Below are 52,183 nucleotides of genomic sequence, written 5' to 3'. Positions count from 1 at the left end.
GATAAAAAACCTGTCTATGTTTTACAGTGAGCACCTTTGAGGAATGTTTACCTGGGTAGAACTCACGTGACTTTCGGTATTTTAAATAATTTATTCCACAAGTGGGTTCAACATGGGTCATACAGGTAAATACCTCTCACTTGCTATAGGAAAAACATTGTACTTTTTGTACATTTTTAATATTTTAACTACCAGCCTAATCGTGTACAAATTTCCTACTTTCACACAAGTTTTGTAAATGTATTATGCGTTTTTTGTCATTTGCACAAGTTTGTACAAAGTTAGGCTCATAGTAAACAAAAGCTTTGAAATGAATGACCGTTCTCGATTTACTATAGAAAATCACAAATGTCGGTTGACCCCTGTCGCATTCTATGGTTTTGTTCTTTGTATATACGTGAATTTCAGCGGTAAAATTTGTTGAATCTTACGATTTAGATATCAATTAATGATTTGGGATGAAAATTTTTGCTTAATTTGAATGTTTATTTTTTCACATTTTACCGAGGCCCATAAGTGCACTCGTTCTTTCTATTTTTAGTAACCATGGCAGCAGCGTTCATCGAAATCAAAAACCGATGCACAGATTTATGTATCTTAGTGTAGTCTTCTTGTGCGCCAAGATATATTGAAATTGGACCAAAACTGCAGGAGGAGTAGTATTTTGAAGGAATTTCACAGAAATTTCTATTTTTAGTAACCACGGCAACACCGTTCATCGAAATCAAAAACCGATGCACAGAATTATGTATCTTAGTGTAGTCTACTTGTGTGCCAGGTGATATTGAAATTGGATTAAAACTGTAGGAGGAGTAGCATTTTGAAGAATTTCACAGAAATTTCTATCTTTAGTAACTACGGCAACACCGTTCATCGAAATCAAAAACCTTTGCACAGAATTATGTATCTTAGTGTAGTCTACTTGTGTGCCAAGTTATATTGAAATTGGATCAAAACTGTAGGAGGAGTAGCATTTTGAAAGAATTTCACAGAAATTTCTATTTCTAGTAACCACGGCAACACCGTTCATCGAAATCAAAAACCGATGCACAGAATTATGTATCTTAGTGTAGTCTACTTGTGTGCCAAGTTATATTGAAATTGGATCAAAACTGTAGGAGGAGTAGCATTTTGGAAAACTGTTTACAGACAGACGGACAGACAGACAGATGGACGGACGACGGACGCATTACTATCGCATAAGCTCTTCTGGTCTCTGACCAGTAGAGCTAAAAATCAACCCCAATTACGCAGAAAATGCCAAGCACTGAAGCAGAGGCGGCAAATTCCCAAATTTTCGTACTGGCGCAGGTTCTGACGTTTTTGTGGCACGTAAAATATCAAAATCGTGAAAAACCCTAGAAAAAGTCAGATATTTCAAACTACTCTCTGACATGCTTGTCTCAGTGGCTGAAATTTCTTTAGCACAGAGTTTTAGTTTTGTTGTTAATAAATACATATGATAATTAGTTTTTTAATTAACTACCTTTCACTCCCTAATTCTAGGCACATTATTTAACTAATCTGTATATTTTATCTATCTCCCAATCCTTTACAGTCGTCTCTTCAAGTGATAAACTCGATTGATTAAAATTATTTTTTAGATTGCTGGAAATTCACAGCGAGTTTATTGCCTGTAGAGACAACTATATATGGTTGGGATGTGGATAAAATACACATATTGGCTGCAGAATGTGTCTAGAATCACGGAGTGAAAGGTAGTTGATTGACCCATTCTAGAAAGTGGAGGAAATTTTCCCCATAAGTGCGCAAAAAATATTTCGCCATAAATTGCACCTTTTTTGCATTACGAGATCTGTAGCGTTATGGTCAAAGACAAATATATAAAACCATAACGCTACAGATCTGCAGCTATTAATAGCTACATAGGTAGAAATAGTCTTTCGACTGGTAACGGGTTCGTTCGCCCGATCTACCTGTTCGCAGGGGTCCGTTCGCGCAGAGTCCGTTCGCCCGAAATATTTTTCGCTTAATATCTTGTTCGCCCTATATGTGGTTCGCCCAATACTTATATATATAATTGTTTATATGAATTAAAAATAAACAATCAAGTTTATCATTTTTTCTTTTTATTTCCCTCACGAACTAGGATTTTTTTTACTCAAATTCTGATACGAAGAGCAATGTTTATTTAGTCTAAATGATTCTAATGTTTTTTGAATGACTAAGTGTTTGCACTGTTATAGTTAATTAGATGATGAATATAAATGTTAATTAGGGGGATACATTCTTGTTATTTTTACGAATTGTGCTATGTTTTGAAAACAATTTAAGGACTAAGACATTAATACGTGTGACCGTTGATACTAAAACAGATGTGACCATTTGTGACCATATGCATAACGTCTGCATGGTCTGACGGACACAGTGACGGTCTGTTTTATTTTGAATGTACAAAAAATTAGGAAAGAAATATATTAAATTTTATTCTACATTGAATTATGGCGAACGGACCCTGTGCGAACAAGTTTTAGGGCAAGCGGACTCTGGGCGAACAAGAAAACGGGCGAACTGGAACTCGGGCGAACAATTTTTAGGGCGAACGGACATGGAACCCTTTCAACTAGACCAGATAAAAGAGAAACCTGAGAATATTTAAACTTCCATGCCATTAATGCTGCGAAACTAAACATGTGGCAGAGTGAAATTTTAACTAAATCAAAAGCATCAGGTTTAACAGCAAACTTTTTTTTCATTTTAAAAACAAACTGGTCTGTTCAAATATCGTAATCAGATTACAACAGTGAATCTGGCCTTGTTTGGGGACCTTCGTATATCAACTACGTATTTATTTCCTTTTTCTATGAACAAACCTTTAGTGGGTTTGGTCGGAGTTTTGTCTTTGTATGTAGAACGTTGGGAAAGGTTCTCTTTTCCTTCTTGTAGTGGGGACAAGTTTTTAAGGTTTCTTCTTTTACTGACTTCCTCTCCCCTCAGTGTTTTCCATTCGATGGAACGCCGGCTAAGACGGGCATCTCTTTTTTGAAGAGATGATCCAGATTTTAATTTGTACGCCGCTGTAAATTCCGACGATTTACCCATCTTTTCCATCCTGATCTTTGAATTTGGCGCACCACCAGTGTAGTTTCAAAAATTATTGGTCGGAGTAAATTAGCGCCACCTAGGGTCGGGGATCTTATTTTCGAAAGGTCGAGCCCGAGCGATATTTACTTTTTTGCGCATCGTGGTGAAATATAAAATTGCAAAATCACGGGCTAATCAATTTGCATTCGAACATATTTCATTGCATTAAATATATACAATGGGATTGTGTACAAGTTCTAAAAACTTAAATCGCTCTACACGAAATATAAAACAAGACTGAATTAGACGTGTCCAATAGTTTGTAGAGAAAAAGTAGACTGCTACATTACTTATACAAATTATAAATATAAGAACAAGCAAATCTACCACTGTGTAACATTGGCGTCGAAAGCAAATTGAAAGTGGGAGGGGGGGGGGTAAGTGACAGAGAAAAAAATCAAACCCATAAAAAAACTGACAAGCAAAAACAAAAAGGGGGGGTGTGCCCGCTGTCCAAACTTGAAAATCCTATTTCGGGGGTTGGGGTGGTGGAGGGTGGGTGGGGGTGTTTGGAGTGGGGTGGGGGTGGAGGGGTAATTTGGATCGAACTTCTTTCAGTGCCAAAATTAGAAGGGGGTGCTTGACCTACGCCCCAGTGTTAGTTCAATGCCTGTATTAAGGTCAAGATCTAGTAAATGAAAGGTGCCTACAGATTTATTAAATTTGAGAAATTAATTCCTTTATTGATGCTTTACAACTTAAGCTTGGTCAAATAAGGTGTTTCGGGGCATAATTTGTAGATAAACAAGATGAAAAACTGTATTTTAAACTGTCATTTTTAAGAAAAATTAAGAAAACCAGTCATGAATATGGGAGTTTTTTTCGTATTCGGCAAAGGAAATATATCCAGATTGCCTACAGTCTTTCAGAAAACGGTAATTAGTATGTTCATGGCCTCTTCATTAAATCAATATCAAATTTAATATAGGTATCCGGTTTACTTTTCATATGATTTCAAATTGAATGACATGAAAATTCCCTACTTTCTACATAATTCTGCTAAAGCCATAAAGTACGGGAAAAAGAAAGTTGAAATTGATTATGACGTCATAATGGATCTAGCACCAAAAAATTAGTCTCAAGTTATTTACTAAATCTTGACCTTAAGTATATCTTTGCAAAAAGAGGGGGGCTAAGCCCCCCCCCCCCCCAGCCCCCCTCCCCGGTTCGGACGCCTATGCTGAATATAAGAATGTAGAGTAGGAAAGAGATATTCATTTTAATCAATTTAAGTGAACGCCTCATCTTATCTATTCGAAATTATAATTATATTTGAATCCGACCCTTGTGTCCATATAGCATAAAGAATAAAGAGATGGTCATTTAACATGTTTAATAATTACTTTACACTAACTTGCTAATACGATGTTTCAAGTCTGGTACAATACATATGATCATATGATTATATGATGATAAGAATATACAAACCATTATAGGTTGTTGATAATGAAAATTTTAATTTCCTATTGGTAATGATTTTGTCCGTGACTTTTATTTTATTTAACACTTTATCTAGACACCCTGTGTCCACGTGCACGTGTCTATAAATTTTCTCCATAATCGGATTTGGAAGACCAATGAGTGGGATATGGTGCGCCCACCCTCGATAATGATGCCAGCAGATACTTTTAAAATAAGAATAAGTTTATTTAATACAGTTGAGTTTCCTCGTGCGTCTTTAATAATAAGTAAAAATGCTGTTTTGTTTTGTTTTTTTTTTTTTCACTGGGGGGGGGGGGGGGGTGTCAAAAAATGTTTAGTTGCCAACACCCCTCCCTCCCGATCGGAAATGACCGGATTGCTTCCTACGGGCTATTATTCTATGAGTCTTGTAAAAAACAATTGAATTAAAATTCATTCCATTTATTTTTTTCAAATTGACTAGCGATCGTCTTGCATAAAGTGCTTTTCAATATACATGTATATTAGTATAGGATGCATGAGTAATAATAGCATCGCATGATCGTAAATGGTACTAACGATGATCTCAGGATAATCCAAGGATAAAGTTACAGAAACAGAATTTTTAAATTATTTTTTTGTGCCAAGTCCTTCAGTTACTGAAAAATACTAGAAGTCTTATGTACATTGTATATTGTTCATACTACAGTCAATCACCCTCCTTTTATACAAAGACTATATTGTCATTATACTTAAATTAACATGTAATACAATGATCTACTGTTATAACTCTAATCCAGAAGAAGCTAAAGACATGCATAAAAAGCCATGCTTCATATACTTATACTTCCTCGTGTTTTTACATTAAAAACAAGATAAGGCTGCAAAGTGGGAGACTGAATATCCAATAAAATAAATCATGGAATCGAGAAATATACATGTATTTTAAAATACATGTATTTAATATTATGTTGTAATTTTTATAAATTAAATACATATAGGTGGAGATTAATGCAAAATCTACAACAATTGTAAATTTTTCATTTTAAAAAATCAAAGCTTACAGCATTAGAGTACATAAGCTTTTTATCTTGATGAAGACTGGGAATATTACTTACTAGTATATAAAATAAGAGATTTTATTTTTGATGTTATTATGTAGATTTGTATCTGCAAAATGGACCCACCCCCAATTCACACCCGTTTCTTTTGTTTAAAAAGACATGACACGTTCCTGAATGATATACTGTATATAATTTTTTGTCATTGAAGTTTTGCTACTTTAATGTATTTACAAAAGCCCATTGAGCTCATTTTGGTAAATAAAAGAAATATATTTTTCACGTTATAACACAAAACTTTTGCGAATAAACGCGTAACTTTCGCGAATAAACGCGTAACTTTCGCGTTATAACGCGTAAATTTCGCGATATAACGCGAAACTTTTGCTGTTTTAGCAAGACATTTGCTTAAGTCTCAACTTTCTTTTGATTTTGTGATCAAGTTTATTTATTACAATGATATGCAAAAGGCTATTTTAAACTTGGAGTATCACAAGCTACAATTTTAAGTTTTCTTCCTATTGAATCCATCTTTACCGACATAGATGGTCTTTCTCAGCGCTGGTGAAACAATTCAAAGACTTATTATGCGAGTTTTCCAAAAGTTAAACTTCAATCCCTATTATTATAATCAAGATTATGAATTTCGGGGAAAATCAACCCTTTCCGGCGTCTTTTTATGCACTTTCTAGAGAATTTATTAAATAATTTTATTTTATAAAGAACAAAATCTCAGAATTGTGAAAATTGGATAGCAGATTTTCATTTGTCTCCGTTGGATTCACTGTAGAAATACGATATCGGAAAAATATTGACAATTAGTTCAAAGTGTACAAACCCTGCCGTATATACCTTAATTATACCTTTTGATTTATGGCCCTAGTCCACGAACTTCTCTATAATACCCCTCGGATAAATTTGTAATTAACAACATCCAATTATAATTGTTATTTAAACAGCATTATGTGGCCCGTCAAGCTCATGAAATGATACACTGTTTCTATAGGGTAAAAGTTTTCGTCCAAAATGATTGATTGCTTAATTTACTAGTGGTACAGCTGTAGCAAGTGTTACTGATTAAAAACAGCTTGAAAAAAGTGTCAAGTGCAGATTTTTCTTAAAAAATAATCAGTCTTAAGAATTTCTTGAGTTTAAAATTTGAAAAAACATGTACAAGAAAAAAAAATCATTTTATCAGTTGGTAAGGTTTTAAAATAGAAGAAAATATTCTGATGACTAATCTATCCTATTCTCGCATCATTTCTCCAGTACATCTTCTGAGGAAATGATATTTTATAAATAAGTTATTGAGAGTTCCCGTCTGTTTTCATGTTCTTATCTGTCAGTCAAGATCAAGGTTCCTGAGTAACATTATTATATATGCATATTATCTCGCGAAATAACGCGAAACTTTCGCGTTACATTGCGAAAATTACACGTTAATTCGCGAACGTTACGCGTTATATCGCGAAAGATTCGCGTTATAACGCGAAATTTACGCGTTTATTCGCGAATGTAACGCATTATAACGCGAAAGTTACGCGTTATATCGCGAAAGTTTCGCGTTATAACGCGAAAAATTTATTTTTTTAAATAAATGAGCTCAATGGGCTTTCGTACGTATTCCCCCCCCCCCCAAAAAAAAAACAAACAAACAAACAAAACAAAAAAACAAACAACAGGTACCTTACCTGGCATTTGTGCCAGAACCAGTGGATGATGTCTCCTTTATAATCTTTTCGGGAAAAAAAAACTAATTTGCCAATATCATCATATTTAATGTATAGTGGGGGTGGGGTGGGTGGGGGTATGATTGAACTTCTTTCACTACCTTCTTCTTCAAACGCTACCACTTACCCTTCTTTTATTACACTGAACTGTGCCTGTTGAAAGTGGTGGGACTCAACTCTAAATACACATGTATTCAATGTTGAATGTCGATCTTTGCAAAAAGGAAGGGGGGGGGGTATCGGCCGACCTTAAATTTCTTTGGTAAAAGTATTATTAAATCATGTCACAAAGTTATCTTGATAGTTGTGTAAGCTTCAAATTTAATTTCCTTAGTTGCAATTTATATATTTTTTTAATGAACACAAGTTCTATTAGAACAAAAAACAATCTGAGTATTGAACTCTTCTTTATTGTCAATATTAACTCTAGGTAACACTCGTTCATTGCATTTCATTTTATGGATTTCTTAGCCTATTTTAACTTTTCTTCAGCTGTATAAAGATGTTATCACAGTATACAACGAGCAAAGATGCTGAAACTGATCAACTGAAATTTTTACAAATCCATGAACATATGAACGAACAATGTTCAATTTTGTTGAAATAACTCCTAAAATGCGGTTTGATTTGATAATTACATAATGAGAGAGAGAGAGAGAGAGAGAGAGAGAGATGCTTCGATTTCTGCCTTATGATGTCATGAATCGTGACATTACTTAGTACATGTATTTCAGTCTTAAGAATTTCTTCAAAACTTAATATACTGACAGTTTACTTCAATACCACATTTACAAATGCAACTTTTATAAATGTATTTTGTGAAATTTCTATAAACTCCTATCCCATATATGTTATGCTTAGAATCATGGGTAGGCAGGTTGTGCTATAATACTTGATTTTTTTTTAGTTTCAAAAAGTTTGTTTTGGCTCACGTGATAAATGAAAACATTGAATACTCATTGATTAATAGAAATTTTTCCATCATGATTTTCGACCACAAATAATGATAAAAAGACAAGCAGATATAAAACCAACCAGATTTCTTTCATCCTCTGGGATCCTCTTTCACAATGTGTTACAAGCAATCGTAAAACAACACCAAAAAAGAGAAGAAAAAATATGACATTTATTCAGATGTGTAAAGATATATTGGACGCACAGAGGGAGGTTTTTCGCACTCTAAGTAAGCCTAGCGGAGTGTCCATGCGACAAACTTGGCAGACGATTGAGCATCTTATATCACACGAAGCAACAACCGTGAACAAATTGGCTTTACCTGTCAAAGAGTGACAGGGGTTTACATTTAATAGATATGCAATAACTTAATAACTATTTCCCTTTCTGATTTTTTTTTTATTTAAAGCTACACTTTAATTACACACTTAATAAACTCAAGATGATGCCAGTGGTTTAAGAAGGTTCTGAACATTACACACTGAAGAGTTCTAATTTTATGGCATTTTAATTACAGTAATAGGGTGATCTGCCTTAAGAAGTGAGACTGAATAAAGGGAAATATATGGTAAATGACAGAATTTGTAATCAGATAAAAGTATTCTATCATTATATAAGACCAAAACAAAGTAATGAAATATGTAAATAAATAAGTGATTTCTGTTTACTTATATACTTCATTGAAAGCAAATGCTATTTAAATACCTGCATAATTATACATGTATATATCACGTACCCCATTATCATCCCTTACACACGCACTTACCCTTATTCGTACTCCTAAAGTACAGCCTACTGAATGTTATGAATAACCCACAATGAAAATTCTACGAGATTGAATAAAATAATGTCTGTTTTGTAGTCTTCCTCTTGTTCTATATATTATGCACAACTGTATATCTACAGTGTATATATATGTATGTCCTTTTTTCTATCGTCAGCTTCCCTTATTTATGAAGAAGTATACCATTATCACATACACATTAAGTCTCTATGTCTTCCAGTTGACTCGATATCCAAGAGCATGCTCATTTAAAACGATGCAAGCTATTGACAAATAAGTTGATGACACAAAGATATCATTAGTTACGTTTAATAAATGTCAATCTATTGTCGATAATATAAGAGCATATATATTTCTTTAAAAAGGCTAATGTTAATTGAGTTTTTTTTATACAAACTATAGGCCAGCAATTTTGTACCGGATTGTCCAAGGATTTTTCCTTTTGTTCGATGATGACAAGTTGCACAGGTTGCGTGTAACCAGTCGACAAAAGATGCTTACTTTTCTATGTCATCTGATTCCATTACCCTCGATGTCACATGTGCATATATACTCGGCACTTATAACACTTTTCTTTATTCAAAGAAACATTTGTTAAGTTGTCAGCGTACAGACAGTGGGTAAATTTTAATGACAAAAATCTCACTTGAACAACTGGCTCAGGTAAGCTAAGGAAAACAAAAGACAGAAAACTTCAGCAATACTATTATTTTTCTTAAAATTGTTATAAAATGTGCTAAATAAATAACAGGCAACTATTACATAAGAACACAAACAATACACTGTATGAGCAATCTCATTTGTGAAGTACTAAGCTAAAGTTTATAAAAACTCATTTCCAATTTATTGAGTCAAGTTTTTATATTATGCAAAATTTCGCATGCAGGATACAAAACAAACACCATCAAAACAGAAGAGGGACGATTCTGTGAGGGACTTTTTGGCAGTATTCTATCCAGAAACTTCCGTACTTATCCCCGCATTTGTCGTCATCACGGTAACTGCGATGAATCAACAAGAATGTAAGAAATATGACGTAAGAATAGGGCATGACGTTTACAAACATGGCTGGAATAGTCCAGCAAAAAGCGAGCATAATCTCTGCTAAATAGTTGAAATGTCTGGCTAGACCCCACCAGCCTGAAGCTAATAGAATGCTTTCTTTCTCTTTGCCGTTTTCGAGTTGATATTTGGCACGAATGATGTTTGGTTTCTTTCCCCAGACTAGGCATTCTCCTCCAGTTCCTCTTACTTCTTGTTTCTGTAGATCTGCGAGGTAGTTCACTGCTATACATAGAATTCCCGCCAAAAGAATTAGAAGTGACCACGTGACTCCCAAACGAACGGGATGATTCACGAGATACATGCTTACTGACGCGTAAAAGTTTGGCACGAACACGAGGCAGCCCCAACATATGTAATAGCCAGCCCTGTCAACCATTATATCGATGGTGCTCATATATCCCCCCTCCCACCAAAAGAATTTGGTGATGTAGATCAACTGCAATGCAACTGATACGAACATACTGTCTACAAAACCATACAATTCAAAACTTTTCAAACCATGAATGCACACGAGCAATGCCCAAACGGTCATCCCAAAACGACAGTTGGTGAAAACTTTAACGTCAATACCAAAGACTCGCGGATACAGTTCGGTTCCCCAGTAAAAGTCAAATATGAAATTTCCAGAGACTCCATTATCCGTAGTAGAGGGCCAATATCGACCCTTCAGATAAAGAAACATACAAAATAATGGACTGAATATTTGGAGAGTAGCTATGAATTCATCAAATCGATCGAATATCACAGTTGGCGTGAGGCCCTGCATCTTCAGCAAAATAGTGATGATGAAAAAGGTTGTCATAGTAACGACGTAGTTCAGGAAACCATTATCAACATAAACTGGTATGTTGCCTTTCGGGGTCAAAGGACCTTTGATGATTTTTCCTGGAAGGAGCATCATCATAATTGCAGACCATATCAGGAATCCCAAAAACACACCAATGCTGAACTGGCTTGGTGGTCTCATGGTGGCCCAAATTTCCATCAAAGATGAAAAGAACGGTTTTCCTGAAAATCGACTGAAGAAAACGGAATAGCTTCCTCCGCAGTAAGTGGCTGTGTACCACATGATGAGCACGAGGTTTGGAGTGAAGAGCATCAGAAATAAAGGGACAACAGTCATGTTCCATAATGTCTTGGCCCGCTTCATCAACCCAATCTTCTCAAGCTGTTCATAACCCTCTTTGTATCCGTGGAATCCATGCGCTAGGACATCCTGTCTATTGGATTGTTCTCCTTTGGTCATTCCGTTCCGAGTACGAACAGTTGACATTGTCCCTGAAATTAAAAATAGAATTTTAAATAATGTAAAGTTTTGCCGGCTTCTATAAATATCTAGATAACCAGAGTCGAAGCCAAGCATAATTCAGCAATGCACAAGAGATAATGGAAAAGCATCGCACAGGAAGTTTGTTGACCTATGGAGCTATTTACTTAGGAAAATGGTTGTTTTTTATCGTTTGATTATATAGATGTCAGTATGCGAATATAACCTGAGCACTTATTTCCGAGAATTTTACAGAACGCCTCTAGCTTGATAATGCTAGGTTACCGTTTTACACAAAGAATTCTGTCCATCCAAATAGGAGAGATTTTAGATACAGTGAAATCATTTTAACCTTTGCATATTTTCAAAAATCTAATAGCTACTACTGGCGGATAAAACGGATTTCCTTTGAGGGATTAATTTGGTTTAGAGACAGTCCTTTAATTCAATGAACAAACACAGGCACATACTAAAGCATTATATTTCATATGAAAGAGTAAACAGCGTTTTCATCTACAGTGTATAATAAAGTCACTATAATTGTAGTCTAAAACACTTATACAGATAAACTATTATAACAATATTAAGCCTTAAAACAAGGAAGTACATATGACATGTGACATATTATTCAGTCAAACAAATTTGCAAATCGACTAATTGAAAGAAGAGAACCCGCTAACTTTGAAAATTTTTAACGAGTCAAATAATTTACCGTAATTTCTACATTTAACATTCTCTGTCCATATCATTAAAACATACCCGATTGTTAGAATTGTCGTTGTTCCTTTAGTCAACTTGATTTCTAAAAAGAAAAGAAAAAATCGTTTTACTGCGTCACAAGTCAATGACGTCATTATGTTTTAGCCACTACACTCCCCCTCGTTTTAATGAGATGAAAAATAAGAACTTGTATAAAATATTTATCATTAAAATATCATCTACCTCCCCTAAATCACCGTAAAAGAACCATCTTAAGGCATGAGGCAGTCATACTAACGTTTCCTTATATATGTCTACGTTTATGCGTTAAAATAAGACGTTTGATGTTCTTGTCCAATTCTAAGCCTTTGTCAAGATGTTACAGCTTTAACACAAAACGGAAACGGTATAACAGGTGAACAAGTATGTAAAGAATTCAAACCTAAGTTTTTCGCACTCTTACATGTCAAGGTAGTGTATTGTCCACGCGGCTGAATTGTCAGACGACAGCGGAGCATCTGATTTCATGAGAGCCAACAGCCGCGGACAACAAAGGTCTATACCTGTCACAGCAGGGCAGAGGCTTACGATTAAGATAGATACAATATTCTAAAATTCATGTCTTTATTGTCAATATTAACTTTAGGTAACACTACTCGTTCATTACATTTCATTTGATGGATTTCATCATTTTATATTATTAGCCCTATTAAATACCGATTGCTCTTGATTCTACCTCTACAAATAAAATATATACATTAATAATAACAAATCAACTGCCATCAGCCCCTACCGCAAAATGAATTTAAGTTCCTTTGAAATAGTTTTGCATATCCTCTCTCAACTTTATACATTTCACTGTTAATCAATTCTTGTTTGCACTTACGGGTAAAAGAAAGCTGTGCTGTCACAGATCCGGACAGGTACATACACACATTACTTATACATGCATCAGATTTTATATATCACTGTAGTGTATATATATAATGTCAGACGCAAACGCCATGGGCAATTTTCCGGGACTATCACAGATGCCAGGAGACGAGGTGCTAATTGTATGTCCTTTGGGTACGGAACAATCCCTACATATTCCAATAATTAGACTTAACAGTGACAACTGTGAAATAATGAGGATGTTGACACATGGAGATCGGGCCTCTCAAGGAAAAATTGAAGACACATGCCTCCTAACCCAGATTAACTCCACGACCGAAATAGTTTCAGTGTAAAATGTGAAGATGTTGTAAATGCTAAATGCTCTGGCATATATATAATACAGAACGCCGCGAAATGTAATGGTCATTTCTAGCTAAAAAAATTTATCTCCATGTTTCAGTATATGTCCCCATTCAACATGTCCTGCCTTATCACTTTTATGCAAATATAATATCTATATACGCCACCGGTATATGAGTATATTTGTTCCAATTCTTTAAGCAGTCCCCAGTCTTGAAGAGAACAGAGTCTTTACAAGTTGTTCTGATGGTAATTTCATTATTAAAGTAAATTTATCAATTCAGTACAAATGCATATATCGACTGACGATGGATATATTAAGGGAAAAAATTCTAACTTGTACGTACTGTGCTATACTCCATACATAAAATTTAATGCAAGTAGGAAAAGCATATAACGCTTAACTGATAGAGTTTTATCTTTTGGCATCTCTTCAGAAAACATCTTGCAGTGCCAAAGGATTTTTTTTAAGAATGCAGATCGTAGTGACATATAATTTTTTTCTTTGCAAAAAAGAGAAGTATGTATAGATGGCGGTTCTTACCTTGGAGAACGTGCGGCTTAATTCCCGTCACAACTGCTTATTGATTTTCACTCTGATTCATCACACAAGGTCAAAGGTCATCTGCGAACTCCGAGACGTACGAAAATGCAAACGATTTACATTACTACAACAAAAATAAACATCTTTATGATAAGTATATCGTCTGCAGTGCTATGAAAGAGGAATTAGTGCTACTATTTCACGATATATGAACCGCTCTCGCAGGCCAGTTGATGACAGCTAAGCTCAAGTTTGATTAGTACAATTATTTGGCCATTTTGTGCTGTTTCAAAGCAAATGTTCCACTTCTGTGTGAGTCACACATGTTTCATGTATTCAACGTATGGTTTCAATCGATAGTAGATTGACAAGAACTAAAATTTGGTTAGGATCGAAATGTATTTTTCATTTCACCTTATCTTTTTCAGATACAAAAATGCATGGTTTTGGAAGCTGGCAAACAGCACAAGCAATTACTAGTAGCAAAGGATTAATTTAGTAAGTCCACCATTGCCCCCCCTCCCTCCGCGCCCCGGTCCAAAAATGAAAGGAGAACCATAAAGTCCGTAGGCATGTTTCACAAAAAATTTATATAAGTATACACTCCATGTATTGTAGTGCAAATTAACTTATCAACACAATTTATCATTTTCTTCACACAAGAACGCGCCTATTACATCTGCATTGCGTTTGCTAAAACAACGACAATATACATGTACCGCTTTACCTCTTACTCTAAGAAACTCTGAATTTTGATAAGATGTAATAAATTTGAGACTAACCTTGGGCGCTTGTGATATATCAAGTACAAGTATATATTCATATATTCAGGAGAGAAAATGTGAGGTTAATAGGTTACATCATATAGGAAAATGAAAAGCTTGCAGAAAAACGTAATCCTAATCCTTTAGTTCATCAGCCCTTAGTTAACATTCACTCTCAGTACAAACCAGACGAGGGTCACCGCATGATAAATTTTAGATTATTTATAGTGACAATATTTTCTTTGGGTCTGTTATGGACCTATTTTTTAAAATATCTTTTCTAAAGTTTATCTACATGCTTAAGTCAAATTTAAATAACATATTTTCATCCTTATCCCACCCCTTTTCTTTTTTAGATCTATACATCGTCGGAAACTCAAAGGTAATAAATTTGGCGTGTTTTATTTGGGAATTTTATTTAATAGTGTTAAAGAGGATAATCTTTTGAAAAAATTAAGTCCAACAATCGCGCTAAGTTTTTAAGTGTTTTAATACCTTATCAAGACTGTAACGCGGGTCTCGTGTCACACAGTGTGTGCATATATATAAATAATTAAATACTAGTATGTACAACTGAATTCAGAACTTTCACTCTTTCAGCATCGCTTCATACGGTGGTATATACGTCTAGGACAAGTGATTTTTTTTTTAAAGATGCCAGGAAAAAGTTATCTCGTGAAAACGAAAAATCTCTTAAAGAGGAGATAATATCTCGTGAAAACGACATATCATCTCGTGAAAAAGATAAATTATCTTGTGAAAACAAGATATTATCTCGTGAAAACGACTATCTCGTGAAAATGACTTATCATTTCGTGAAATTATATACACTGTATCGTTTTCACAAAATAATATCTCGTTTTTCACGAGATAAGTTCTCGTTTTCACGAGATATGTTGTATTCACGAGATAATATGTCGTTTTCCCGAGATATTATCTCGTTTTCACGAAATAATATTGTTTTCTCGACACCATTTCTCGTTTTCACGAGATAATTTGTCATTTTCACGAGATAATATGTCGTTGTCATTACATAATTTCCGTTTTCACGAGATAAATTCTCGTTTTCACGGGATAATTTCACGTTTTTGCTAGATAATTTTTGTTTTCACGAGATAATTTTTTCCTGGTATCTTTCAAAAAAAAGTATGTGTCCCAGGGGCGGATCCAGCCATTTTTGAAAGGGGGGGGGGGGTCCAGGCTTGTGTCCCTCTACTCTCCCCCCATACACACTCTCAAGCAAAGATTCGCACACACGTATGGTATGGAAAGATCTAAGGTTGTGGTAAATAATAACTTTGTTTGCGTCCCTTTTTTCTTTGAGAAGGTACCCCCAGTCCGAATAAAAAAAATCAAACACGTTTCAAAAAATACTGAAGCCTTGAAATTGAATGGATTTGCAGTATTTCCGAAGAGTACAAAGATTCTCATTTAGAATTTGAAAAACTTTTTTGGGTGGGATGCGGGTGGGGTTTATAATAAAGCATTGCATGTTAGTTCCTTCAAAAGATATGATAAAAAAAACGGTACATATATAGCCAACACGGCCAAAGATCGCGGAAATATCAAATTAATGTTATATATCATATATAAGATATATAAAAATAAGTAGACTATATTCTGCCATTCACTTATAAAAAAGTAATAGTGAAGGTGAATGGAGGAAACTAAATGTGTGAGAATCTATCTATAGTATCTTCAATACATAAGTTAGACGTACAAATATTTATTCTCGGAAAATGTTTTATCTTCTCTCTCTCTCTCTCTCTCTCACCACTTGGCCAAAAATAAAGGGGGGTTCCAACCCCCGGAACCCCCCTCTGGATCCGCAAATGTGTCCTAAATGCATCACCGTAGCTTTAAGATACATAATGTTCCTATGATATTTAAATATTTTACCCCAGTATATATATATAATATGCCAGTCTTCAATTTACTTGTTCACGTTTATTTACACTTTTACCGAGTACCCGGGTACTCGATCGGAAAAACGTCCGAGTAACCGAGTATTAAAAATGGACCGATTTGACATCCCTAATATATATATATATATATATATATAACTAATTGTTTAATCGTGATCGAACAAAGAGACAAAATGGAAGCCAAGACGAAATAGGATTCGGACTTTATTTTAAGGAGACACGAACTACGTTATACAATATATATATAATTATACTAGTATATATATGCAGTTCTCCAGTTAGCTGACATATGTTACATTGAATATGTTATATATAATGGGATTAATGATTGATATTTCCCCCCATTATTTATATTGGCATTCTATCATCCATGCATGCTTTGTCATAGCTATAAATATGTTGATATTTTTTCTTAAGAATGTATTGATATACAATATTCTTAGAATTTCTTGTCTATATCGTTTATTGACCGCTTCCATCTGTGACTGTTTTGTTTTTGTTTTTCTCTTTACTTTTATAAGATTTTTAAATTGTTTGTATGAACAGTCAATCATTGATAAATATCGCTAGATGACATAAAATCGTAGTCTAATAATAATAATAATAAAAAAAGAATACATATCCCAGATTTGCCAAAGGAAGGATGAGGGGACGTAAGATTTGGATGCAGTGTCCTCTATAAAAATTTGAATTTTTCTATTATTAGGACAATTCCAAGTTTAGCTTGGACTTTCAGTAAGGCGTGGTAGTGGGATACAACGTAAACAAACCGGAGTGGCATACTTTCTCTCTTATTGAGGGGTATTTTGGGGGTTTTACGATTTTTTCCCTATTGTACACATGACGAATAAGTGTAATAAATATAATTTGTAAAAAAACAAATGTCCAACAAGCCCCGGGATTGACTATCGGGGGGGGGGGGGGGTGGGGCTGTCTACAAGTACCTGTGCCCGTGCTAATGTCGTTAGGCCCCTAAGAATCATAAGCAAAGTTTTTTTTTAAAAATGTATGTGCCTCATGCACAGGGGATTGCTCTCGGTGTGTGATAAATATTTATTAAAAAATCTTAAACGGTATTACTAAAACACTGTTAATTGTAAGCATTATCGTAAATGATTTTTTAATAAATTCTGTAAAATCATATTTTCATGGGGTCAAATTTTCGTGGTTTGAGAAAAATATGAGTCCTTGGGGATTTAATTTCGTAGATTTAGAATTGTTGAACAGAATATCCATGAAAAAATTCAGTTCATTGTGGACATAAATTCGTGGGTCTCTTCATACCTCAAAAACCACGAGATTAAACCCCCACGAAAAATAATGATGTCACAGTAATTATTACACACGGGAGCATGCCCCCTGTTCCTCATGTAAAAGTCAACCTTCGGAGTTGAAACCCCTTAAGATACAAAACCGAAATCCCACATGTGCCCCTTTACAGGATGACCTTCCCCACTAAACTCAATGAAGTAAGTAATTTTTTTTTTAGATTTCCAATTTTGACATTTGTGAGAGTTGATGCGGAAACCTCCCTTGGAGAAAAAATCCCCGGATCCGTACCTGAATATGTTGGCTATGATCGATACTGATCGATGGATCACTATTCAATACTGTTGATAATATTGAGTAAAATAAGATCAAATAAAAGTTTTCAAACCCAAACATGATTTTAAATATTGACGTAATACTGAGTAAAATCAATGTAAAGGCGAAGGTACACACTGCTGGATTAATTCATAATTTTACTCGATGTCAGTCTAGCACAAAACCTAAAAGGCTATATAGAACTAGTATGTTTGTTAATTCACTAATTAAGGGCCCTTGGAAAATAAAGTAAAAGATGAAGATGAGAAACGGAGTTTAATTTCAAAAATCCATGAAAATACGTGCTGTGAGTACAGTAAAAATCGGTTAAAACGAAGTAATTGGGACCTATGAAATTACTTCGCTATATCCGTAATTACTAATAAGTTATATCCATATAAGGAATTCGTTAAATTTATATAGCTGGGGATCCAAGATAGCTTCACTATGTCCGTGAATTCGCAATACAATATGTATCCGTGTTCGTACTAAACGAGTTTTACTGTATATAAGGTAAAACACGGACTCCTTGGAAACAGGTGCCCAAGAGAAGCTAGCATCCCTTGTCAACTGGCCACATCGTGAACCCTTAATACTGAACAGGTAACGGACTTATCCGTCCTCAGTTTGCCTAAACGTAGCCTAACAATTCATGGGAAGGATGCCATTCGAAATAACACCCCCCCCCCCCATCAACGATAGGTTCTTGCAAATACATGTAATGTCATTAAAACGACTGTAGACTTTGCAAAATGGGAATTTTACACGAAATTAAGTTCTGTTCGTTTTCTCATTTGTTAGTAGTTTGTTTCTCTGTTAAAATTTATCATATCTAGAACATATGTAAGTATTGGATCATGTTATTTGGGAGGCACAATCAGGTGATTGTATAATAGAATATTATCATATTATCTTATCTTATCTTAAACAAATTTGACGAAGAGAAAGCTGATCATGAAGTCATCCAATATGTCAGTTTAATCTGGACATAAGCAGAATATCCAAGTATGAAGCATGTGTGGCAAACTCCATCGTCTCAAGCCACGGTCCGGAGTCCGCATATAGCTCTCCAGAATGGGAGAGGATCCTAGATTTTGGCCGTGGTTTGCGACGATGGGCAAATTCGGCTTTATTTTGAGTTCACTTTGGTTGATATATGAATGAAAATAGATATTTTAATGATAAACGTCGTCGATAAATTTATATCGAAATAAAACAAGGCAAGTTTTCTTCTTCTTATGCAGAAGTCGTCGTTTTAATATTTACATGTACATTTTCAATTTGAAGTTTAAGAATGAATACAGGATAAATATCATTTTCAACTTCAAATTGAAAAATTAATAAACAAAAAAGATTTTTAATTCTGCTTCATGTGTCGGATAATAAAGAGCACAACTGGCGCCCATCGGAATTCCTAATGATTATTTTCAGAAGACCTAATCTTTAATTCAAAGGCTACATAGATATTTTCAATGTAAAACTCCAGCATCTTATTAATATTTTCATTGTACGTACTTATGTGTGTGGGTTACCATAATGATTTTTGCCAAAGATTGGAGATAACCAGTCGCAAGATATAAACTTTTACAAATTCCATACGTTACATTGATAAACAACATGTTCAGGTCTATTAACTGAAAGATTGTGAACTAATTCTTGCAAATGACGTAAGCATCGGAAGCAAATAGAAAGGGGGGGGGCTAAACCAACCAAAAACAAACGTTTGGGACTAAGCCCAATTATCAATGCCTATATTATCCTATGCCTATCTCTGCAAAATGTGGGGAGATTTCACCGCTTAGACCCCTTCCCCCAGTTCCGATGCCTATGAATAACTTCTTTGGAAAATGACACGGGCACTGGAAGTTAATGTAAATATATAGTATGCACATACTATATTATTTACATTAACTTCCAGTGCCCGTGGAAAATGACACGAATAAATAGTAAATTGATAGATAGTCCGAAATATAGATGTTCAATTTAAAAAAAAAACAATTTTGATATTTTACATGCCAGGAATTCGGTTCGCAAATATCGTTAAAAAATCCCGAAAAACATCATATATTTTGGACTAGTTCATAGAATGTAATGCGTGTCCCCACAGAAAAAAAGGCGTTCTGACTGAATATCAATCGGGATCGAAATTCACATTATAGTTAATAACCGGAAACACATGTCAGAAGTAAACATTTTGTCATTTTAGTTTTTACTTTTGATGATTTTCACTTTAGAATCTTTAAAATGCCTAAAGAACGGGTGTCAAAGAAATCAAGAGTACATCAAGATGTTCAAAAACAAGGTAATGGATTGTTTCATTGATTACTTAGTAATAGAAGCAGTGTATCTGTTGGCATTGAAGTAACGTTGACACTGGTCCAGCACAAGCTCTTGATCTGTTGATTAAGTATATAGCTTTTCAAAGCTATATAAGCTATTCAAAAAGCTTGATAGAGCTATTTATGTATAGTTTTCACAAAAACATTTTCTGTAAGAAATAAACAAAAAGTCGCAAGTATTTGACTATTCATATATGTACTGTGGACTAGACTATCAAAAATACAACTCAGATCATAGATAGTTCTAACATTGCAGCTGTTGAATACTTTTAAGCAAAAGATGAATTTCCATTGTTTGAGTAACTGGACACTACCCTGTGTGCGCTGAGGCATCGATAAATATGATTGCTTCTCATTGTGCTGAACTGTTTACTGAACCAGGGACCTATATACTAACAGGATAGGTAAATCCTTCCGTGCCATGTTTATTTACCCCAAAACATCACGCACAACACTTCATGTTTTTCAAACTATGTTTATTCCCAGTAAAAAGCCTGTTTTCTGATTAATGTCATTTTATTTCTTTTATCTATTGGAATGGATTTTTGATAATTTTTTAAGCATAAAGTATAATATAATTTAAATATAAAGCAAACAAACACGGAAATCAGCGATTTCTCAGAAATATGGCCGATCAGGGGCATGTGCTGATTTTGAATAAAACAAAATTACTACTTAGGTGTGATAAAATAGCTTAATCAAGCTATTTTGAATAGCTTAATAAAGCTATACAATGTATAGCTAAATCAAGCTATATAGCTTAATCAAGAGATTGTGCCAGACCTGCTAGCTATATAGTAGTAGTACAGTACATTTCATCTCTGAAGTGCAGCAGGCCTAAATCAGTCTCCACAAATTCGCTGAGATTATTAAGGGCTTAAGAGCCAGGGACATATATTCTAGTTTATAGTTTCTGTTATCCAAATACATGCTAGGTCATCAATTCACTTGCTGGGGCATATACATGTATACTAACACCTATAATAAAAATATATTTTTTGTTTGTCATTTTTTTTAGGTAAGTTAAAATTTTTTTCTCAGGTTTCCCCCCTCCCTCTTTTCAAAAATGATGCTATGTTACTGCAATGGACAAGTTCATTGGTTGGGGAACTTGTGACAAAGGTTAACCCTTCTTCAGTAACATTTTCTCTGGGTTAGAACAATTTCACATGTATTTTTACTCAGGTCCAAAAGGGGCTCATTAGTAATTTAACTACCCCCAATAAGCTATCATCATATTCTCCAATAATGAATGGAACATGTTAAATTGAGTGCAGTTGCATTCTAGTACAAATATATTATTCAAAAGAAGTAGTTGAAACTCTTCCTAACAATATTTGACCTCAGCCTAGAGTACCGCTTAACCACACCCCAGGGGTGCCAAATGCTCAACCAGACTGCCAGCATTGTCAGTCCAATAAGACTGCTAGCTGCAGAACTGTAGAGTTATGGTTTCATTTGTAAGTCTAACTCTTTTACCTGTACCATAATGCTATAGATCCAGCATGGGTCAATCTACTATTTTTTAATCCCTTATTCTAGACACATTCTTTAACCAATTTGTATATTTTATCCACCTCCTAACCCATTAATATTGTCTCTACAGACCAATAAACTCTCTTATTTTGAATTTTCTACCATCCGACAAAAATTCAAAACAAGGGAGTTTATTAAATCAAACTGACCACGACAATGACATTTCAAACCTGAACATCAACAAAAGATGAGAAGAATAATGAGAAATAACCACAATTACACGTGAAACACAAAAGCGAAAATGGAAATTTATTGTGACAATGGGCTCCTTACACTTTGTGATTTTATTTACATTTAAAAAAATCCTATTTCATAATATTGATTGGGAAGGGATTGGAAAGAGGAGTGGAAGAGGGGGGTTCTTCCTGTGTTTGTATCAGTATAGCTGTGTAATAATCATTGCTATTCGGTTACCTTCACTGTATGGTAAATAACTTAATATGTTAATTTGTTTATAAGCGTACAAATAAACATTTCTCTATTTTCCTTACCGTTAGACTTAATGATCTATGGTTTCACTACTACGATTGATTGGTTTTAACACACTTAATTGATAGCTTTGATTGCCAAGGTAATACACAAGTTATAATTACCTCATTAAATAATTTAACAAGATGCCGCCAAATATGTATAGCTTGGAAGTATTCTAAAAGAACAGCTGATTCCATATCTGTAAAATGTAATTAATGTGAATTGGTGTTATCGTGACTTCAAATTTATAAATAATTATTCTCCTTGATCGTGACATATATCGGGGTTGAAAAGTAAATCTGATGAACGCCATTGTAAAATAGCGTGAAACATTTAATGTTTATTTTTCTTCTTATTTAATTAATTTTTGATGATAATTATATTTAAAATTCAAGATATTGCATGCGTATTCTTTTTAACTTTATAAATAAAGTTAATTCACAATACCTTCGTGTTTTATTAGAACCGATGAGTAAAAGATGAGATAAATGATACATTTGAATAAATCATCCGAGTAACCGGGTACTCGATCGGAAGATTGAGCGAGTAACCGGTTACTAAAAATCGTCCGATTTGCCAACACTAATCAGTATAGCTGTGTAATAATCACTTACCCTTCAGTGTATGATTTTTTTACTTTTCAGGAATTAATTTTAACAAAGAATTTGGTCAACACATCCTGAAAAATCCCTTGGTTGTGAATAGTATGATAGAGAAGGTAAGTGCATAGTAAGACTTACAATAAATCAAAAGTGATTCATTATTTAAAAAAAAAGAATGAATTTAAGAAACAGTGGAATCATTGTTTTTTTAAGGAATAGTTTAAGACTATTAGAATGAAATTCAATGAATGCTTATATCTGATGCAGCCTTGACAAACCAGAAAGATAAAATTATACCCTTGGACAATGCCTGATGCAGTCTGCCACTGTCTGAAGAGATTAGAAGTGACTATGCACTTAAAATGAACATAAACCTGAAGGAAGAGATTATAAGTGTATTAGGGCTATACACTCTCAAGCTGTATTTGAGATTTGCCCAAGTTTATCCTTGTGAGGGGAACACCAGAGTGCCTTTAAGACTGTTCTGCCTACAAGTACAGCATAATTTAGTTACCGTATAAGAAATAAAGTAATTCAAATATACAAACTATGAACAGCAAGTTTTAGTCTTTTAAATACAAACTAAGTATTGTTTGGGTATCTTAGCAATTTATATAATATGATATTATCTCAGTATTACCAGTTAAATGTTGATGAGAATGAAGGAGGGGGTGGGTGTTGTTAATTAATGTTTGCAGTAGTGGTAAGATAAATTTGATAAAGGCATAAAATGGAAATGGACTGCATTTTCTTTTCACATGGCAGAATAGGATTTATACAGAGGATAATTAGTGTTAAATAGTTGGATATGGAATTTTCTTCACAAGTTGGACAGGATTTTATGAAATTTTCATGACCTGAGTGCAGAGCACAAATGGAAAATAAAAAGAAAAATCCTGTGCCACCTGTGAAATAAATTCTATTAGAGTTCAATTACAAAATGTTAAATTTTCTATTTATTTCATTTTTTAAAATTCATTACTTTTGCCTCTGTCTTTTTGTACCACACTGTCAGAGGCTATGATGTCAAGATGTCATACCCTCTTAGCAATTGTGAGATTGAATACGTTACAAAAACATGGATTTCAACAAAGTATTTGGAGAAACCTTGACAGTTTTAACAACACTCGTGATGATGGGAAGGAAAATCTCCAATTTTGTTGCATTTCTGATATTATTTTGCAATGTGACAAAATATTATTTTGATATACTTTCACACTTAGGACTAAGGTTTTGACCTATTGTTTCATTGAGAGTAATAAGACCTTCTTTTCTTTTTGGCAATCTTTCTATTTAAGGGTTTAAACTTCTTATTTCTATTATCTCTTTCTATAATTTGCTGTTAAAATGAACTTCCTATTTTGGCCCAGAAAAGTAATAATTATTGATTTATCTGAAATCAAAGTTCGTGTGAGGGAACTTTCCCTTAAAACAGGCACACTCCTTGGATTAATCTGATTAAGAAAGATTTACCTTCAATTGTTTAAGATGTCAATATACAGTTGTTAAATTTTTCTTCAAGCTTGTTCAGAAGTTTGATGAGAGAATGGAGTAGGATTTCGTGTTTCATTTTCTTGTGTTATATCCTAGAAGCAGAACTGAAGTGCATTTCAATCGTGACAGGATGTAATAGTTCTGGGTTCTCTTCATCATAAATAAAGATTTACAAGACTTATCATATTGATTAGAACTATAGCGTGGATAGAAACACAATAATCCCCCCAGAATATATTGGTGACATGAGAGTTTTGAGGAAACTTAAGGGATTTTTAAACAAATCCATAGAAATCAATGATAGATTTTTCCTCCATAATGCCAAGAAATTTTGTAGTTTATAATGATGAAACAATTCTGTTTCATTTATTTGGAACACCAATATTTTTTTTTTCAATTTGGTAAAATTCAATCATAAATTTAGATTGAAATGATCAAGAAATTTTAATTACAAATTTTACTAATGTTAAAATAATATGAGATGCTGTCAGTGAATTAAAAGTCTCAGCAAAATTGTATTCAAAGACTTGCCTAAAATCACATAATTAATTCTCAGGATAGTGAGTAAAGCCACAATATTTAGACAGGAACTTTGTCACGTAAATTTAAAATAACAGATCAGTCACCTGCATGGCGCAGTGGTTAGAGCATCTGCTCAAGAGTCAGAGTAAGGAGTTGATCCTTTATATGTAGCAGGTTCAAATCCCACTGTGAGATGTAGAGAACAGTCCTTCGGAAGAACCCTATAAAACAATGTCCCATTTCACAGAAGGTGTTGGGAAGTAAAAGATCCCTTGCTGATCAGTGGCCCTGAGTGTTGAGTGAAGGTCTAAATTTGTATCCCTCCACCAGCAAGTGGAGATCTCCATATGATTGAAAAATTCTCAAGAGGGAGGTTTAACAACGGACTATTTTTAATTAATTTTTATGCTTAGGGTAAATATTTTCATTCTAATAAAAGAACATTTATTTATTATATCACAGCAGAAGTTTTTTTTTATCTCTAAAAGTGTGAAAACATGTTCCAAGTATAAAATTGTGACTGTAAATAAGATGCACATATAAGTAATTGCTATTAGTTTCTTTTTTACTTCCTCTATTTCTTATGCCAATAGAACAGAAACATTCATTTTAAATATCTCCTTAATCAGTGTATTCATTTTCTTATGGTGATTGATACATCTTGGAAATTTATTTGTCAAATAGGTTTTTTATTTTTTTATCATTTTTCAAGGAAAAAATGAGACATTCCACTCAGAGTGCAGGGAAATCAATCAAAACCTTGTGGTTTCCATGACAACAACTCGGGATATCAAATTGTGCCTATATTTGCAGAAGTTGATTGTATGTATGAGATTGGATTTCTTATACGCAGAGATGCCATTCTAGAAAAATGCCATAAAATGAGCTCATTACGAATTCTGCTCTGTTCATGAACAAAAAGATCAATAGCGTCACAGCCCATAGGGAATCCCTCGTCCAAGTTAGAGTCTATAATGATAATGCTTTTAATGGGAGAGACTGGACCCCATTTGTTCCCTGGGAACGTGCTTTAAATGAGGAGCATATTGTTCCGTCAGCTGATGTTTATTGAGCTTTGAATGAGCTTTGGATGATGATCATCAACAGTTTTCTTTCTTTATTTCCGAAGTAATTTCATGAAGAGCAGCAATTACTAAAGGCATTAAATTAATTCAATGTTTATTAATTTTTCAAATACTTAATGGACTATTAGAACTGATTTCTTTCTAAGTTATTATATTGGGTAAGGTTTAGGTATGGTTTGTCATTAAAATGAACAGTTAATCTGTGATGTAGATTCTCCTTTAATTAATATTTATAACAGTTTTATACATTGAATGAGAATCATTATTAAATGTGTGCTTGTGGCTCTTGTGTACGGAAGCCCATTAGTGCCAACCTGTATATGTAAAGGAAAAGCGATATATAAAAGCAAACCTCTATATATAAAGGAAATGCGATATATATAAAGAAAACCTCGATATATATAAAGGAAATGCGATATATATAAAGAAAACCTCGATATATTAAAGGAAATGCGATATATATAAACAAAACTTCGATATATATAAAGAGAAAAAATTCCATCGCCTGACCTTTAACATGTTTAATGACCTTCATTACAACAGAGACTTCGCTAACATATGATAAGCAGCTCCCGGTCCAATGTTTTGATTGCAATCAGTTGATGTGGCTGTTTCATGACGGTATTCAGCGTGTTTCCTTCATTTGTGTATCTTGATAATTATGACGATTAAAACTAAAGCTAAAAGAACTGCTGCTCTTCTTACATTTCAGACGTGTTGGGCAGAATAACACCAATAAGAAACTTTTCTGCTTAAAATGTATATTACATTGCACTTAATGTTGGGGGCAGGCTTGGGGTCAATTACTTTGAAATGTAATTAATTACTTTCAAATACATTGATAATTTTGTCAATTACTTGCAATTACAATTACATTGATTTTTTCAAATGTAATTAATTACTTTCAATTACTTTGAGAAATGTAATTAAATACATTTCAATTACTTCGAGTTTTATTTTTATAAAAAAAAAAAATAAAGATTTTTTTAAAAATAAGATTTCATAGCAATCGAATTCGAACTTTCATTCAGTGTTTTTGTTCTTGGGTATGATAGGGGTTTACACCTGGTCAAAATTAGACCTTTACCTTATAATGAGTGTGACACACTGTATAAACAAATTAAACATTATGAGACAATTAATTATTGTACAAACACAAGCCCATGCTACACCAGTATGGTGTATGGCAAGATCTTTTTTGTTACTTTCTCAAATCCATATTTTTGAAGGAAATAAATAATATCTATCACAATTCCATTCATTATTTTTTATCTTAAAATGAATAGAATACAGATAAATCTAAAAGGGGATATAGTTAGTCTAATTGCTGTAAAACAAATTAACTATCTAAACAATCATAATGTTATTTGCAAGTGGGAATAGGGAGAACTGAGATTTATAAAACATGGGAATAAGTAATATAAACCCACCAGTATAAAACTAGGTATCAGTATGAGACACCTTTTTAAATATAAACTTTCATTTTGAAAAAAGTAATTGAAATGTAATTGAAAAGTAATTGAAAATACATGACCTTTTTTGAAATGTATTTAAATACATTCAATTACTTGTAATTGAAAGCTTGCTCAAATACAAATTACTTCCAATTACTTTGAAAAATGTAATTAATTACACTCAATTACAATTACTTTATTAAATTACCCCATCCCTGGTTGGGGGTCTTTTTCAATCGAAATATAATTCAGTGCAAAATACAAGTGTTTTATCTTGTTTTATAAGTTCTTTAAGGTCAAGATCTAGTAAATGAAAGGTGCCTACAGATTTATCAAATTTGGGAAATAAATTCCTTTATTGATGCTTTACAACTTTAGCTTGGTCAAATAGGGTGTTTCGGGGCATAATTTGTAGGTAAACAAGATGAAAAACTGTATTTTAAACTGTCATTTTCAATGAAAAATTAAGAAAACCAGTCATGAATATGGAAGTTTTTTCTTATTTGACAAAGGAAATGTATCCAGATTGCCTACAGTCTTTCAGAAAACGGTAATTAGTATGTTAATGGCCTCTTCTTTAAATCAATATCAAATGTAATATAGGTATCCGGTTTACTTTTCATATGATTTCAAATTGAAAGTCATGAAAATACCCTATTTTCTACATAATTCTGCTAAAGCCGTAAAGTACGGGAAAAGGAAAGTTGAAATTGATTATGACGTCGTAATTGATCTAGCACCAAAAAATTAGTCTTAAGTTATTTACTAGATCTTGACCTTAACGTTTTACTATGTTTTTTTACATAATTAATGGAGGATTTCAAATCGAATTAATTTACGACGTGGGACAAAAATCCGCAGTTTAATTATGTAAGTGTGCATGCACTAACTCGTTTCTTTTTATTTATTCACAAATACTTGATTTTTTCATACCAAAAGACCTTAAATTATTACGGTAATATACATGTCGCTTTCTTCCCTTATATTCAAATGAAGTGGATACCTCCATCTCTCCCATTCCGATTCTTTTTTTTATATACATATATAATCAATGGGCATACTAGTAAATTATTTTTTATAATGAGTTTAAATATAAATTTGAACTAGGGCATTAAAAGAATTGTTAAGACTCCACGTTTAACATTATTTTCATAAATTCTCGGTTGTGAAACCAAAGGTATTAAGTTTGGTAAACACACACACACAAAAAAAAAAGTTGGGTTGTAAAAATTAACGAAATGGGTCAAAATACATGTAAATCAAATAAAAACACAGAAAATACGATGCATGTGTTACATTAAAGATTTAAATCTAAGTTTAAATTTGTCTATAAAAATTATCAAGATAAGTTTAAACTTTAGATTTAATCTTCTAATGTAACACATATACTTATTTCATGAATGTATTCAATTAATCAATTCAATTGCTCTTCTCAATTAAGTGCATTATTTTAAGTAATGTTACAATTCAGTTCATTGATATATGCATGTACAAACAAATAAACACTATTAACATGATTAAATAGAAACATATTGCCGATTCTGGGAAAGTTATACATGAGTACTGTAACTGATCCCCCCCCCCCCCCCCCCCCTTGGTGTTAATCTGTATATAATCTTGATGGACAGCCGAGCGCAACAGGTCACGTAGTGGAAAATTTTCTCTTTATATATATATAGCATTTCTCTTTATATATATCGAGGTTTTGTTTATATATATCGCATTTCCTTTAGATATATATATCCAGGTTTCCTTTATATATATATCACATTTCCTTTATATATATCCAAGTTTTGTTTATATATATCGCATTTCCTTTACATATATACATGTTTTGTTTATATATATTGCATTTCCTTTATATATCGAAGTTTGCTTTATATATATCGGTTTTTCTTTATATATAGAGGTTGTCACTAATGGGCTTCCGTACTTGTGCACCTATGAAGAAAGAAAAAAAAGACAATCTCAGCTGTAAGAAATCTGGCTTCATTATAATGATGATAAATGAGGTCTTGGTAATCATTAGTAAACCACAAATCAGTTTGATTCCTGACATTTGATCAATATTAGTTTGTAAATAAACCACATGTAAAATTCCAAGGAAGAGTAGGCCAGGAGATAAAGTTACCTTTACAAAATTGAAATTTTCCCATTTAACTTTGACATATACTGAAAGGAAAAAGAAACGCAGGGTAGCATAATTTTCGATAAAAATTTGACCACATGACCGAAAATTACGAAAATTGGTCAGAAGGGAAATTTAGTTACTGTGCATCAAAATCAGTATTCAGAATTACTCAACCATAAAATTTATGACGTCACGTAGGGAAAACGCTAACAAGCCCAAAACACGTGTAATTTGATAACGACGAGTTTGTCAACAAATCTTATTAGGGTCTGTAAGTCTCGTTTGCTTTCACTTTCGTTTCACGACTTCCGGGTACATCAGCGTTCGTAGTAACAATATGGTGTATTGTTTTGCAATCGGTTGCACGCATCGCACAGGGGGAAAACAGATGTGCAGTTTATTCCGATTCCCAACAGACACAAAAGAACGGAAAAAATGGATTGACAGATGCAGGTGAGTTAATATATAGAAAAAGAATACCTCAATAATATCGCTGTGTTAATTTAGAGGTCATTTGAAGATGCTTGTTACAAACTAAAGTTGCAAGTGTATTTCTATGCTTTTAAGGACGCAGATGTTTGAAAACACCATTTATATCGCAGCAGCTTTGTGTACTTTTATTTGACAATATTATATTGTGATTAAATTTACAATGAAATCGCTTGTTCAGTTCCTTACCCCCCTCCCCCTCCCCACCCTTCCATAAGTAAAGATTAAATCATCCTTTTTACAAAACAATATAACAATGTTCTGCAGTGAAGTTTTTCACCATATTAACTCATTTTAAATACTATTATTGATTAGTAATTTATCATATTTAAACATATGACACCAGAATTTATTCTAAACATCTTTTTAAAAAGATTTTTTAAACATAATATCCTTTTCCAGACGGGCAGACAGGGAGTACAACTCAAATGACAGGCTCTGCAGCTGCCACTTCACAGATGGAAAGAGGGAATTTGGGCCCACAATTTTTGCATATAGCAAGAATGTGGGGTATTTTCCTGAAATAAACACTCCAAAGAGGTAACTGGCAAAAAAAGTCCTACAAAATTATACTGAAAAAAGTGCCTTGACTTCTTATACGTTTTTTAAGATTTTATATCTTTCAAGGAAAAAGTTGGATAGTGTAGCATCATCCTCCTCCCATCCAATACAAAATGACATGACTCTTGCTGTCAGGACGCACCATTCTGTTACAGATCACGATTATTGCAGCAGTACCGAACAAACAGACACAAAAGATCATTCTAAAGAAGGTATCCAAAATATTTGACAGACTTGCATTTTGAAAACTAGAAAATTATAAAATTTGAATCCTCATTAGCCCTGTGATGTTAAGTATCTATTTGCCTCTTTATACTTCTTATAAATACTCTTTACATAAAAGTGTGGTAAAACATTCTAATTCAGACACCACTGCTTTCAAAGAATCCTTCCACAGCATACATTTTCAAACTGATTAACAATTAAAATGATGAGGATTTCATTTTATTAACATTTAATGGACAATATTCTAGAACAGACAATATACTGATTACTAGATAGATTTCAATAATTTTACAGCATATACATTTTTATGATTAGACTCATTTAAAATATACTTGCTCTAATATTTACTAGCTTCAGTTTAGTTTATTTCACCCATACCAAAATATTTGTACATGAACATTCAGAAAAGATTTTAAAATGCATCCGATTCAAATTATCCCCTGAAAATATTTATTAATAAATAATAATGTGATTGAACAAAATGAATTACACATTACAGTGTCAGCCTTGGAAAAACAGATTGCCAATTTGCAAGAAGAAATCAGGGATCTAAAATTGCAGAAGCCAAAGATGTCAATAAAAGACATCATAAATGACACTGAAAAGGTAAGTTGCACAGAAGGAGCAAATGTATTTTCTATTCAATACAGTTTAAATAACACTGAAGTGTTTTTACAAACTTCATATAGTAATACATTCTTTTTTCTTTAAATACCATGCAAAATAGCTAAAAAAAAAAGTAAATTTCATATTCAAATGTATTATGTTACATATAACTACATTACGTCAATACGTTTACAGTGTACATCAAGTTGATGAACATATCAAAATACATGCAACTTTGTTTGTATGACTAATTTAATAGATAAAGTATTTGAAATAAAAAAATACAATATAAACTTTTCAGTGTTTGTTGCTTGTTCAGATTTAAACTGTTGTGGTGGCACTGACTTAGACAAGGGCAATTAGTGTTACAATAATTATACAGTAAAATAATGAACTGAAATGTTTTGACGTCTATATTTACAAATCTTTCCCTTTATATAACACTATGACTACTGAAAGCAATGCATATTTATAACCGTATAAATACAGGTTCCTCGAATGTCATAAACCTTTGACAAATTTTTTTAGTGACGTCATAAAGGGTCAAAGCGCATTCAATGGATTACATATGTGCCGTTGATTTTAAAATAAAATATTTCACACATTAGAAGTTATAATCAGGCAAATATAAAATATGAATAAGTCACAAATGTAAAAACAAGTTATATTGCATCATTTTAAAACATTTATCAAGCTACGAATAAGGGTTAGCATGATCAAAGTCACCATAAATTTGGTTTTATCATGTTTATGGAATTGATCTTGTGACTGATAGATGTTTAAAAAAGATACCTTATTTCTTAAATAATATGTGTCTTAAATATTTAAAAATAAGATTTTAAACAATAAAATGTACACAGGTGATAAGAATATCAACAAAGCATGTTCCCTATTCAATATTGACAATGTCCCATAAACTATACAAGCTTAATTCGGTTGTAGATGTTGCTCTACACCTCCTTCCCAGCTGATGTATTTCAAGTTGTGGTAAATATGCTGTACAGAATGGCACCATTTAACTACTACGCTGGATGGACTGTGAACTGTTTCTCTATTGAGGATCAATTACTGATTACATTGATGAAGCTGCGTCTAAATTGCCGTGATCTGGATTTATCAGTTAGATTTGTAACAAGCAGGGCCACTATTTCGAACATTTTTAACACTTACGTTTCAGTTTTGCACGAAATTTTCGTTGATGGAATTCTGAATGAAGTAGGTATTCCTAGTCAGCTTAAGTGTAAAGGGTCAATGCCTAAGTCATTTGAAGAGTTTGCATCTGCTCGTATAGCTATGGATGCTACAGAAATTTTGCAAGATGTTCCTTCAGACATGAATTCACAGTCCCTCTCTTACAGTAATTATAAGAGCAGACACACTGTCAAGGCAGTCACATGCGTTTCACCAAATGGTGCACTAGTATACTCTTCGGACTTGTATCCTGGGTCTACTTCGGATGCAGCCATTGTAGATCACTGTGGAGTGTTGAATCAGCTTCAACCAGGAGACCTCATATTAGCAGATAAGGGTTTTAACATTTTTGACAAGCTTCCTTCTGGTGTTTCCTTAAACATTCCACCATTCCTGTCACAGAAGGCACACTTCACAAAGGAGGAGGCTGCACTGTGCTACAAAATAGGGAAAGCCAGGATTCATGTTGAGAGAGCAAATGAACGCATCAAAAACTATGATATTCTAAATCACATTCCTGCTCAATATCGACACATTTCGACCAAAATTTTTCAGCTATGTTGTTGTTTCATAAACCTTCAAGCACCTCTTCTTAAGGAAATTGCTGACAAATATGAAATTTAGATATGCTATTAAAAGATACCAGAAATGAATTTCACAGTCAGTATTATTTCATAATTCAAAAAGAAAATTAATAGGAAAGAGAACTGAATTTACTTCAGTTTGTAAAAATTTTCATACAGGATTTACAGTATAATTGTGAAAACAAATAACATCATTTATCATTCAGTTGTCCTTTAAAGCCACTTTGTTTTTTTTTTTGCATTCTTCCTAAAAACCTGTTGAAAAAATTTTAATGCAAAGATTTAAAAGAGAACTTCCTCCAAAACTTTCATGTCAGATTATAGGGTATTGATGTATTTCATATCAAAACATTTAGAAAATGGAATTTCACAAATAAAGTTCAACTTTTTGGATTTTGTCTATCCCATGATCTTAGAATATTACCAATGTTACTAACCTGATTCACTTTAGTGATTCCAAAAACACCATAAAATAAAAATCAAGCAGGGCATATATGTTGGGGGCCCATGTCCTGTCCTTAAAAATTCTAACAATCTGCAGGTCTTTAGTGGTCCACACAGCCAGATCACAACACTCTGTCCCAGTAAGGTAGAGCTGGCCCTGGATTTGATGCCAGTAATCATGTGTGGTCTTTAATGATAAGCTTCCACCATTATCAACTGAAAAAATTAAGTAAAAGTTATTCTGTTGTAGATTCTCCTTAAAATGTAATAAATCCTCTTTTGATAGTGTTTGAGCTACTAAATGAGTTCTACCATAGTGACTAGACTTTTATTGCTACTTCCATAATTTTATAACACACGATATTAAAAGGAGCAATAGGAAGGCATCTAATAATTAAGAAATAAGGTATCATTTTTTGAGTTTTATTGGGATGTAAAACGGGTTGGTCACGTGATCAAATCCCATAAAGCCCGGAAGATTTGATCATGCGCCAACCCATTTTACATCCCAATAAAACTAAAAAAATGATACCTTATTGCTTATATTTACATTTGTGACTTATTCATACTTTAAATTTGCCTGATTGTGACTTTTAACGTGTGAAATGCATTATTTTTCAAATCCAACGGCATGTTTGTAATCCACTGAACGCGCGTCGACCCTTTATGACGTCACTGAGAAATTACGTCGAACATTTATCCATACGAATATCTATGACCTCTTGACCCCGTACCTGTATTTATACAGTTATAAAAACGCTTGCTTTCAGTAGTATTATATAAAGGAAAACATTTGCAAATGTAAATATTATTTGTTAAGATATGTATCTGCTCTGCAATACCTAGGAAAAAATCCTTAATATCTGAGCATGCCTCCATAATGGTCTTGTCCTTGGCTGTAAAGGGACATTTCACCTCTACGATAGCAGGCACTTTTGATGGCTGGTCCTTCTGCTGAAGGTGGACAATGTTAGTTTTAGGAAAATCTCCCTGAACGAAGCCATCAGGTGATGCCCCTAAGACTCCTGATTCATGCAGCCATATACCTGAAATACAAAAGTACAAGCATGTACATAAATGTATACCTTCATTAAGTGATGATGTAAACATCTGTCGATTTAAGCTGCTTACATGACTTAGGAATTAATTTACATTAAAGCTCAACAGAGTTGATTGTGTACAGTAAAATAATTCTGATTTCATGTCTAATCTACTCTTATAATATAAAAGACAAGCACTAACATTATGATATAAAGGTATATATGTAGCTGGTAAAATACATTGTACATATAAATGCATGCATCTAAATGAAATAAGGAAGGTTGTGTACTAAAGATTTGTTTATGCACTTTATGCATTTGTTATTTCTTAACTTTCATACACTCTTGATGTTAATGCACCCACAATTTAACTACTTGCCTGTTGGCAAAACTGTGACTGAACCTGCTTTGCAGTATTCTTCCAAACCAACTTTCTCGTGAGTGATACCCCACTGAATAGGAGCCCTTCTTTCCAAGTTGTAAGCACTTAAAATTCTCTTTTTAAGTGACTCCGACAATCTATAAAAGAATATTACAAATCGGGTATTTCAAAATTAATTCATATGTTCTTAGTGAGAAAAAAAATCATCAATATTGTATAAACCTTACTGGCATCAGATATTTATTTATGTAGTTGCTAAAACTTGCAACTAGGAATTTGAATTTTAAGTAAAATAGAATTTAAGATATATTGTAGTAACCATCTGAAAATATTTGTATAAACATAGAATTTAAAGATACCTGTTTCGTCTTGCTGCTCCAATAATTAGGCCAAAATTTGAAGCTGTAAATCTATATTTTCTAATAGCAGCCCACAGAGAGTTTTCACGCTGGCCAGCTGTCATAAATGCCGCCTCCATAATCTTTTCTGGAGAGATAATAAGGTGTTTTCGAAGCCATGTTTTAGGATCATCAGCACTGATGTACGCCTCGCTCATAAGCAAATCTTCAATCAATGGTACTGGACTGCCAGGGGTCTTGGGCTCCTCTGAGAGAATCCAGTGTAAAGCTACAACATATTTTGCTAAATTAGTATAGCATAGTACCAGAATATATATATACTTTGTGTTTTCAAGATTTTTGTAATCTCTTATTTGATATACACTAACTTGTAAAGGTAATGTTAGGTAAAAGACTATAAAACCTAGTTATATCCTTAATAAATAGTACATCCACATCAACAGGATTCAGTATAACAATGAAGACAAAAAAATCAAGCACACTTTCAACATCAACATGTAAACAAGGCTGAACTGAAAAATGAACTCCTCAAAACTGAAAAATAAACTCCAAAGAACAGCAACCTGTGAAGCGCCCCAACTGTCCCAGCTGATGATACAAAAATGATCTGTCATTGTCCGTTACTTTTCTTGTCAGTGCTCTACATAATTTGAGTATTTCAAAAAACATTTTCCTATTAGATTAATGTACTATGTGATATTTCAGAGTTTGCAAAACTTGTCAGTTTTGTCTCGTTTACCAACAAAAAATTGTAGATGTCATGCATAACTTCAGTATAAGATGGTCATGTTTCTTGATCTGAATTTACTCCATATCCCTCTTTATGGGAATTTTGTACCTGTAGATCATGTAGATAAGGGGAGGGGGATATTTTATTTTAAAAATATAGTCATTTAATATTGGGGGGGGGGGGGTCGTTTTTGTTTTTTTTTTTTTTAACTTTTTTGATTTTAATTAAAACCTTTTTTGTTTTTATGAGTTTTGATTTACATATGATCTAACAACTTATAGTGCCAATTGAACTTGAATTTTCAAAAAAATAAATAAAGGAAAATTTAAGACTGACAAACCCTTACATTTAAGCATGTTTCATAATATTTTTTGCCTAACTTCTATATAATATTTAACATCCACTGATTTAATTGCTGTGCACTACATACATCGTCAAATGGAGTCCAACTAATATAATGCTAACCTGTGAAAGTTGCAGGTCAAAAATGACTGACAGAATTTTTCAAGTTTCACATACCCTGATGTTTATATTAAAGAATTCTTAAGGACATTGCTTATTAACACATACTTGTAATCCTGCTGCTTTGGGGGATACAGCTCAGCTATCGTAACAGTGGATTTTGGTGGTGCCGACTTTGGATGTTTCAGCCAAGAACATTTTATGTCTGTTTTACTTGCTCTTTTATAGCTGTAATTGAAATATAAAATGTCTTCAAAAGCTACTTCTTATTTTGCACACGCTTACTTGAATTTTAAAAATCAAAAAGTTTAGTTCATATGTACATTGTACTGTTTGTACATTTTTTTTTTCATTGAACCCTGATTCCCAGCGAGGCTAAGCAACTCCATCTTTCCAGAAAAAAAGCTGTTTCCATAAAATCAGACATTCAGCTTTTTTATCAATTACACTGACACTTCTACTATCAAACCTTGTCCAGTTTATAATTATATTTACCATATGGCTCAATGGCAGAAAATAGAATTTTTGGAGTGGAAAAGTCGAATTCAACTATGAAATGGTATGTGCTAATCCTGGACAGAGAGCGAAATAAAAAAAAAATGTTGGTCTGAAAATTCAATTCAAGTGTCTAAATAATATAGTTAATGAATAAAATTTGTTTACCTCTCATATTTCATAACATTACTTCGACATATTAAATGATTACTCCGATGTAATTTTAGAAACAGATTTTTAGCCAATCAAAACCTCTGCCCATTATCAGTATACATCATTTCATGGTTGAATTCGACTTTTCCACTCGGCGAGCAGATCTTTGACATTGTTTATGGAGATAAAAGGTGTGTCTCTGAGGGAGGGGTTACTCCGTGTAAATAAGAGTTGGATACCTTGTGTTATTATAATACTATAAGATAAAAAAATTATTATAGAAACAAGTGCCTGTGGTTTTATCTCCTAAAATCATCTGGGTACAAATTACAATGATAAATCAATGAAATATGGACAAAATATTTAAGCTTTCACATTTCAAATCCCTCAGTGCAAAAGACCTCAGATGATTTTCTTAAAAATTATTCTTCATACCCAAAGAGCAATGCCGCAGCAACATGGTGGCATTTGTATTGTCCCATTGGGCACTGACATGTTGCATCCTTCACAATTCCGTCTTCAGCATCCAAAAATATCTATGGAGTATGGATACAATTTTTAATAAAGTGTTATTAATATAACACCTTAGAATGTATAGGCCTAGACCTGTAAAATATATTCAACCTTTGTTATATATTAATTTGGTTGTATATTGAAAAACCGCAGACTTCATAAGCATTTTTCATTATTAATGTTGCCCCCCCCCCCCCCCCCCTTTTCATAACGAACGAAAAACAGCTCCAGTATACATTTCAAAACCCAAGATACTAAACCCTTCTTTATCCTGCTAAGTTTCAATTACAAACCAATTAATTTCATCTTGTAAATGTTTTTTTCAGTTAATAAAAAATATCTCTTATTGAAAGGCAAGCTCTAAAACGAATGCTGAAGTACCTACCTGTACTTTGTACGATGTATCTCTCATTGAGGCTTGAACGCAGGCATTAATAACTCTCAGCTCGTCAACTACAAACCGTAGGACCCTCCCACTTTCCACCGCTGCCTCACTCTTCCTAGTTAACTTAGTGTGCCCCTCAACATACTTGACCCAATACAAAATCGAAAGAGCCATAATAGCGAATGTACCCGGAAGTCAACTTTCACGCAAAATCTCGCCTGTCACGTGACGAGACTTACAGACCCTAATTGGCACAGTTTACGGAAGTTCAATGGGGTCTTCATTTCAAATTGCCTACTTAAGGAAAAAGGCAACAACGGTTTACTAAGCAGTCTCTTGTAAATTTTCCCCCATAAAACTTTTTACCCGTTGTCAGAGAGGGTCTGGAATGGTTTTCAATCAACCGTGACGATGACGATAACGCGAAACAGAGCCATGTTACGAGCGGGTTATTCGTCCTGCCATCTCTTAAATCGCCACCTTACTACCACAAAAACAGCCATTTATAGAGTAGACGATTATAATCATTACATTCATACGAAATTTGAAAGAAAACAGTCCCGCAATTTGGTTTTTTGAGCCAGTCAACTTACGGTTGTATTCCTCTCACTGGCGCATGCGCGCACCGTTTAACTTATTTTTTGCGTGGTTACCCATGCTAAATATAGCCAGAATTTGAAAGATAAACACTCTGATGAAATTCCATGCAAAGGAGAAACAAGACTCTGACAAAAATGCACGAGAAAGACATTGAAGATAATGAGAGTTTTCGATTTTCACTTTTGGGGGGTATCGTCATTTGAGCTTCAATAACTCATGAATAATTAGTCAAAATCATATGCGAACTTGGTTTTATCTTTTTGAAAGATGATTTTCAAAGGTAGATAAGAAAACTAAAAAGTATTTTAAGAAAAACAAATTTAATTCACCTCAAAAGTTTACCCTGCGTTTCTTTTTCCTTTCAGTATACATGGAGTTAACTTATAATGTTTTTACAATGTCTTGTTCCAAATCAAGCTGATGAAAATCAGATCCTCGATGCTCCTTTTTAGCTCACCTGAGCCGAAGGCTCAAGTGAGCTTTTCTGATCACATTTTGTCCGGTGTCTGTCCGTCCGTCTGTCTGTCCGCCTGTCTGTCCGTAAACTTTTCACATTTTCGACTTCTTCTCAAGAACCGCTGGGCCAATTTCGACCAAACTTTCCACAAAGCATCCTTGGGTGAAGGGGATTCAAGTTTGTTCAAAAAAGGGCCATGCCCTTATTCAAGGGGAGATAATTGAGAATTAGTGAAAATTTGGTGGTATGTTTTAAAAATCTTCTTCTTAAGAACCACTGTGCCAGGAAAGTTGAAACTTATGGGGAAACATCCTCAGGTAGTGTAGATTCAAGTTTATTCAAATCATGACCCCCGGGGGTAGGGCGGGGCCACAATTGCCGACCAAAGTTTTACATAGAAATATATAGGAAAATTCTTAAAAAATCTTCTTCTCAAGAACAGCAAAGCCATAATTGCTCATATTTATATGGAAGCATCCCCAGGTAGTGTAAATTCAAATTTGTTAAAATCATGACCCCCGGGGGTAGGGCGGGGCCACAATGGCCGACCAAAGTTTTATATAGAAATATATAGGAAAATTCTTTAAAAATCTTCTTCTTAAGAACAGCAAAGCCAGAATTGCTCATATTTATATGGAAGCATCCCCAGGTAGTGTAGATTCAAGTTTGTTCAAATCATGACCCCCGGGGGTAGGGCGGGGCCACAATGGCCGACCAAAGTTTTACATAGAAATATATAGGAAAATTCTTAAAAAATCTTCTTCTCAAGAACAGCAAAGCCATAATTGCTCATATTTATATGGAAGCATCCCCAGGTAGTGAAAATTCAAATTTGTTAAAATCATGACCCCCGGGGGTAGGGCGGGGCCACAATGGCCGACCAAAGTTTTATATAGAAATATATAGGAAAATTCTTTAAAAATCTTCTTCTTAAGAACAGCAAAGCCAGAATTGCTCATATTTATATGGAAGCATCCCCAGGTAGTGTAGATTCAAGTTTGTTCAAATCATGACCCCCGGGGGTAGGGCGGGGCCACAATGGCCGACCAAAGTTTTACATAGAAACATATAGGAAAATTCTTTAAAAATCTTCTTCTCAAGAACAGCAAAGCCATAATTGCTCATATTTATATGGAAGCATCCCCAGGTAGTGTAAATTCAAATTTGTTAAAATCATGACCCCCGGGGGTAGGGCGGGGCCACAATGGCCGACCAAATTTTTATATAGAAATATATAGGAAAATTCTTTAATAATCTTCTTCTCAAGAATAGCAAAGCCATAATTGCTCATATTTATATGGAAGCATCCCCAGGTAGTGTAGATTCAAATTTGTTCAAATCATGACCCCCGGGGGTAGGGCGGGGCCACAATGGCCGACCAAAGTTTTATATAGAAATATATAGGAAAATTCTTTAAAAATCTTCTTCTCAAGAATAGCAAAGCCATAATTGCTCATATTTATATGGAAGCATCCTCAGGACGTAGTGTAGATTCAAGTTTGTTCAAATCATGACCCCGGGGGTAGGGCGGGGCCAAACTTTTCAATAGTAAACCAATTACTACTTTTTCCTAGCCACAATGCTCGGGTGAGCGATGTGGCCCATGGGCCTCTTGTTTTAACAATATGTCACTTATGAGGCTTGTAAGATCGAGGTTAATCAGATTGGTTAGATCCAAATTATTTTTACAAAAATGACTGAGTTTTGCAGAGGTGCATGTTTGGTAGGGAAGGCTTTTTGTTTTTCCATCTTAATTGATATACAGGTTAACTAGTGTACATGTATTATATCTTCATCCGTCTTCCTTTTATCAAAAGTGTCACTTCAAAATGATAGCCAGCCTAATTGTCTCTCTAGAATAAAGTATCACTTCTAAATGGAAGCCCTAATTGTCTCGTCAGAATAAATGAGAAACTAGTTAGTAAATGTAACTTGAAAAGTATGTGATCCAATTAGATAAACATAATTTCTATTACAATTATTCTTGAGTCTTGCTAGATAGTCATAATATGCATTGTAATATTGGTAATTAATTTGATGTTGATGGATGAGTGCATGGTGCTGAATGCATGCATTATGCACTTTCTGTACCCAATCTAAAGGTGAAAGTTTGTGCTGTACTTGTATTATATAAAGAAATGTCAAATCTAATATAAAAAGACACATTATCTCCTAGTGTTTCCAAGGTTATTTTGTTAATGTCAAACTCAATGAAAGCTAGAAAAAAAAACCCAATACATTATCAATCTGACATCTAAGAATAGTACTTGTATTATAAATTATTTGATACAGATTTTAAAAAATGTGGGAAGTCACTTCCTCTGTACTGGTCACCTGATTTAAATTCATACTTGATTTTATTCACAAAAAGTGAATGAGATAGGGCAGCAGGCAAAGCTTATTTTAGCCCTCTCCCTACTGTCAGCTGATACAAATGTACCTCTTTTTTATGATGGGGGAAAGGGGGGGTATTAGAAAACAATCCTTGTTAATGCTAAAAAGCATGCCAACATTTTTGTACATAACATAATGTTAATGGTGCATATGTTAGAAGTTTATTGAAGTCTTGTAACACTTCATTTTATCAAGCACTCAACATATGCTATACATTTCATCCTTCATTGGTTAAGTCAGTTTGCAGCTTGCGATCTCTTCATCTGCATAACTTGAAGATCTATCTGTATGGTAAAGAATAGGAGCACATCATGTATCTTGAAGTCTTGTGCTCTTTTGTACATTCCAGGGGAAAAGAAAACAACTTGCTTTTTTTTCAAATAGATATTTTGGATAATTGTTTATTTTGTAAAAATTTGTTGCTTTGAAATTCTTTTCAGCCTGTTAAAACTGTCAGATACAGGTTCTCTCAATGTTTCTATATAGAGGATTTACAGTAAACTGACAGCAGGTCCTGATATGGTAAACCAATTTATTATTAAAGCAATACTGGCATATAAACTGCAGTAGCCAATAGAATTATAAACTAGAGCTGGTACTGTGAGTATTGAGCTCACAAAATGATACCCCCCCCCCCATTCCATATGGTTATAATGGCAAAGTCCATGTTTTGCTCTGGGAGACCCAAAGTGAGTGTCAGATCAAAAAGTAAAAAGGCGGTCAAAATGACACCATGTAACAAATATTCTTTGAAAATCTCATTAAATTTTATTCAATGGTAAAGGAGTTGTGCATAAGAGATGGGTACCCCTCAATATTGTAGAAAGAATGGCCATGTCCATGTTTTGCTCTGGGAAACCAAAAAATATGTGTTGGATCAAAAAGTAAAATTGGAGGTCATGTACACAATGACATTATGTAACAAAGATTCTGTGAAGTCTCATTATATTTGATTCAGTGGTATAAGAGGAATTGTGGATAAGAGATGGGTATCCCAAAGCGTAACAGTCAGACGGACAGACATCCTGATCAATATATACCCTCCCGCTTTTCAAGCAGGGATATTAAAAGCTGTGAATTACTATGATTTATTTTTTTGCAGTCTGCTCTTCGACCGACAGATGTCGTTCTGGAGGTAGGGCCAGGAACAGGAAACATGACGATGAAGTTACTGGAGAAAACCAAAAAGGTACGGACAAGTGTAATCAGTCTGTCCCATTGTAACAAGGGCATCAAAAAGGTATAGACGTGTTCATTAATCAGTCCCAAGGTACCATCTTCCTTTTTTGTATAATCACTGAATGTACATATTAAATACTAGGTACCTGGGATTTCAAATTTGGTTCCATCAACAGATTACTGTAAACCAACTGTTATTTGCATTATCTGGCTTGATCTCATAAAAAAGGTTAATAAGCAATAAGCCCTAGTGTCAATTCCTTTACAAGCAACACTTGTCCCTTAAAACATTCTACACTTTATACTGGTCTTGTTTAAAAAAGTTTTCCTGTTTTGATCAGGTAATAGCCTGTGAAATTGACCCTCGACTGGCCGCGGAATTACAAAAAAGAGTGCAGGGAACGTAAGTTTTCATGTAGTAACAGCAACATTCAAGCTCTTTCTTTGTTTTCATACTGTTTGATAAATTGCACACAGTTTTTGAATGATATATTACACAAGAATGTGAAAAGTTTTGACATTTATGAAACAAAATGGATTTTGTTTGTTATCAGGGTTCCAAAAAATAATAAACATATGCTATTATAATGCAAAATCATATACATGTAGATGTAAAAAGTATTTTTTCTATGAGTACATTAGGAACATAAGACTGGAATTTAGCAAATTACACATTTTTGTTTGAACCCCCACCCCAAATGATAGTTTTTTCTAGTATGATTTTTTTCCTATTGTTCAGGCCATACCAGACCAAACTCCATCTAATAGTGGGTGATGTCCTCCGGACTGATCTACCTTTCTTCGACATCTGTGTAGCTAATCTGCCATACCAGGTAATGACAAAAAATTTCTGGCAAAAATTTTCCCCAAAGAAATCTATTCAAAAATATTGAGGAACTGAATTAAAATCATCAAATTTTGTCAGAATTATTTTGTAATTTATACAATTTATAGGAATGAAATCTTGATTGTTGAGGCTTATTTTACTTTTTATATTTCCAGATATCCTCTCCCTTTGTTTTCAAGTTGTTACTACACAGACCATTTTTTAGGTATAAAGTGAAGCCTTTTCCTTCAAAGTACATGTAGTGTATACAGGGTTAATTTTCACCCCGTGTTATTTTCGCCCTTTCCACTTGCAAACAGTTTTGCCCTGTTTTAAATTCACCCAAAGTCAATTCTGTTTAAGATGTTATACTGCTTTATTTGAATTTGCCCCGTTTTAAGTTTGCCCACCTGTGAGTATGTTGAAATGAGCAAAAATAAAACGGGGGCAAAAATTTCCCTGTTTACAGTATATATACACATGTACATGTATACAGTGGAAACAGCTGACATTCATAACACTTAAAAAGTGCAAAACATAGAGTGGGTATTCTTAACTTTGTGGTTTTTTTTTGGCAGGTGTGCCGTGTTAATGTTTCAGAGGGAGTTTGCCCAGAGATTGGTAGCACGGCCCGGTGATAAGTTATATTGTAGGCTCTCAGTTAATACACAGCTACTGGCTCGGGTCGATCACTTAATGAAGGTTGGTTGAAAATTTTGGGTAGAAAGTTTTATACTGTAAAATACTTGTAAATGTTATTTATTACAACATAGAAATTTCATTTGAATTAATTTAAATATACAGTTGAACTATGTTATCTCAAACACTGATATCTTAGAAACCAGGGATTTGTCAAAGTGATTTGGCAGTTTGAAATACTTTTTTAATAAGATTTTAAAATGAATTCAACTTTGAAAGTTTTTAAAAATCATGCCTTTTAGCTGAAAAGTGAAATAAAAACTTATGATTGTGTGATTAATTAAATGTGTATAATATTAAACAGGTTGGCAAAAACAACTTTAGACCACCTCCAAAAGTAGAATCTAGTGTTGTCAGAATAGAGCCAAGGAATCCACCTCCTCCTATCAATTTTCAGGTGTATATGTAATGCATTAAATTATACCCCCCGCAAACGAAGTTTGGGGGGGTATATAGGAATCACCTTGTCCGTCTGTCTGTCTGTGCAAACGTGTCCGGTCCATATCTTTCTTACAGAGGGACATTAGAATCTACTACTCCACAGAAAGATTGCCCATGACCTAAGGGTGTGTCATGACCTTGACCCAAGGTCATTTGGGGAAGTTCAAGATCACTGGAAGAAAAATTTCATAATTCGTGTCTGGTCCATATCTTTCTTATGGATAAACTTGGTAGAACACAAAGATTGCATAGCCCAAGGGTGTGTCATGACCTTGACCCAAGGTCATTTGGGGAAGTTCAAGGTCACTGAAAGAAAAATTTCATAATTCGTGTCCTGTCCATATCTTTCTTATGGATAAACTTGGTAGGTTCTCATTTCACACAAAGATTGCCCATAGCCCAAGGGTGTGTCATGACCTTGACCCAAGGTCATTTGGGGAAGTTCAAGGTCACTGAAAGAAAAATTTCATAATTTGTGTCCTGTCCACATCTTTCTTATGGATAAACTTGGTAGGTTCTTATTTCACACAAAGATTGCCCATATCCCAAGGGTGTGTCATGACCTTGACCCAAGGTCATTTGGGGAAGTTCAAGGTCACTGGAAGAAAAATTTCATAATTCGTGTCCGGTCCATATCTTTCTTATGGATAAACTTGGTAGGTTCTCATTTCACACAAAGATTGCCCATAACCCAAGGGTGTGTCATGACCTTGACCCAAGGTCATTTGGGGAAGTTCAAGGTCACTGGAAGAAAAATTTCATAATTCGTGTCCGGCCCATATCTTTCTTATGGAAAAACTTACTTCTGAAAAACCCAGCGGGGGGTATTTTGTCCCGTTTGGACAGTTCTAGTTTAATGAATTTTTAGGTCACCTGAGTCATTCAGGTGACCTATTGCAATAAGTTCACCAAACTTATGGACATTTTTAGTATCTTCTCTGGAACTACTAAACCTATTTCAACAAATTTTGGCATGTAAAAGCATCTTTGGGCAAAGAAAGAGAGGGGGGGGCAAACAGTGTGAATTTCATGTTTCCTGCCCCATGGAGTCTGATGGTTGAAATCAAAACTATTAAAATTTTTTTCAAAAATCTTCTCTTATCCTGTACATCAAGCAGTCAGGCTTCTGAAGATATTGAGAAGTCAATATATTTCTGTCTAGATTGACCTTGACCTTTGACTTTGTGAAATGTGACCTCAAAATCTGTATTGGTCATCTAATCTTCAGTGGGAACCAAGTACCAAGTTTGATGTCAGTCAGGCTCTATCAATGGGTTCTAAAGATATGGAGTATACAAGATCTTTAATTTGTTTAGAATAGTTTGACCTTTGACTTAGTGACACCCAAATCAATGAGAGTAATATACTTTTCATGAATAGGGTTCAGTGTACCAACTGATATACTGACAGCTACAAAGCAATATGCTGTCTTTGTCAAGGGCATTAAAAAATACTGTACATTTCAAAGATTTTATTTGCAGAAATCAATTGATATTAAATATTATTAAGATTTTAAAACCATTTTACATACAGGAATAAGAAATGTATACAGAATTCTTTAAGATTCTGATATTTTTTTTTAAATTTTAATTTCTCTGTTTTATGCCCCAGTTCTTTTTATTTTACCATGAATGAATATACTTGTAGTAATATGACATTCATTAAATATAATATATCACAGTTTTCTTCGGTATCTTTGTAAAGCAATTTTTTCAGTAAGATTTGGTAAACTGTCCATACAACTGATCCTTGAAAGCTTTATTTTTTATTGCTTTTAACATGTTCATGTCTGATTTGCTAGGAATGGGATGGACTTGTAAGGATCTGTTTCTCTCGGAAAAACAAAACCATTGGAGCTTCTTTCAAGTAGGTACATTTTTACAACTTTGTATTTTGTAGTTAAGTATTTACAAAATACAATAGTAAATATATACTGCAGTGTGAAAGTAACATGGAATTATTGTATTTTACAGGTTTACCAAAGTACTGGAATTACTGGAGAAGAATTACAGGACCCACTGCTCTCTGAAGTCCATTGTAAGTAGCTGCAGTACTTGTAAACATTGATACTTTTGAAAAAGTTGAAATACTATTTTAACTTATAACTTCACAGGTAGAAGAATAGGTAGAGTAATAGTCATTCATTTACTTCGGAATGTAATTGACCCCATTCCAATTAAAAAAATGATTTTAAATTAATTTTGTTTTGTGATTTCATACAGCCTGTAGCCCCTGATTTTGATGTAAAGGAAAAAGTTTCTAAAATATTAGAGAAAGGAGACTTTGACAAGAAACGAGCTCGGTCAATGGACATTGACGATTTTCTAGGGTGAGAGTGATTTATTTTCATAATGATTATTTCAGATCAATTATAGTGATTTTGAATTTTACCATTCACTCAATGTTTTTTTTTCATCATTTTTCAGATTGCTAAATAGTTTTAATGCAGAAGGATTTCATTTCTCTTGAGAAAATCTTCAAAAAAAAAAATGTGCATCACCAAGTCTTTCATTGTTGAATATTGCATGCCTCCAGTGTACTTTCATTTCTGCGTCAGAAAAAAATGGATATTCTTACACTTGTACATGTATGTTATCAGTGCCAAGAAGATTGTTAGACCAAACGACTAGGCATTAAATTATACTCTGTGATGTTAGACTGGACATAAAACTGAATTTGTTACCTATCATTCAGTATCAAATACACTGTATGTGGAGTATTAGGGAAAAAAATGAAATCATCATAAACATAAATCTATATGAAAATTGTTGTTTTTCAATAATTATCAATCATTCATATTAACATCTCCCATAATTTCTGTTAAAGGTTGAGAGAGAGAGAGAGAGAGAGAGGAGGAAAGAGAGAAACAAAGAGAGAGAAAATTGCAGTTAAGTCATAGCAAATTAACAGGTGTTTTTGTTGTTTCAAATAAAATAAAACACTATGAAAAGTATATTTGTCACTGATTTTATTTTTCATGAGAAAGCACTGTGTATTCTTTGATAAAATGTTCCTGAAACCGTGACTTGTTGACCAGAAGAATAAAACATGGAGTACCAGCTTCAACCAAAACCCTGTTAAGTAAAGGGAAATAAACATGTTAATTCATTTTTTGTAGAGTGGAAAACTTGCCTTTAATATTATATTATGAATAATATTCCATCTAACAAACAAAAACTGATAGATTTATATTTGTTTACTTGGGTTGAATAACCTAACATGTCCATAAACGACACAGAGATAGTGAATTTAAAATAAATCTTGACTAGAGAGAAGATAACTTGCCATTTATTTTTAAGAGCTTGCGATAAGGTCCAAGTTTGAGGTATTTGATGTAATGTGGTCTTCTCCTTGTCTTCATAGTATATCTGAAGGACATACAAACACATTTAAGATGGATCATTGTTGCATACATAGATGAAACCCATATCTTAAAAAGTGTTGCAAGGATTTTGTCAGCAGTGTTCATAAAAAGAGAACAAAAGTTCTTATCAAATTTGTAGCTGTAACCACAATAATATACTGCATGTAGTAATATCTTTTCGAAATACTGAAAAATAAGTTTTTTCCATCTCAAAAAAAGTTTTTCTTCCCTATTCTGAACATTAGGATACAACACTTTATAACCTCCAGAAAAAAATAATTTTTTGTTCATTCCAAAATGTTACCCCTATTTAAATTTCATATTTGTAAGTTTTTGAATGAAGAAAATTTCTTCCTAACTATCTACCAATTTTTTTAACCTGAGTTGAGAGAGGGCAAACAAACATTAATTTAAAGATTGGCTTACCAATAAATTTTCTGGTTTGTACTTCTTGTCAAGATCCCAAGAAGCAGGTGGTACCTCTGGACCAAACATATGTATGATGTGATCATAAAATCTGTAAGAAAAGCAAGTTTTCTTATGTCTAACATTGAATTATGTGTCAATTTCCATGCCATATTAGCAGACGTTATCATTCAACTAATGAATCAATAACAGTATCACTGTAAATCACTTTATTTGTGGGAACTTTATTTCTGTGTTACTCTGGTCAGAAAAGAATTACCCGGTAGTGAAAAATGTAAAAAGTTTACACAACAGACAAAAGGGACTATCAATGGCTGATCGACTCAGGTGACCATTTAATACAGGCATTCCATGTGGGGCCCACCATTACCATTAATGCTCTACAAAGTTTTCCACCATTAAAGTCCTATAAACTTACGTGTGGTTTTCACTGAAGTCCTCAATGTAATCTGTCTGTGTGTGTTCTGGATACATGAACAATACAGGCCAGTGAAGAGTGCTGTCAGCATCCACATAAACCATGGCTCCACTAGGATTGTGTAGCTCTACATTAGTGAAGAGAAGTGGGTCGTAGCCTTTGTCTGCCAGTCCAGCTAGCCTAATACCACGACTCTGTAATTAGATAATCATAAAGAACTGTAGAATCATTTAGGTGAACTTGTCAGTTGTGTGCATTAATACCCGATTTTCTATGTAAATTGAAAAAATTAAAATAATGTACATTGTATTTCAAAAAAAAATTATAGCTATTATTGCATGCTTTTTTGTGGTCCATTTATAAGGGTAGCTACAAGTAACATATCAAGTGACGAAGAATATGTAAACTGATAATTATTCATGTCGGGCATATTTGAACATCCAGTCTTTAGAACCTTATCTCACCATTATTGCATCTATAAGTTTCTTGTGCTCTGCAAGTTCTTTTCGTTCTTTTGCTTGTTCTTTCCTTTTTTCTTTTTCTTGTATATGCTGCAGAAGAGAAATATTTAGAGTATTCACAATAAAATAAAATACCTGTAATATATTTCATATTTTTCCAGTGAGATTTAATGTACCAGTAGTTTTAATGTGAATTTTGAGAAAAAAAAGTTTTACCTTAAATTTTTCTGCCTTTTGTTTTATGTCCAAAAGAACTGTATTTGTTTCTTCTATCTACATTCAGTTAAAGATTTCTTAATTTCTAATGAACAAACCTACATATGATACATTGAGGCTCATAAATATTTTTATATGATACTATAATCTATATCAACAACTTTCAATACTTTTATCTTGTTCTAAATAGCAAAATAAAAAAGGACCAAAATAAGTCTAAATGATGCACATTTATATTTTTCAATTTCTATTATTGCAGCCCGGAGGACCCGGCTGCTCTATACATATAAGTTTTAAGTGTTGGTGTATGGGGATTGAGGTGGGAGAAGTTATTCAGAATTAAAGGTTTTCTAAACATTAAAAAGATTGTTAATCAGAATGTTCTTTCCATTTATAAATTACGAGATACATAATATATTTACTTCCATAAAGTGAATTTGTAAAAATATGTATGTTTTTGATATCTAATATGTTAAGTTGCTTATCATTTACCATCGAAAAAATGACAGGTCCCTTTTTTCAGAACATTGAATTTTACTTATTGCATAAAAACATACTCTACACAGTTTGTGTTTTATATTTATTCTTAAAGTGAAATACATTTTTGAAAATAGGTGCATGTGTCTAGTTTCAATTTATATTTTATGCAGCCAACATTTACCTGAGGAATTGATAAAGTTTTAAAGGGTATTGTTTTTGTTCGATTACATCAATGTTTTCTTGCTTGCTATCTGTATAAGGATACAGCTAGTCCTAGATCACTCCATAAGCTAGCTTCTGCATATTTCTTCATCTCCATACAACACTGAGCACCTAGAAAATTCAATGAAGACTTCCTGTAAACTTTGATTATACTGGTAGTGGGCTACTATTTCTTTCCTAAACAATCATATACATGTACTGGTATTTAAAAGACATCCTTGATAGTATACAGATTCTGTACCTCTTACAATAGCTTTCATGTGGTCTGGTTTGAATTTTCTAGCAATGATTGCATCATGAAGGGCTGATCTGTAATTTTCTACAAAACAAAAAAACCCTCAAATTTCACTACATCAGACTAACCATACATACCTGGTAATAAGAAATTATAATTATCTCACAAGTCTTTGATGAGACACTGACTCTACTAGCTGGTGTGTAATCATAATAAAGAAAGAGGAAAAAGCACTGCAGCAGCAACATAAAATGAAGAAGCCATGAAAAAACTGATTAATAAACGTATTCTTAGTTCAGTTTACTCATATACCAGTTTATCATTAAATTCAGACAATCTGCCCAAAACTGTTGTATGAGCTGAATTTTAAAGAATTTGGACAAAACCTGTCAGAGAAGTACAGGTAGCATTATATAAGAATCCATTTCATTTTTAGCTCTAATGGTCAAAGAGCAAAAGATCTTATGTGATAGCAAGGTGTCTGTCTAGCTGTCCATCTCTGTACACTGAACAATATTAAGCTCACTTTGACAAAGTTGAGATGATCTAATGCTATACCCTCTGCATATGAGTCGGCATAGGCTTGAGCCCCGGCATCCCAGTTATAGTTGTAGGATTAAGACTTGCAAGGATGATCATCTTAGGATAATGCTATCAGACTTGCTTTGGATGCTGATCTGACCTACAGCTTCCAGAGGAGTGACCAGGTTAAGGAATTTTGGAGCAGGACCATTCCAAAGTAACTATAAGCCCTACCTGGACTAAACTTGCATGGATGATACATCTATATTATACCAAACCTGCTTTGGGTGCTAGATTTGACCTATATTTTCCATGTGAGTAAAGTTTAGCCACACTTTAACCAAATTAGCATGGATGTTAGTTCTAGGAATGGTCACTTTCAGACTTGATTCAGATGCTGAATCTGCAGACCTACATTTTCCTGATAACTGACAAGGGTAATGTTTCTGGAGAAGCTCTTTTATCATAAAGGTCTGTTAGGACTAAACTTGCCTTTGCTCTGTATATGACTTACTTTTGTAGAACTGGGCAGCTGCTCTGTTTGTATATAAGACAGCGTTCAGAGTCTTGTCAGGACACTTTATCTTGATGCCTTCTGTGTAGTTTTCCACGGCTATGTCGTATCTCTTCTTCTTGAATTCAACATTCCCATCCTCTTTGAAAGCCTCGGCATTACCTATTGTGTATTAATTTAAACCAAACATTACATAATGTAGTGGATCCCTTGTCAAACTTGATCATTATTCTCCTATATATATGTATATATGAATATGAGGCAATGTTTGTCCTTAAATGTGTCACTAGTTTGTTACAGTAGCATTTTTCTCTTTTCGTTCATAATAATTAAAAGTAGTAAATGTTTACAAACATA

The 52,183-nt window shown here is 33.7% G+C and overlaps 5 protein-coding genes and 1 long non-coding RNA gene across 9 annotated transcripts in view; 2 read left to right on the top strand and 4 right to left on the bottom strand.

Annotated features, from left to right (window-relative positions):
- Positions 1–3,164, bottom strand: part of LOC134263639 (neurofilament heavy polypeptide-like) — a 17,512-nt gene extending 14,348 nt beyond the window's left edge. Inside the window, exon 1 of the mRNA XM_062746013.1 lies at positions 2,835–3,164. Coding sequence (XP_062601997.1) covers positions 2,835–3,072 — 238 coding nt within the window. The 5' untranslated portion in view covers positions 3,073–3,164. The remainder of the gene's footprint in view (positions 1–2,834) is intronic.
- A 6,562-nt stretch (positions 3,165–9,726) lies between these two features.
- Positions 9,727–14,257, bottom strand: LOC134263638 (uncharacterized). Of its 4 annotated transcripts, none has more exons than XM_062746010.1 (3): positions 13,847–14,257; positions 12,127–12,169; positions 9,727–11,378 (listed from the first exon to the last, which is right to left on the bottom strand). In XM_062746010.1, the coding sequence occupies exon 3, from the start codon at positions 11,371–11,373 to the stop codon at positions 9,940–9,942; it is 1,434 nt and encodes a 477-aa protein (XP_062601994.1). In that variant the 5' UTR covers positions 11,374–11,378; positions 12,127–12,169; positions 13,847–14,257; the 3' UTR covers positions 9,727–9,939. The 4 variants fall into 4 exon arrangements, with proteins under 4 accessions (XP_062601994.1, XP_062601995.1, XP_062601993.1 ...); XM_062746011.1 differs by lacking the exon at positions 13,847–14,257 and adding an exon at positions 12,953–13,275; XM_062746009.1 differs by lacking the exons at positions 12,127–12,169; positions 13,847–14,257 and adding an exon at positions 11,653–11,797.
- A 6,032-nt stretch (positions 14,258–20,289) lies between these two features.
- Positions 20,290–47,921, top strand: LOC134263636 (probable dimethyladenosine transferase). The gene is made up of 12 exons (XM_062746007.1): positions 20,290–20,421; positions 23,110–23,183; positions 42,926–43,012; positions 43,344–43,405; positions 43,742–43,835; positions 44,005–44,054; positions 44,407–44,530; positions 44,832–44,924; positions 46,770–46,834; positions 46,942–47,005; positions 47,191–47,297; positions 47,395–47,921. The coding sequence occupies exons 1-12, from the start codon at positions 20,364–20,366 to the stop codon at positions 47,435–47,437; spliced, it is 921 nt and encodes a 306-aa protein (XP_062601991.1). The 5' UTR covers positions 20,290–20,363; the 3' UTR covers positions 47,438–47,921.
- Positions 30,276–31,728, top strand: LOC134263635 (uncharacterized). Its single transcript, XR_009991324.1, has 3 exons — positions 30,276–30,782; positions 30,870–31,015; positions 31,528–31,728. It is a non-coding gene; the product is annotated as an uncharacterized LOC134263635 (long non-coding RNA).
- Positions 32,154–38,613, bottom strand: LOC134263634 (uncharacterized). Its single transcript, XM_062746006.1, has 8 exons — positions 38,373–38,613; positions 37,910–38,010; positions 36,935–37,054; positions 35,635–35,811; positions 35,273–35,412; positions 34,696–34,899; positions 33,847–34,069; positions 32,154–33,262 (listed from the first exon to the last, which is right to left on the bottom strand). Exons 1-7 carry the CDS (start codon positions 38,544–38,546, stop codon positions 33,852–33,854), a joined length of 1,134 nt encoding a protein of 377 aa, XP_062601990.1. The 5' UTR covers positions 38,547–38,613; the 3' UTR covers positions 32,154–33,262; positions 33,847–33,851.
- On the bottom strand, positions 47,917–51,998 carry LOC134263647 (tetratricopeptide repeat protein 4-like; the record flags this gene model as incomplete). The annotated part of the gene is made up of 9 exons (XM_062746025.1): positions 47,917–48,042; positions 48,254–48,336; positions 48,759–48,849; positions 49,177–49,370; positions 49,641–49,727; positions 49,854–49,910; positions 50,599–50,666; positions 50,797–50,874; positions 51,827–51,998. Coding segments are annotated over 9 exons (936 nt in total), but the record flags the coding sequence as incomplete, so codon positions are not given.
- Positions 51,999–52,183: the final 185 nt, after the last annotated feature.

The sequence above is a fragment of the Saccostrea cucullata genome, unplaced genomic scaffold (genome assembly GCF_032062105.1).
Source record: "Saccostrea cucullata isolate Sc308-1 unplaced genomic scaffold, CSIRO_AGI_Scuc_v1 ctg325, whole genome shotgun sequence".
Lineage (NCBI taxonomy): Eukaryota > Metazoa > Mollusca > Bivalvia > Ostreida > Ostreidae > Saccostrea > Saccostrea cuccullata.
This window is presented reverse-complemented; position numbering and strand designations above follow the sequence as displayed.

Bases quoted from the DNA above. Each gene is read 5' to 3' on its own strand.
- LOC134263634 (XM_062746006.1), bottom strand. From the start codon at position 38,546: ATGGCTCTTTCGATTTTGTATTGGGTCAAGTATGTTGAGGGGCACACT. The intron at 35,812-36,934 runs GTATGTGTTAAT...GGCGTACATCAG, and splicing joins CCAAAGCAGCAGGATTACAA to TGCTGATGATCCTAAAACAT. The intron at 34,070-34,695 runs GTATTGCAGAGC...TAATTTTTTCAG, and splicing joins TATTAAGGATTTTTTCCTAG to TTGATAATGGTGGAAGCTTA.
- LOC134263638 (XM_062746010.1), bottom strand. From the start codon at position 11,373: ATGTCAACTGTTCGTACTCGGAACGGAATGACCAAAGGAGAACAATCC.
- LOC134263636 (XM_062746007.1), top strand. From the start codon at position 20,364: ATGCCTAAAGAACGGGTGTCAAAGAAATCAAGAGTACATCAAGATGTT. The intron at 23,184-42,925 runs GTAAGTGCATAG...ATTTTTTTGCAG, and splicing joins TGAATAGTATGATAGAGAAG to TCTGCTCTTCGACCGACAGA. The intron at 47,006-47,190 runs GTAAGTAGCTGC...GATTTCATACAG, and splicing joins ACTGCTCTCTGAAGTCCATT to CCTGTAGCCCCTGATTTTGA.